Source organism: Coffea arabica, chromosome 10e (genome assembly GCF_036785885.1).
Source record: "Coffea arabica cultivar ET-39 chromosome 10e, Coffea Arabica ET-39 HiFi, whole genome shotgun sequence".
Taxonomy (NCBI): Eukaryota; Viridiplantae; Streptophyta; class Magnoliopsida; order Gentianales; family Rubiaceae; genus Coffea; species Coffea arabica.
The window spans coordinates 22207478-22275497 of record NC_092328.1 but is presented as its reverse complement, the minus strand read 5'-3'; the positions used below and the strand labels follow the sequence as shown (position 1 = coordinate 22275497).

At 40.5% G+C, this 68020-nt stretch overlaps 1 protein-coding gene across 1 annotated transcript; it reads left to right on the top strand.

Annotated features, from left to right (window-relative positions):
* The first annotated feature begins 22990 nt into the window (after nucleotides 1-22990).
* LOC140015170 (uncharacterized) lies at nucleotides 22991-24977 on the top strand. The gene is made up of 5 exons (XM_072067073.1): nucleotides 22991-23242; nucleotides 23441-23590; nucleotides 24143-24323; nucleotides 24564-24875; nucleotides 24961-24977. Exons 1-5 carry the CDS (start codon nucleotides 22991-22993, stop codon nucleotides 24975-24977), a joined length of 912 nt encoding a protein of 303 aa, XP_071923174.1.
* The last annotated feature ends 43043 nt before the right edge of the window (nucleotides 24978-68020 follow it).

Sequence of the window (68020 nt, the reverse complement as noted above, 5' to 3'; positions counted from 1 at the left end):
TGCCGAATTGAGCTAGTTAGACATATCTTTCGTATAACTCATTGATTTAAATCCTAAATATACTTTTGGGTCCGTTTCTCTTTTGGATTTGGCAAACCGTACATGTATCCACTTTTGAATCACTTTGGTATGCCCTTTGGGTTGTATATGCTAACTTTTGAGATGTAAATATTTGCTTGACGTTTGGTTGGGTTTTGCCATGTCGGTTCCTATTCATGGCCGACTCTGATTTCGTTTTGCTTTATTCTGAGATTTTGACTTGTCTATGCGCGGTGTACGGTCCGTAACGTATTCGATCGCTCTAATCTGAACCGTTAGTCCTGGCGAGAGCTGGGCAGGCGGTCCACCGAACCCTTTGGTTCGCCTTAGGGTGAGGTGGGGCTGTCATAGACTTCATCCCAATAGATCGGTGACCGGCACTTCCTCCCGTAAAGTGCTTCGTATGGGGCCATTTGAATTGACGAATGGTAACTGTTATTGTAAGCAAACTCTACTAAGGTCATATGTTGACCCCAGTTACCCCCAAAATCCAGAATACATGTCCTTAACATATCCTCGAGAGTTTGGATGGTTCGCTTCGACTGTCCATCCGTCTGGGGATGATAAGTGGTACTTAGGTTAAGTTTTGTCCCCAAAGTCTCGTGAAATTTCTGCCAAAACCTAGATACGAAGCGGGGATCTCTATCTGATACGATACTCACAGGAACTCCATGTAATCTTACGATCTCGTCCATGTACACCGGGTCAATTTATCCATGGAATACTTCATGCTTACCGGCAAGAAATGGGCCGATTTGGTTAACCGGTCGACGATCACCCAAACGGCATTATGTCCTCGTTGTGTTCGCGGCAAACCTGAAACGAAGTCCATTGTGATGTTTTTTCATTTCCATTCGGGTATCTCAAGAGGTTGTAACAAGCCCGATGGTTTTTGATGCTTCGCCTTAACTTGTTGACAAATAAGACATTTTTGCACGTATAGAGCAATTTCCTTCTTCATGCTGTCCCACCAATATGCTCCTTTTAGGTCCTGATACATCTTGCTACTACCCGGATGGATCGTATACTTGGACCAATGAGCTTCCTCCAAGATCTCCGTCTTTAACGTTTCATCCTTAGGCACTACCACTCGGTTTCGGTATATCAAAATGCCTTCTGGACTGAGGTTGAAGTCGGCCAATTCCCCTTTTCCCACTTTCTCTCCCCACTTCCGCACCATAACATCTTCCTTCTGAGCTTCTTTAATTCACTCCAGTAGGGTAGACGTTACCCTCACATTACCAAAAGTCACCTTATGACTCCCAAGGCAGGGTTTCCACTCACAAACGGATTCCAACAAATCCCACTCCTTAATCGTTAACCCCGCTACCTGAGCCTTCCGGCTTAAGGCATCCGCCACCACATTGGCTTTACCTAGATGGTAGTTGATAGTGCAGTCGTAGTCCTCCAGAAACTCCATCCACCGTCGCTACCTCATATTCAACTCCTTTTGCGAGAAGAGGTATCTAAGACTCTTATGGTCTGAGTAAACCTCGAAGGTTACCCCGTATAGATAGTGTCTCCACTTTTTCAGAGCGAAAACAACTGCAGCTAACTCCAGATCATGGGTTGGGTAGTTCTGCTCGTGGGGCTTCAATTTCCTAGAGGCGAAAGATATCACATTTCGGTTTTGCATCAGTACACATCCCAGGCCTTCCTGTGATGCTTCAGTATAAACGGTAAAATCGTCTATTCCGTTTGGCAAAACTAGAATCGATGCCATGGTTAATCTTTTCTTTAGCTCCCGAAAACTCGCTTCACACTTGGCATCCCACATAAAACGGCCATGTTTCTTCGTCAGGTGGGTTAAAGGACCAGCCAGTTTGGAAAAGTCTTTAATGAAACGTCTATAGTACCTAGCCAGCCCTACAAAACTACGAACCTCCGTGGGAATTTCCGGCCTCCTCCAATCAGTCACGGCCTCTAGTTTTGCCGGATCAACCGAGATGCACTCTTGGGAAATTACATGCCCTAAGAAAGAAATTTTCTCCAGCCAAAACTCGCACTTGCTAAATTTGGCATACAACTGATGGTCTCTCAGGGTTTGCAAGACGATTCTTAAGTACTGCTCATGCTCCTCACGGGTTTTTGAGTAGACCAGGATATCATCAATAAATACAACTACAAATCGATCCAAATATGGCTTAAAAATCCTATGCATTAAGTCCATGAAGGCGGCAGGGGCATTGGTCAGTCCAAAGGGCATGACCGCAAATTCGTAGTGCCCATATCTCGAATTGAAAGCAGTTTTTGGGATATCCTCTTTCTTAATCAACAATTGGTAATATCCCTGTCAAAGATCTAATTTCGAGAAGACCACGGCGCCCTGTAACTGGTTGAATAACTCATCAATATGGGGCAATGGATACTTATTTTTAACCGTCACATTGTTCAGCCCCCGGTAGTCGATACACATACGCAGACTCCCGTCCTTTTTCTTCACGAATAACACAGGGGCTCTCCAGGGAGACCCACTCTCGTGAATGAAACTCCGTTCCAAAAGGTCTTGTAATTGCAATTTCAACTCCCTAAGCTCAGCAGGTGCCATCCGATACGGGGTTTTTGAGATAGGTGACGTTCCAGGTAACAAGTCAATTTTGAACTCTATCTCTCTCTCTAGAGGTAGGGCTACTAACTCATCAGGGAATACATCTGGATATTCCTTTACTATGTGCACATCCTCTACCTTCAATTTATCGCTCTAATCTGAACCGTTAGTCCTGGCGAGAGCTGGGCAGGCGGTCCACCGAACCCTTTGGTTCGCCTTAGGGTGAGGTGGGGCTGTCACAGACTTCATCCCAATAGATCGGTGACCGGCACTTCCTCCCGTAAAGTGCTTCGTATGGGGCCATTTGAATTGACGAATGGTAACTGTTATTGTAAGCAAACTCTACTAAGGTCATATGTTGACCCCAGTTACCCCCAAAATCCAGAATACATGTCCTTAACATATCCTCGAGAGTTTGGATGGTTCGCTCCGACTGTCCATCCGTCTGGGGATGATAAGTGGTACTTCGGTTAAGTTTTGTCCCCAAAGTCTCGTGAAATTTCTGCCAAAACCTAGATACGAAGCGGGGATCTCTATCTGATACGATACTCACAGGAACTCCATGTAATCTTACGATCTCGTCCATGTACACCGGGTCAATTTATCCATGGAATACTTCATGCTTACCGGCAAGAAATGGGCCGATTTGGTTAACCGGTCGACGATCACCCAAACGGCATTATGTCCTCGTTGTGTTCGCGGCAAACCTGAAACGAAGTCCATTGTGATGTTTTTTCATTTCCATTCGGGTATCTCAAGAGGTTGTAACAAGCCCGATGGTTTTTGATGCTTCGCCTTAACTTGTTGACAAATAAGACATTTTTGCACGTATAGAGCAATTTCCTTCTTCATGCTGTCCCACCAATATGCTCCTTTTAGGTCCTGATACATCTTGCTACTACCCGGATGGATCGTATACTTGGACCAATGAGCTTCCTCCAAGATCTCCGTCTTTAACGTTTCATCCTTAGGCACTACCACTCGGTTTCGGTATATCAAAATGCCTTCTGGACTGAGGTTGAAGTCGGCCAATTCCCCTTTTCCCACTTTCTCTCCCCACTTCCGCACCATAACATCTTCCTTCTGAGCTTCTTTAATTCACTCCAGTAGGGTAGACGTTACCCTCACATTACCAAAAGTCACCTTATGACTCCCAAGGCAGGGTTTCCACTCACAAACGGATTCCAACAAATCCCACTCCTTAATCGTTAACCCCGCTACCTGAGCCTTCCGGCTTAAGGCATCCGCCACCACATTGGCTTTACCTAGATGGTAGTTGATAGTGCAGTCGTAGTCCTCCAGAAACTCCATCCACCGTCGCTACCTCATATTCAACTCCTTTTGCGAGAAGAGGTATCTAAGACTCTTATGGTCTGAGTAAACCTCGAAGGTTACCCCGTATAGATAGTGTCTCCACTTTTTCAGAGCGAAAACAACTGCAGCTAACTCCAGATCATGGGTTGGGTAGTTCTGCTCGTGGGGCTTCAATTTCCTAGAGGCGAAAGATATCACATTTCGGTTTTGCATCAGTACACATCCCAGGCCTTCCTGTGATGCTTCAGTATAAACGGTAAAATCGTCTATTCCGTTTGGCAAAACTAGAATCGATGCCATGGTTAATCTTTTCTTTAGCTCCCGAAAACTCGCTTCACACTTGGCATCCCACATAAAACGGCCATGTTTCTTCGTCAGGTGGGTTAAAGGACCAGCCAGTTTGGAAAAGTCTTTAATGAAACGTCTATAGTACCTAGCCAGCCCTACAAAACTACGAACCTCCGTGGGAATTTCCGGCCTCCTCCAATCAGTCACGGCCTCTAGTTTTGCCGGATCAACCGAGATGCACTCTTGGGAAATTACATGCCCTAAGAAAGAAATTTTCTCCAGCCAAAACTCGCACTTGCTAAATTTGGCATACAACTGATGGTCTCTCAGGGTTTGCAAGACGATTCTTAAGTACTGCTCATGCTCCTCACGGGTTTTTGAGTAGACCAGGATATCATCAATAAATACAACTACAAATCGATCCAAATATGGCTTAAAAATCCTATGCATTAAGTCCATGAAGGCGGCAGGGGCATTGGTCAGTCCAAAGGGCATGACCGCAAATTCGTAGTGCCCATATCTCGAATTGAAAGCAGTTTTTGGGATATCCTCTTTCTTAATCAACAATTGGTAATATCCCTGTCAAAGATCTAATTTCGAGAAGACCACGGCGCCCTGCAACTGGTTGAATAACTCATCAATATGGGGCAATGGATACTTATTTTTAACCGTCACATTGTTCAGCCCCCGGTAGTCGATACACATACGCAGACTCCCGTCCTTTTTCTTCACGAATAACACAGGGGCTCTCCAGGGAGACCCACTCTCGTGAATGAAACTCCGTTCCAAAAGGTCTTGTAATTGCAATTTCAACTCCCTAAGCTCAGCAGGTGCCATCCGATACGGGGTTTTTGAGATAGGTGACGTTCCAGGTAACAAGTCAATTTTGAACTCTATCTCTCTCTCTAGAGGTAGGGCTACTAACTCATCAGGGAATACATCTGGATATTCCTTTACTATGTGCACATCCTCTACCTTCAATTTATCGCTCTAATCTGAACCGTTAGTCCTGGCGAGAGCTGGGCAGGCGGTCCACCGAACCCTTTGGTTCGCCTTAGGGTGAGGTGGGGCTGTCACAGACTTCATCCCAATAGATCGGTGACCGGCACTTCCTCCCGTAAAGTGCTTCGTATGGGGCCATTTGAATTGACGAATGGTAACTGTTATTGTAAGCAAACTCTACTAAGGTCATATGTTGACCCCAGTTACCCCCAAAATCCAGAATACATGTCCTTAACATATCCTCGAGAGTTTGGATGGTTCGCTCCGACTGTCCATCCGTCTGGGGATGATAAGTGGTACTTCGGTTAAGTTTTGTCCCCAAAGTCTCGTGAAATTTCTGCCAAAACCTAGATACGAAGCGGGGATCTCTATCTGATACGATACTCACAGGAACTCCATGTAATCTTACGATCTCGTCCATGTACACCGGGTCAATTTATCCATGGAATACTTCATGCTTACCGGCAAGAAATGGGCCGATTTGGTTAACCGGTCGACGATCACCCAAACGGCATTATGTCCTCGTTGTGTTTGCGGCAAACCTGAAACGAAGTCCATTGTGATGTTTTTTCATTTCCATTCGGGTATCTCAAGAGGTTGTAACAAGCCCGATGGTTTTTGATGCTTCGCCTTAACTTGTTGACAAATAAGACATTTTTGCACGTATAGAGCAATTTCCTTCTTCATGCTGTCCCACCAATATGCTCCTTTTAGGTCCTGATACATCTTGCTACTACCCGGATGGATCGTATACTTGGACCAATGAGCTTCCTCCAAGATCTCCGTCTTTAACGTTTCATCCTTAGGCACTACCACTCGGTTTCGGTATATCAAAATGCCTTCTGGACTGAGGTTGAAGTCGGCCAATTCCCCTTTTCCCACTTTCTCTCCCCACTTCCGCACCATAACATCTTCCTTCTGAGCTTCTTTAATTCACTCCAGTAGGGTAGACGTTACCCTCACATTACCAAAAGTCACCTTATGACTCCCAAGGCAGGGTTTCCACTCACAAACGGATTCCAACAAATCCCACTCCTTAATCGTTAACCCCGCTACCTGAGCCTTCCGGCTTAAGGCATCCGCCACCACATTGGCTTTACCTAGATGGTAGTTGATAGTGCAGTCGTAGTCCTCCAGAAACTCCATCCACCGTCGCTACCTCATATTCAACTCCTTTTGCGAGAAGAGGTATCTAAGACTCTTATGGTCTGAGTAAACCTCGAAGGTTACCCCGTATAGATAGTGTCTCCACTTTTTCAGAGCGAAAACAACTGCAGCTAACTCCAGATCATGGGTTGGGTAGTTCTGCTCGTGGGGCTTCAATTTCCTAGAGGCGAAAGATATCACATTTCGGTTTTGCATCAGTACACATCCCAGGCCTTCCTGTGATGCTTCAGTATAAACGGTAAAATCGTCTATTCCGTTTGGCAAAACTAGAATCGATGCCATGGTTAATCTTTTCTTTAGCTCCCGAAAACTCGCTTCACACTTGGCATCCCACATAAAACGGCCATGTTTCTTCGTCAGGTGGGTTAAAGGACCAGCCAGTTTGGAAAAGTCTTTAATGAAACGTCTATAGTACCTAGCCAGCCCTACAAAACTACGAACCTCCGTGGGAATTTCCGGCCTCCTCCAATCAGTCACGGCCTCTAGTTTTGCCGGATCAACCGAGATGCACTCTTGGGAAATTACATGCCCTAAGAAAGAAATTTTCTCCAGCCAAAACTCGCACTTGCTAAATTTGGCATACAACTGATGGTCTCTCAGGGTTTGCAAGACGATTCTTAAGTACTGCTCATGCTCCTCACGGGTTTTTGAGTAGACCAGGATATCATCAATAAATACAACTACAAATCGATCCAAATATGGCTTAAAAATCCTATGCATTAAGTCCATGAAGGCGGCAGGGGCATTGGTCAGTCCAAAGGGCATGACCGCAAATTCGTAGTGCCCATATCTCGAATTGAAAGCAGTTTTTGGGATATCCTCTTTCTTAATCAACAATTGGTAATATCCCTGTCAAAGATCTAATTTCGAGAAGACCACGGCGCCCTGCAACTGGTTGAATAACTCATCAATATGGGGCAATGGATACTTATTTTTAACCGTCACATTGTTCAGCCCCCGGTAGTCGATACACATACGCAGACTCCCGTCCTTTTTCTTCACGAATAACACAGGGGCTCTCCAGGGAGACCCACTCTCGTGAATGAAACTCCGTTCCAAAAGGTCTTGTAATTGCAATTTCAACTCCCTAAGCTCAGCAGGTGCCATCCGATACGGGGTTTTTGAGATAGGTGACGTTCCAGGTAACAAGTCAATTTTGAACTCTATCTCTCTCTCTAGAGGTAGGGCTACTAACTCATCAGGGAATACATCTGGATATTCCTTTACTATGTGCACATCCTCTACCTTCAATTTATCGCTCTAATCTGAACCGTTAGTCCTGGCGAGAGCTGGGCAGGCGGTCCACCGAACCCTTTGGTTCGCCTTAGGGTGAGGTGGGGCTGTCACAGACTTCATCCCAATAGATCGGTGACCGGCACTTCCTCCCGTAAAGTGCTTCGTATGGGGCCATTTGAATTGACGAATGGTAACTGTTATTGTAAGCAAACTCTACTAAGGTCATATGTTGACCCCAGTTACCCCCAAAATCCAGAATACATGTCCTTAACATATCCTCGAGAGTTTGGATGGTTCGCTCCGACTGTCCATCCGTCTGGGGATGATAAGTGGTACTTCGGTTAAGTTTTGTCCCCAAAGTCTCGTGAAATTTCTGCCAAAACCTAGATACGAAGCGGGGATCTCTATCTGATACGATACTCACAGGAACTCCATGTAATCTTACGATCTCGTCCATGTACACCGGGTCAATTTATCCATGGAATACTTCATGCTTACCGGCAAGAAATGGGCCGATTTGGTTAACCGGTCGACGATCACCCAAACGGCATTATGTCCTCGTTGTGTTCGCGGCAAACCTGAAACGAAGTCCATTGTGATGTTTTTTCATTTCCATTCGGGTATCTCAAGAGGTTGTAACAAGCCCGATGGTTTTTGATGCTTCGCCTTAACTTGTTGACAAATAAGACATTTTTGCACGTATAGAGCAATTTCCTTCTTCATGCTGTCCCACCAATATGCTCCTTTTAGGTCCTGATACATCTTGCTACTACCCGGATGGATCGTATACTTGGACCAATGAGCTTCCTCCAAGATCTCCGTCTTTAACGTTTCATCCTTAGGCACTACCACTCGGTTTCGGTATATCAAAATGCCTTCTGGACTGAGGTTGAAGTCGGCCAATTCCCATTTTCCCACTTTCTCTCCCCACTTCCGCACCATAACATCTTCCTTCTGAGCTTCTTTAATTCACTCCAGTAGGGTAGACGTTACCCTCACATTACCAAAAGTCACCTTATGACTCCCAAGGCAGGGTTTCCATTCACAAACGGATTCCAACAAATCCCACTCCTTAATCGTTAACCCCGCTACCTGAGCCTTCCGGCTTAAGGCATCCGCCACCACATTGGCTTTACCTAGATGGTAGTTGATAGTGCAGTCGTAGTCCTCCAGAAACTCCATCCACCGTCGCTACCTCATATTCAACTCCTTTTGCGAGAAGAGGTATCTAAGACTCTTATGGTCTGAGTAAACCTCGAAGGTTACCCCGTATAGATAGTGTCTCCACTTTTTCAGAGCGAAAACAACTGCAGCTAACTCCAGATCATGGGTTGGGTAGTTCTGCTCGTGGGGCTTCAATTTCCTAGAGGCGAAAGATATCACATTTCGGTTTTGCATCAGTACACATCCCAGGCCTTCCTGTGACGCTTCAGTATAAACGGTAAAATCGTCTATTCCGTTTGGCAAAACTAGAATCGATGCCATGGTTAATCTTTTCTTTAGCTCCCGAAAACTCGCTTCACACTTGGCATCCCACATAAAACGGCCATGTTTCTTCGTCAGGTGGGTTAAAGGACCAGCCAGTTTGGAAAAGTCTTTAATGAAACGTCTATAGTACCTAGCCAGCCCTACAAAACTACGAACCTCCGTGGGAATTTCCGGCCTCCTCCAATCAGTCACGGCCTCTAGTTTTGCCGGATCAACCGAGATGCACTCTTGGGAAATTACATGCCCTAAGAAAGAAATTTTCTCCAGCCAAAACTCGCACTTGCTAAATTTGGCATACAACTGATGGTCTCTCAGGGTTTGCAAGACGATTCTTAAGTACTGCTCATGCTCCTCACGGGTTTTTGAGTAGACCAGGATATCATCAATAAATACAACTACAAATCGATCCAAATATGGCTTAAAAATCCTATGCATTAAGTCCATGAAGGCGGCAGGGGCATTGGTCAGTCCAAAGGGCATGACCGCAAATTCGTAGTGCCCATATCTCGAATTGAAAGCAGTTTTTGGGATATCCTCCTTCTTAATCAACAATTGGTAATATCCCTGTCAAAGATCTAATTTCGAGAAGACCACGGCGCCCTGCAACTGGTTGAATAACTCATCAATATGGGGCAATGGATACTTATTTTTAACCGTCACATTGTTCAGCCCCCGGTAGTCGATACACTTACGCAGACTCCCGTCCTTTTTCTTCACGAATAACACAGGGGCTCTCCAGGGAGACCCACTCTCGTGAATGAAACTCCGTTCCAAAAGGTCTTGTAATTGCAATTTCAACTCCCTAAGCTCAGCAGGTGCCATCCGATACGGGGTTTTTGAGATAGGTGACGTTCCAGGTAACAAGTCAATTTTGAACTCTATCTCTCTCTCTAGAGGTAGGGCTACTAACTCATCAGGGAATACATCTGGATATTCCTTTACTATGTGCACATCCTCTACCTTCAATTTATCAGTGGGGGTGTTGATTAGAAAGGCTAAGAACCCTTGCGCCCCTCTACTTAGCAATTTTCTAGCTCGGATGCCCGAGATCAAGGCGGATGAGGCTAACCTTCCCCTTATATCTAACCTTAAGGTCACCTCCCCAGGTATGCGGAACTCTACCACCTTCTTCTTACAATCTAATTGAGCATTATACCTGGCTAACCAGTCCATGCCCAAGATCACGTCGTACCCCTTAATGGACAGGCTTATCAAATCCCCTAGCAATTTTCTCTCTCCTACCCAAACCTCGCAGTCCTCATAAACCATGCTAGTGATCAAACGATGGTCCCCAGTGGGGGTACTAACTTCTAGGTCATAAGGTAAACTAGCAGGCTTGATATCAATACCACACATGAAATTAGGGTTAACAAAGGAATGGGTGGCACCGGGATCTACTAAGACCTTCGCAAATCGGTGAAATACAGGGATCGTACCTTCTACGACCTCGGAAGAGTCTGGGACTTGTTGGGGCTCTAGCGAGTACACTCGAGCCGACATCTTGGGTTTCGTCCCGTCCACCTTAACTGGTCCAGAACTGGTCCTTGGCGGTTGTTGACTTCCCTTTCCATCTTGCTTTAGAACTGGGCAGGTAGCGAGCTGGTGGTCTGCGCTTCCGCAACACAGGCACTTTCCCTCCTTCTTCCAGCAGTTGTCCTCTGTGTGATTTGGCTTTCCGCAATACCCGCAGGGTCCACGGGATGCAGAACCCGAACCTCTCTGGAAACCTCCTCTTTGGCCTCTCCCAACTGGGCCACCACTTAGCTGAGCCCCTCTACTTACGCCCGGCTGCCTTCCACCTCCGGCTCCCCGTCCAAACTTGGGAGGGGTACTCTTATCCCCCTGTCCCGAGCTACTACCAGGGAACCCTCGCTTTTTAGTTTGGAAGTTTCGCACCTGTAGCCTAGCATTCTCTACCCGTTGCGCCTTTTCTACGGCATCGCTGAAGGCGTTAATTTGGGCTACGGCTAGATCCTTCTGGATCTCCACGTTCAGACCCTGGACGAATCGCCGTATTCTTCGTTGCTCGGTCACGATGAGTTCGGGCGCGAATTTGGACAGTCGAGTGAATTGGCTCTCGTACTCGGCCACTGTCTGGGTCCCTTGACGAAGCCGGATAAATTCATACTTCTTTCGTTCCTGAACTAGAGGAGGGAAGAATTTAGCGTTGAACTCCCGCATAAAGTTCACCCAGGTCCTAGGCGTTTACTCTCGGTCCCACTTTTGTTGTATTACGTTCCATCAGGAATGGGCCGCCCCTTCCAGTTGGAAGACAGCAAAAGTCACCTGCCGTTCCTCTGTGTAGTGCAGGGCAGCAAAGATATCCACCATTTTCTCTAGCCATCTTTCGGCTACATCTGGATCGGGTCCCCAAATAAACTTTGGTGGGGTAAACTTCTGGAACCTCTCGAGGGCCCGGTCCTCGCTCTCCAAGTGATTACCAGGGTTCCCAGGGTTGGGGTTAGGGTTTTGATTCTGTTGGTGCAGCACCACTTGGGCTAGCAAATCAGTCATTTGCTGCATGGTAGCAGCTATTTGGACATTGGGGTCAATCCTAGGTTCAGGGTTTGGTCCAGACGAGGTTTCTCCAGTGCCCCTTTTAGACGTGGGTTGCCTACTCCCGCGTCCACGGCCTCGACCACTACGAGTGCCCTCTATCGATCTAAGTTGATCTAAGGTCAAAAGATAAGTATAATGGTAAAGACACATAACCCCTTTTTACGTAACAATAAACATGAACAGTTAGCCAAAACAACTACCTCATAGGGCATGTAAACAGATAACACATATACATAGAACACATAACAGGATCAAGCAGTTATACAAAACAGGCAGTCAAGGACATACAAAAGTTATCCCATGAAACAAAATGGGTCTTCCAAAAGACAATATACAGAGTTAGGCCAAAAAGCTAACTAAGAGCCTTTCCTAACTATTCCCTTCATGGGATCAAAAGTGGTCCAAAAGAGTTCTAGCCTAGTTCCCTACGAAGGCCACAGACTCTCCCCCTTGGCTAGAACTAGGGGTACTCCCTTCACTAGGTGTGTCGTCACTCGGGGTCTCCACTTGCGCGTTGGCGCCAATCACACCTTGGATTAGCGCCTCGCACTCATTAATAATGCCGCCAGAACGGTCTCTAACTTCCCGGACGACATTAGTAAGACGAGTGTTCATCACCTGCAACTGCTCCCTCAGAGCATTCTTTCGCTCTTGCTCCATAGCTATGTCTCCTTGGAGCTCTCCAATCCGGTCAGCCTGCATCCTTATGATGCCCCTCAATCTAAGCGCCTCAATGTGATCCCTGGCGGCGACACTCCTAAGTCTCCTCCTCTCATCTAGCACCGCCACGACCACATGGTCAGCATAAGAGTAATGTTGGCAACGCCTACAGCGACGGATCCAACTCGCAGTATGTGAGAACCCGTATTTTCCCTAATAATTTTCCTAGGGTTTTTCCCTTTAATTGCATGTTTTCTGCATTTTCTGGCTTAGGAAAAATTTCTTGGTGGATTTTATGGGTAATTATAGTTTTAGATGTTTTTTCTAGCATTGGGTAGTTTTTGAAAAATTACGGATAGATTATGGACGTGGCCCCCACTAGTGTGAAAAGTTCGGAAAAATTCGGCCAATAAGATTAAGTTCCGGATACTGAGTGAAATTTATCGGGTGTTAAGAGATAAGAAGAGGAGGTGATTTGATTGATGTGAGAGAGACTTAAAGGATAGAAATGCATTTAATAGAGTGCCAAGTGGCACTTTCTCATTGGTTGGACTTTTTGACTTTTTACCCTTAAGTTAAATATCTCAAAAATTGACTAAAAATCACCATTTTGCACTCCTTGGTGGCCGACTCTCTTAAGCTCAAGAAGGAAGAAGATTTCTCCAATTTTCAAGCTTCCATTTAACTCAATCTTCCAAACCAATTGCATCAACTAGTTTCTACTCCATAAAAGTCTTCCATTTGGTGCTAGTGAGTGTTTTGGTGAAGTTTTTTGGAGAAGCTAAGGTGTTCTACAGCTCCCTCTCTCTTGTTTACTAGGTAAGTGGTGATTACACTTCCTCCTAGACTTAATGATGTTTAATTTATGCCTAGTGGTGGCTAAAGTGTTGAAATTTGTGATTGATTTCTTGGTTTGAGATGAATTGGTGAAGTTTTTATTTTTTTGAGGAATTTTCTGGTTTAATGTGATCATGGTGTTGTGGTTATTTATGATGGTTGGTAATGAGGGGTTATGACTCTAGTAGGTGTGAATGATTGATAATTGCAACCAATTTTGGGTTTGGATTGAAATGTGAAAAGTTAGGGTTTCATAACCCCCTTTTCTGTCCGGTTTTGGATCATATGGTTATAGGCCTAATTGGCCTTTGCTTAAAACATGAAAGTTGTAGGTATTGATGTTTTTGAGGTGCCTGTAAAATTTCAGGGCAATTGGAGTAGTGTAGAATGAGATATGTCGATTTTACTGTTGCTGTTCTGGTTGATCAGAATGTGCGAACTGCGCTTGTAATCGTCTGTTTTGACTGGAATTGGTTTGGATTTGGATGTTGGTGTCTTCTTATGAAATGTAGCTTGATGTCTTAGCTACCGCATGCCTTTGGAATCAATGCATTTGGACCTGTATAGACTGAGTTGTACTAATTACAGCATAGTGTGATTTGTGAACCTGCAATTACGGTTCTGGTTTGGTATTCTGCATTTTTGACTTAGTTGTGCTAGGATTTGGACTGAGTGGACTTCTACATTGTTGTAGCCCTGTCTTTTAGCTTCGAGATGGTGGGTCTTACACCCTCATCCGATAAGCGTAGAGTATTTTGTGCCATTACCGCAAAAGGAAGACGAAAACTGTTTTTTTGTTGAGGTCAAGTTGTGCATTGCTGAAATTTCTGGTTTGCTATTATGCTTATATATGCATGTGAAACCCTATTGGGGTTGTGATTGGCATGGCTTTATGACTCGTTATCGAGTCTTATGGTATTTGTTTACATGTTCTAGGGCGTGACATTAGTGCACGACGTACTTTGGACGGCGGTGCATGAAACCTCACCTACGTGAGTGGTGAGTATACTACTCACTTGGATGTTTATAATGTGGCTTTGCTATATGTGATTGTGATGCCTTGAAGGCTTGTTTGGCTATTGGAAATGATTAGGGTGAGGGTGTACTTGACCGCCCTCATTCCTTTTATTCCTGTGAATGACTGTTTACCGTTTCACTGTATTATTGCACTTGCTATATGAGATATTGAATTCCATTCATGGGAAATTGTTTGGGTGTCGGTTGGACGAGTATCCAACGGCCCTACTGTACTACTGAGCTCGACCCCGTTGGTAGTCACTTGAATCGAGCCAGCGAGGTCTTGGTTGTGAAAATTGACTAGCCACGGGGACTGAAATGGGAATCTTGTGGTAATGAGACCTTTGGTTCCGGTGTACTCGAGTATCACCTAAAGTTACTGCTTGGAGTGCGGGCCCGGTTGGGGTATGTTGGGTGGAAGGAATGGAAGTGAAGTGAGGTCTACGGTTTGGTACTTTTAACATTGACGGAGGGTCAATGAGGTTGGATCAAGAATGCAAGCGTGGAAATGGGCTCTTGAGAGCCGTCCGTATCCTTTTACCGATTTGTTTTGCTTCTTATTTGTATACTTGAAATGAACGGTTATGCTTAAGTGATTTGTTGCTTATGTGGTAGTAACTCACTGAGCTTTAGCTCACTCCGTTCCATTTGTTTTCCTTACAGGAAAATGATCATTTTGGAAGATCATACTTGTTGGTTGCCAAATTGAGCCATGTATATGTCTATTTTGAATAGCTCTTTGCATGAAACCCTAATGTGTATTGGGTTCATCTTTTGATTGGCAAACCGAATATGTGTATCTATGATGAATAGCTTTTGACATGCCAATGTGGTTGTAAATATTGAATTTCAATGTATTTATGTCTGGTTGATGTTTGGTTGACTTTCGGATCGATTCGGCTTGTCCGAGCGCGCTTTTACTATCCCGAAACGTTTTAGATCGCGTGTATCTGCCCGTAGTCCTGGCGAGAGCTGGGCAGGCAGTCCGCTAACCCCTTTGGTTCGCCTTAGGGGAAGGTGGGGCTGTCACACAGTATACCAAAGCCGGATCGGACCTCCCAGCCTCTCCTGGTAATCAATGACTCGTGGCCGCCTCTGAGGTGGCTCACATCCGCTCTCTCCGCTTGCTCCAGCCATGGCCTGCAAGAATAGCATAAAGGGTTCATATCTTAGACAATGTAAGCATAATCACACGTAACGGTACCTTAACACTTCCCTCACAGGTCCTAAGGAACAAAATTCAAACCTGCCTAGAGCATTTCTAACCTAGGCTCTGATACCACCTGTGACAGCCCCACCTTCCCCTAAGGCGTACCAAAGGGGTTAGCGGACTGCCTGCCCAGCTCTCGCCAGGACTACTATGACGGTTATAAACAATCTAGAACGTTCCGAAAGGGTAATAGCGCGCTCAAACGATTCAAAATTCGCGAAATGAAAAACGGAAAAATGGAGCCGCACAGGAACAGTGCCTGAAACCCAATCAATCACCATCAAATCATATAAACCTTGGAATTTGACATTTACAAACCAAAATAACACATGAACATTGCCAACCACGTTTATACACATACGGTTTCAAATTTACAACCCAGAAGGAAAGGTTAAGTCAAAATACACTTAAGGTTTTTCAACCATCGAGGAGCTAGACAAAATAATATTAAACTAGCTCAACTCGGCTTCAAAATCATAGTTCCCCAAAAAGTATTCATATCCCTGTAAGGAAAACAAAGGCAATGGAGTGAGCTTTCGCCCAATGAGGTACCATCACTCAAGTAACAAAGTTCATATAAGCACAAAGGTGCTCAATCCAAATACATTCAATAAGTGAGTCAACGAGCACCCCATTTCAATAAAGATATGTAAAAGGATACGATCGGCTCTCAAGAGCTCTTTTCCTCGCTTGCCGTACTTGATCTTGCCCCGTTGACCCTCCGTCAACGCTTAAGGAGGAACCAAATACCGTAGACTCCACTTTCCCCAATTTCTTCCACCTCACATACCTCTACCGGGCCCGAACTCCAACCAGTTCAAGATGATAATACTCGAGTATACCGGAATCAAGAGTCTCATACCTAATGATTCCATAGAAACAGTCCCCATGGCTTGTCAATCTCCCCGACCAAGCCCTTGCTGGCTCGAGTCAATCGACCGCCGATGGGGTTGAGCTCAGAGTCAACAGTAAGAGTCGTTGGATACACGTCCAAACGACACCAGTTCAAGTATATTCAAGAGACATTCAATCGATACAGTAAACAGTTACATAAATCATAGAGTGTGAGAGTGATAAAGTACACCCTCGACTCAATCAATCTCAACAGTACACACAAACGTTCACATCATAGATTTCAAGTATAATAAAGCCATAAAGTAACAATCATGTGAGTAGTACACTCACCAATCAAGCAAAGGAAGATTTCACAAATTTCAGTCCAACGAGCGCCTTGGGTCACCGGCACGTCCTAAATCATTCAAGGAAACACAATGAGACTCGAATACGAGTCATAAACCCAAACCACATATCACTAATGTAAAGCCATAAGACTTGAAAGTAATATAAGAAACACTTGGGCTAAGGGTTTAGACAACCCTAAGGTCCCTCATTAACCCTAAGGTCCCTTAATAACCCTTAAAGCAACCCAATTCCAAGAAAGCATAGGGACCTAAAATTTGGACAGCATTTCCCCTTAAAATTTCAGATTTCCAACCTACAATCATTCACTTATATTACTCCAACACAACCACAATTACAATTGCAAGTCATAGGCCATTCAATACCCCTTATTAGGGTTACAATACCCTTCAAACAAAGCCAATTCAAGAGTCCCACAATGACCCTAGAAAAGCCCCAATTCCAAACCCTAAATCTGAAATTTTCCGTACAAAGCGGAAATTTTCCGTAAATAGCTACAATTAACACTCCATAAGTTCATTCTAAACCATACCAAGCCATCATCCATGGCCAACCAACATTAAACATATAAAAATAGAAAAATTATGAATAAAAATAAAAATTCATCAATCTCTACCAAAAGTCATGAAATCTTCCACAAAATCACTTCTTTAACTAGCACAAGTCACTAATTGAATATTATCAAGAACAAAAGAAAGATTCCTTAGCTACTCACCTTGTAAATTCAAGAAAAGAAACAACTTAGCACCTCCTCTTTCCAACTCACTCCACCAACTTCTTCAATACTACTTAACAGGGGATTTTTAAGGAGAAATTTGGAGTTTTACCGGTTAGATTGCAAGATTGGAGCAAGATTGTGAAGAAGAAAGTTAAAGGTTGCTCTCTTATTCTCTCTTGAAGAGCTCGGCCAAGACGGAAAGAAATGGAATGAATTTTGGGTCAATTTTGGTTTTTTGTAAAGTTGGTGAATAGTGGTCAAAATCCAAGATGGTATCACAAGGTGACACTTGTCACCTTTTTGGTTCAAAGCTATCCTTTTGTCTCTCTAATGTTAATCCATCTAGGTAACCTCCAATTGTCTCTTAACACTTAGAAAATTAATCCCAGTATATCAAACTTAACCTAATTGGCCGAATTTTACCGCACTTTCCGCACTTGCGGGCCCCACATCCGGTATACACTCTTAATTTCTCGAAAACTAACCGATACTAGAAAAATAATTTAAAAACCACATTGACTCACAAAAATTATCTAGAAAATTTTCCTAACAAAGAAAATATAGAATTAGTCTGCAATTAAATAAAATAAAACCTAGAAAATAAGAAAATTACGGGTTCTCACAGTACAATGGTCCTAAAATAGGTAATTTTATGTTTAAGTACCCAAGTGATAGTTAGTAATACTATCATTATAAGAATTTTTTGAAAGTTTCACTTTATCGCGCTTAAATAGGAAGTACGCGTTTTACGCGCGCGATTTAATTGAGGGACTTTAGACCCCTATTTTGGGACAATTAAGATTGAATAATATTAATATGAATAGAAGTGCATTGGAGGTTTAGTGCACTAGTGAAATAAACTCGAGAGGAATCGAGCACGAAACGCGCGCGTACGCGCACTGTTCCTAGTTGACTTTTGAAACAACTTTTGGCCAAATTCTAAAGCTTCTCACGGAAGCTTACCATCAGCACATCTCTTCTTTTCTTCCCTCCAAAACAGCTGGCCTCAAGAACAAAAAGGAACCAAGAAACTCCATTTTCTTCGTCAAATCTTGCTTCATTTCTTACACAAATCAACTCAAATTCACACCACACTTAGCTAATCACTTGGAGACCACATTAAGCTACAAAAGGGGGCTGCTTTCCACGGTTTTCTTGGGCTAAGGAGGGGCTGAAAATTTCTGTTTTGCTCATCAAGTGAGGTAATGAACGATCAAACCTTGAAAACTTGATTTATGGAAGTTCTAGTGCACATCTAAGCTCTTGCATGCATGTAAGTAGCTTGTTTATGTTGGAAAAATTGTTGTGTGGGCTCTATGAACTCCCACTATGGTTGGATGGACTGATTTGTTATGTTTTGATGATATTAATGTTGGTTTAGTGCTTAAATTAGTGGAAATGAGTGATATTTTGGATAGAAACTCAAAGGGAAGTGAAGGTCAAAATTTTCCAATTCTGCCCCTATGTTGTCCGTGACCCTTAGGATAATTTCTAGTGATTCTAATGACTTTTTTATGATGTATACATGTTATATGAATGGTGTAGAAAGTTACATTGAAAAATAACATGATTTGGTTGGTCAATTGTAGTGATTTCAAAGGTTTAGCAAAACTGGAAAATTTTCCCGAATTTCCCAAGCAGTCTTTTTCTTTCGGCCATAACTTTTTACTCCGATGTCAAAATCGAGTGCCATTTGCGGCACTGGAAACTAAACATTTCTAGCTTTCCAACGGTATAAAATGTACATCTTGATTCCACATGAGAAGCCTGTGCCAATCATTTAAACATGACTGTCCTGTTTCTCATTTACACTGGAACCCTGTTTTGAACAGCGAGTTGATACTCAAAAATGAGCTAGTAGTGGACAGATTTTGGAAATAATTTCTTCTATGAAATTGTAGCCTTAAGAGTATAGTTTTCAACTCTGCAAACCACACTCAATTCCAAGTTGAATTGAGTAAATTATGACCAGATTTCGAAACCGACTCTGTAGGCGAAAACCCTCATTTTGGACAGATTGTAACCAATATTGATTTGGGCCTTGCTATTTGAAAGTTTTGGTGTAAATCACCTACCAAACACATCTTGGATTATTATTAGACCTTGTCTACACCAATGAACCATGTTTGAGGAATTTTCCTTGGCCAAATGCTTGAAAACGGAAAAACGGAAGTCCAATGCAGATTTGCCTTGGAACTCCTTGGAACTTTAGTGGTTTCGTTAACCATCTTCCCGTACATATTTTTCTACGAAATTTTACAGAGAAATAGTCCTTATATGGTAGCATTATACTGCTAATTTTGGCTCCATTCCGAGTCCGTTTCGCTGCTCAACTAAACTTCCAAAGTTCATGAGTTGACTTTGGAAAACCCTTGATTAACAAGGAAATTTTAGTAACTTTGAGCTACCATATCTTGGTGCTCAAAACTCCGAATCTTGATCCGCTTGTTGTGTCTTAAACCTAGCTTGTAACTGAAATTGAGTTACAAATTTTATAGGTTAGTTCAAATCAAGTGAATTTTACCAAATTTTCAAAGTTGGCCAAAAACCAACCTAAACCTGTCTTGAGTGCCTCAAAACAGCAACTTTGAGCCAATTTTTGAATACCTTCCGTTCGTAATCATGGAAAATTATATTCTAAGAACTTTTAGTACTTTCTAAGAGGTTTCCTACAGTACCAAGTTTTCCAATTTTGGACTTGTAAAGAGCGAGATACGATTTTTCAAAAATCTCGTATCAAAACTGAAATTTCCGAATCTCAAGGAAATGGAGTTTTTCGAATTCTCCCTATTCCTTCGATATTACTTGAACGTTTTATACTTGATTTCGAAGATGAAAACTCAATTTCTCTTGTACCTTAAAACTCCATTTTTGAGGCTTAATTCGCGAGTAATTTAGGCTCATTTTAGGAAACTTTTCTAGGATTGTACGAGCGTGCAATCTTCCTTGATAATTGGGGTTTATAAGTGATTGTTCACTATTAATTACTCAGGCTCGCACTAGGACCTTCAAGAGGATCCTACGGTGGACGCTTGAACTTCAAGTAACTTTTCTCCTTGGTTGACTTGGTGAGTGTCAAGTGTATGATTACTTGAACTCCTGTGAACTTGATACATGTTTACCTGGTATCAATGATTTAAGATTTTGAAAATGGAGTCGAGTGTGTACTTTATCGCACCCCTTCTCATTCGAAACAAATAATTCGTGAATGACTTGCTTGACAAGAAATGAATGACTTGCTAGACATGATATGAATGCTTGAATGTATCAAATGCTTGATTGACATGAAATAGTATGCTATGGCTGCATACGTCGCTGGAGTGAATCTCCTCGACACACACATGTACATGGGGGACGCCCAAATCTCATCGGCCGACCTTGGACTCGAGCCGGCATGGGCTTGGTCGGGAACCTTGGCGAGCCATGAGAATCACATGATAAGCTTGATCTATTGGAGAGATCTTGCTTGGCATACTCGTTGAGTATCGCCTTATAAATGACTTGCAGGCCCGGTGCGGTGTATAGTGGACGGATGGAAGTAAGTAGTCATCTACGGATTGTAAATACCAACCCGGTTGACGGAGTGTCATCGCGGGAAGGTATACGAATGACCCTGGCAAAGCAAGTGGAACTTAGCTCCTGAGAGCTATCATATCCTTGAATTGTTTCTGGTTACATTTTATTGAAATTGTTAATTATTCACACTTTATCATTTGACCTGTTATTTGGGCTTGCTACTTGGACTATGTGCTTGCATGTGTGTTCTTGGCCTCACGAGCATTTTGCTCACCCTGTAGATTTGTTTTCCTTAACAGGATTGGGCATGGATTGAGATTCAAAGAATTCCCTTTTGATGTACTGTTGTAATAGGGTTTCCAATGTATTGGACTAGACATCTTGGTTGTTGTCTATTTTGGGTTTTGAGATGTATTCTGGAGATCTGATGTAAGGATTGGATAATTGTTAAATATTGTTAAGTTTGAAGGCTTCCGCACTATTTGACTTTACTTTATCTAGTTGTGATGCCTAGTTTTGCATTAAGCTTGAACGGAAATTGCTTGAGTCCTGGCGAGAGTTGGGCAGACGTCCAGCGGATACCCTTTGGTTCGCCTTAGGGAGAAGTGGGGGCGTCACAGGAACCTTAGCTTTGATATTTTCTTTTAATTGGTGGAGTTTTGGATATGTTTGACTTCATTAGTTTGGGAAAATATGAATACTCTTTACCTTCCAAAGTTTGGACATGAGATTTAATGTTTTGGGAAAATAGAACCATTTACTCTTTTTCTTGATTTTCGTGCCGAAAGTGAATATTGTACTTTCTTTTGGAATTGAGATTTACATACCACGACTTGAATCAAAAAATGACTTTTGAGTTCTCTTTGAACATTATTCCAATGTTTTAGCTAGAAAAGCTCCTTTAACTTGACCTGACTTGAAATGATGCATTCTTAGATATTTTCAAATGCTACCCTCGTGGATTAAGTAGTAAGTGATATTTGCATTCGATTTGAACGTGTTATCTCTTGTGTGAGGGTAGCGGAAATATTACTAGACCTTGGCTGAATACCTAGGTGATTTTGTAATTGTACATGTCTCAGGTGATCAAGTGGATCCCGAGGAGCTCGTTTGATCTTGCCTTGCTCTTGCTTTACACTCTTGATTTTAGTGAGTGTCAAGTGCATGACTTGTCAAGAATTTAGTTGACATGCATCTAGTTGAATACGTGAATATAACTTGTCGAGACGAGTGCGTAGTTTATCGCACTCGCTCTCTTTACTTAACGTGTTACTCGATTTACTTGACTTGTTACTTTATTTACTTGACTAGTTACTTGACTTGCTCATACTCGAAACTAAACTCGTATGTGACTTAGTGTCGATTGGAGCAATGTCTCGTCGAGCAATCCTACTCGTGGGGGACGCCCAAACTCATCGGCTAACTTTGCGAATCGAGCCAGCATGGGCTTGGTCGAGAAGCTTAGTAAACCATGAGCAAACACGAAACTTGATCTATTGGAGAGATCTTGCTTGGTATACTCACGTAGTATTGCCACGATATACTTGAGTAATATCAAAACCTTGACGAGCGGGCCCGATAAGGGGGTGTAACTGTGACGGGATTTGAGGAAAGTGGTGTTTCTATGGATTTGATACTTATGTGATTGACGGAGTGTCAACATGGAATTTGATCAAGACCTTGACTCGGCTACGTGGAATTTAGCTCCTGAGAGCTACAGTATCCTTGAATTGTTTCTGCTTACTTTTCCTACTTGAAATGTTAATTACTTGAACTTTACAGTTTTACTTACTGTATAAATGTTATTGTTACCTGGACTATGTGTTTGCATGTGTGTTTCTTGGCCTCACTAAGCGTTCGCTCACCCCATTAGTTTGTTTTCCTTAATAGGAGCTCGGAATGGAAAGAATTTTGGGAAAGCCGACTTGATTACCTTCGATTAAAATCTTGGGATGTAATTGATTAGTCGACTTCTAGTGGTTGTATTTTAGGAAAAGTTGATGTACATTTGGTAACTTGCGATGTAAGATTTGAATATTTATATAAGGAAGTGTCTTTTCTTTATTTTGGCTTTTATTATTGGTGGTGTATTGTTAAATTTAAATTTGATTTGTATCGATTCCTGGCGAGAGCTAGGCAGGCGTTCCGCAGATACCCTTGGGTTCGCCCTAGGAAGAAGTGGGGGCGTCACATGGTCCCGATTCAAGCATGCCACATATTATTGGGGAGACCATGGCAATTTGACAAGGGAGTTACATTCGATGGCGTTACAAACAAATACTCCTTCAAGCAAGGCGAGAAGAGGATTGTTCTTGTGCCACTAACTCCTAGCCAAGTTCGTGAAGATCAAGAAAGCTTGATAAAAGAAAGTGAGCTCGAGAATGAGAAGAAAAAGAAAGAGAAAGCCGAGGGCTTGAAAGAAAGTGAAAGGGCCGTGAAAATTGTGAGTAAAAAAACATATGGTGAGCCAACCAAAGAGAAAAGAAAAGAGAGAAGACCGAATCTACTAATAAAGGCCAATGTAGTGAGAAAAGCTTTGAGTGTTAATACACCTGTCTTTGTACTTTTGTGCAAAGAGGTGTTGGTTATTACAAGTGATCTTACTAACACTTTACCACCATGTATTGTCTCTCTCTTGCAGGAATATGAGGATGTTTTCCCCGATGAGATTCCAAATGGACTACCCCCAATTAAAGGAATTGAACACCAAATCGACTTGGTTCCAGGCACCTTACTTCCTAAAAAAATGGGACCGGATGAAACAAAGGAGCTACAACGCCAAATCGATGAGGTTTTAACAAAAGGATGGGATCGGGAAAGCTTGAGTCCGTGCGCGATTCCCGTCATCTTGGTGCCTAAAAAAGATGGAAGTTGGCGAATGTGCACTGACTGTAGGGCCGTCAACGCAATAACGGTAAAATATTGTCACCCTATCCCTAGACTTGATGATATGTTGGATGAGCTATATGGTGCTGTGATTTTTACAAAAATTGATTTAAAGACTGGTTATCATCAAATTAGGATGAAAGAGGGGGATGAATGGAAAACGGCCTTTAAAACCAAACATGGCCTGTACGAGTGGTTAGTTATGCCATTCGGTCTAACTAATGCACCTAGTACATTCATGAGGTTGATAAACCATCTACTTCGTCCATTTCTAGGAAAATTTGTAGTTGTGTATTTTGATGACATCTTGATTTATAGTAGGAGCCTAGATGAACATATTGAGCATGCAAAGCTTGTTCTTGATGTACTTCGAAGGGAAAAGCTCTACACTAAACTTAAGAAGTGCTCCTTTTATACTGATCAACTTGTCTTCCTAGGCTTTGTTGTGAGTAAACAGGGAATCAAGATGAACGAGGAGAAAGTCAAAGCCATTCGAGAATGGCCTACTCCAAGCACGGTGGGTGAGGTACGCAGCTTTCATGGTCTCGCCAGCTTTTATAGACGGTTTGTCAAAGACTTTAGCACCATTGTTGTACCTTTAACTGTTGTGATTAAGAAAAATGAGAAATTTTTGTGGGGTGATACTCAAGAACATGCATTTCAAATGCTTAAACACCAACTCACACACACACCACTACTTGCATTACCATGCTTTGATAAGATGTTTGAAATAGAGTGTGATACATCTGGGGTGGGTATTGGAGCTGTCTTAATGCAAGAGGGCAAACCAATTGCATACTTTAGTGAAAAACTTAACGGGGCAGCTTTGAATTATTCTACTTATGATAAAGAGTTGTACTCTTTAATTCGTGCCTTAGAGACTTGGCAACATTACTTGAGACCAAGGGAATTTGTTATACACACTGACTATGAATCGCTTAAGCACATTAAGTCACAGCACAAGTTAAATAAGCGTCATGTTAGGTGGATTGCATTTATTGAAACATTGCCTTATGTGATTAAATACAAAGTTGGGAAAACTAATGTTGTTGCTGATGCATTGTCACGCCGTCACTCTTTACTGACTCAACTTGATGCAAAGTTATTAGGGTTCGAGTTACTTAAAGAGTTATACTCCAATGACCCGGATTTCTCAGGTATTTATGATTCTTGTGGTTCAGCGTCTCAAGGTAAATTCTACATCCTTGATGGGTTTCTCTTTCATCTCAATTGACTGTATATACCTAACAGCTCTATTCGTTCTTTACTTGTTAGGGAAGCACACGGTGTGACAGCCCCACCTCACCCTAAGGCGAACCAGAGGGTTCGGCGGACCACCTGCCCAGCTCTCGCCGGGACTCGAAGGCAAAAACAAATAAAAGCTATTCACATGGCAAAAGAGTACTATTCGTATTATATACATCGGCAAAAGAGTTCTATTTACATCCCCAAAAGTGACCACCCATACCATTACATGCTTATGATTATAACCCAAAATCAAAGAGTAGACCCTAAGAAGGGTCCTTACACGGATCACTATATTAGGGAAAAACATCTTAACTATTCGGTGATTACAAACAAAACCCAACTATACTAGTGATGGTGCCAAAATTTCCCCGCGTCGGCCCCTGCTAAGGAAAACAAAAGAAAAGGGGGTAAGCTAGAAGCTTAGTGACTAACCAGGGTAAAAACGTAATTTGTACATGTCAACATTTACACAGTGAGAGCAAAGCAAAAGCAGAAAAAGTAACACCACATGGTAAGGATACGGGTGGCTCCAAAGCCAACTCAATCGTTGAGCTTGATCACTAGTTGACCCTTGAGATCCAGAGCCATGCAGCTCGCTTCTCTTAAAGGATCCCCCATAGACAGACTATGAGCCTCAACTCAAGTCACGAGCAATAAATGCTCTAAAATATTTTTCAAGCAATAAATGCTCTAAAGTCGTAGTTCAAGCAATAAATGCTCTGGTTCAAGCAATAAATGCTCTAGTTCAAGCAATAAATGCTCTCATAACAAATCACAAAATGCTCCATAACAAATGTTTTACAAGCAATAAATGCTCCATAACAAATCACAAAATTATATTTCACAGGTATCAATAGCAACTAATGGGGTTTAGGTCGAGTGTGAAAAAGTACACCCTCGACTAAGTGCCCATTTTTCATAGTAAACTCATATTAGCATGGAGTTACACAGAAACCCTGATTACTCACCTAAAGAGCAAGTATAACAAGAGAAAGTACGGAAATGAATTCAAGTCGCCAGCTAGTGGGCCCCACCGGCTCCGTCTAGCTCACCACCGTCTGAAATAGACAATTGCATTACAATATTTCACAAACGGCTACTACCATGCATAACTCAAGTAAAACGGCAAAATCGACACATGCATGCGCGGAAACGGCATACAGAAACGGAAATGGCAGTACAACCGTTTTGGTGTCAAAAACTGTTTTGAACACAATCGAAGCTACGAGTGTCAGATCAAAGTACATTCGGTACCTTTGCGGAGCTAAGAGGAAGGGCTACAATTTTCATGAAGACACCTTAATCTAGATCTGAATGGAAGCAGGTCGAAAGTATGGAAAACAGTACCGGAAGTTTGCATTGTAGGGTGACGGACAGGGTCTGTTTGCTGAACCATAACTCACAGCTCACAAATCCAAATCAATAAATTCCAAAGGTGTTAGAAATCTATCTCATAATTCTAAAACTTTTATGTTTTGGTTAAAACCTGAATCAATACAGGGCAGGGTGAAAAACGGGTCCAAACTTCCTGTCAGAACTGTCCAAATTCAAAGGCAGTTCTGACAACCGATCTTGTTGTGGTCATAACTGGAGCTACGGATCTCAGATTGGAATACACTTTATACCGTTTCGAAGCTAAGACATAAAACTACATTTATTATGAAGACCTACAAAGCCAAATCATACATTTTCATGGTCAAAAATGGAAATTTCCGCGGAAACAGAAATCTGGGCGCGAAACAGGGCGCATGGTAGTCAATGGTATTTCGGTCATTTCACATGTTACAGTGCTTCGATTGAGCTGAAATTTTACAGGTAGCTAGATAACTGAATTATGAAAAACTTTCATGTTTTAGGAAAAGGCTGATTAGGTCTCTAACATGCCCAAATAAATCCGGTCAGAACAGGCAAATTTGAAACCTTAAACCTGGAATTTCCGCACAAAGCTGAAATTTTCCGCATCCAACTACAACTAACATATAAAAGCCTCATTTTACACCATATCAAACCATTATACATGGCCAACCACTAATGATCATATAAAATCAGAAAAATCCCCAATAATATCTGAAATTTAACTAATTCCACCTCAAACCACAAAATCTTCTATAAAATAACATGTTTAGCCACTACAAGCTACTAATTGACCATTTTTAGGAACAAAAGGGAGTTTCCAAGCAAAATACCTTGACACCCCAAGAAATGTAGTAGCTTAGGTTTCTTTCTTCCAAAACAACTCCACCAAGTCCTTGAAACACCCTTAGCAAATCACTTTTATGGACAAAGTCAAGATTTAATCGTTGGTTTGCAAGATCCAAGCAAGAAATGAAAGATATAAGTTGAAGGTTTTCTTTCTTTTCCTCCCTAAGAGGTTCGGCTCTCTCTCTCTTTATTTCTTTCTTATTTTTGTTGTTTAATAACTTGGTTCCTCTTGAATATTCTAGATATAAGCTTAGTCATAAGCCTAGTCAACACATGAGAAGATATTTTATTATCACCCAATCACATAAAAGTTTCCATTTTGCTCCTTTAACCCTTACACTTCAACTTACCCTTTTATTCCACTCTTGCCCTTGAACATTTGAACTCCTTACAATTTACTCCATAGGACTTAAACTTAATCTAGTCCAATCTCATTAACCTTACTTAGTTTCTCTACTAAGCACTTTCCTATCTTAATCACCTAGACTTAAACATACTTTATTCTATATCAAAGCAATTAAACAACAACCTTTTGTCATAAGCAAAAATTAGGGTTTTAATAAAATTCCAAATTAAGTTTTTTTTTAAATTCTAAAAGTAAAATCACATGTAAAGAATTACCATCATCCTTAAAATCAAATTTTATAGCAAAATTTAGCACTAATAATCCTTATTCAAAATTAAGGACGAATCGGGATCTCACACACGGAGGTGGCTTGATGGGACGCTTTGGCATGGCTAAAACCTTAGCTATCTTTCAAGAACACTTCCATTGGCCAAGAATGAAGCGAGATGTGGAACGAATGGTGGCTAAGTGCATCACTTTCTATAAAGCTAAGTCTAAACTTCAGCCCTATGGTATTTATAGCCCTTTACCTATATGTCTATGGACTTTGTTTTGGGGTTGTCTAGGTCCAAAAGGGGTAATCATAGCATCTTTGTTATTGTTGATAGATTTTCAAAAAATGACACATTTTATATCATGTCACAAAACAGACGATGCATCTCACATTGCTGATTTGTTTTTCAAAGAAATCATTAGATTGCATGGCATGCCTAGAACAATTGTCTCTGATAGGGATGTCAAATTTTTGATTTACTTTTGGAAAACTTTGTGGGAAAAATTGGGTACTAAATTGCTCTTTTCTACTACTAGTCACCCACAAATTGATGGCCAAACTGAGGTCGTCAATCTCACCTTGTCTACACTCTTACGTGCCATCTTTAGGAAAAATATTAGAACTTGGGAAGAGTGCTTACCCCATGTTGAGTTTCCATACAACCGCACGGTGCATAATTCTACTCGTTTTTCACCATTTGAAATAGTCTATGGTTTTAACCCTTTAACTCCACTAGACTTATCACCTTTACCTTCTTCTGAGCGAATTAACTTAGATGGTGCTCAACCGGCAAATTTTGTGAAGAAAATGCATGAGCAGGTCCGCTTAAACTTTGAGCGAAGGATGGATCAAGTGGCTCAACGGGTTAACAAGGGACCCCAACGCGTGGTGTTTGAGCCTGGTAATTGGGTGTGGTTGCATCTGCGCAAGGAGAGGTCCCTACCCAAAGGCACAATAAACTACTCCTGTGAGGAGACGGGCCATTTCAAGTTATCAAGCGCATCAATAACAATGCTTACAAGCTGGACCTTCCCGGTGAGTACAATGTGAGCACTACATTCAATGTCTTTGATCTATCTCCTTTTCTTGCAGACGATGAAGCTAATTTGAAGGGGATGATACTAACCAAGAGACACCATTGAGTACAATTCGAATTCATCTAGGACCCGTGATGCGAGCTCGAGCAAAGAAGATGCGAGAGGAACTTCAAGGGCTTGTTCATGAGGTGCAAAGCCAAGAAATTATCACCAAGGTCATTGAGGGACTTGAGCATGAAGGAATGAAGGCCGTCCATGTTGTTCAAGTCAAGGAGGACAATGATTGACCTCTTTCTAGTTTGAGTATTTGTTTAGTCGTTTATTTAGTCATTTTGGAGTCATGTTTAGTCATTACAAGTCTAGGAATAAATTCGGCCAGCAATGCAAGCTTGAGTGCCGACCATAGGTTCCCTAAAATGTAGGAACCTTGATGTGATGTGCACTACGACACGATCTAGATAACGACACCAATGGTTTGGCTGTGAGGACTTGTAAAATTCTTCATATTTTCGTTAAATTTCCTTTTATTTTGAATAAATTACTTTATAATATCTTTACAACTCATTTACTCCCTCATTAGTTGTACTAAATAATAGAATTAATAATTTTACCCTTAGTTTTATAGTTAGGGTAAAATAGGGTTTTTACGTGTTTTGGTAGTGTGATTAATTGGTGAGGTGTGTGTACAAAATTTGGTGGTTAAGAGTGAGTTTTAGATAGGAGGATGTAAGGATCGAAGACAACCTAAAAGGGGGGGTGAATTAGGTTGATTATAAAACTAATCAAGTTATGGGCACTTTTTGCTCAATATGAAATTTACCCTCTTTTCTAAGTGATCACACAATGAATCAATCAATGAATGAATAATATCACTTGAGAGAAGTAGAAGATATAAGCAATTTAAAGATCACAAGACAACAATAAATAAATAAGAAGGGAAGAATTGCAAACCAATTGACTACCAAACTCCTCTTGAACTTGTAGATCAATTCAAACAAGTTTCTTCAAATTGATGAAATACAACCAATCTTATGTACAAAGGAAGGCTCACTTCCTCCTTGCCCCAATCTCCACTTGGTCAAGTTAGGAAGTTTTACTATCCCTCAGGACAAGCCTCACAGAGCTACACTATTGAAGTATTCACTCACAAATGAAAAGCTTACAATGAACTTCACACCACCAAGACTACAAATCTTCCTTGGAGAGTGTTTTCTCACTAAAACTATTCTATATCTTTTGTATCTTCAGTGTGCAAAAGTTATTTGAAGTTTTTGACAATGCTCTATTTATATGAGACCAAGAAAGTGCTTCATTAATGCTTCCAACGGATAGAAAGTAGCTGAAGAGTCAAATAGTCGTTAGGAGTGTCGGACATCCGGTACTACCGTCCGATAGCAGACAAAGAATTTGAAGGATTTTATCGAACGTCCGATACTTGCGTCCGATAGCAGACAGAGAGTTTGAAGGATTATCTCAATTCTATCGGATGTCCGGTATTGTCTTTGTGAGCGTCCGACAGCTTTCGTCGAGTTTGAAGGATCCTATTGGAAGTCCGGTACTTCCGTCCGAAACCAGACAGTGAGCTAGAGGGAATATCTTAATTCTTTCGGACGTCCGGTGATAGATTTCATCATGCATCTGAAGAGTTGCATTGTTTATCAGACATCCGATATCGTCTTTGTGAGCATCCGACAGCTTTCAACTTTCTTTATCGTTTTCAAATGCTCTTGATCTTTGAATCAGATTTTCTTCATAGCTAAAAGTATTTCTTGAAGAGATATTAGTATCATCCAATTATTTTGTAAACATCAAAAGTTCGGGACCAAGATCAATAGAGGAAGTGTGTGATTAGAAGTGCTATTAATAAGTTAGTGAACCATAAGTTAAAACACAAGTACGCGAGAGTTAAGGAAAATCGGCTTGAACCGACGTGCACCGTTTGCTTCCGATTGAGTACACTACTTGACCAATACTTTCTTACCCTAATCTCTTTGTTTTTATTTCACCTAATCCTCCCTAAATTAACCCTTAAGTCAGCCACCATTATTGACTAAGGAAAAGGAAAAGAAAGACAAATTGGTAGCGTGACGAGTGTTAATGATCTAGCTACCTTTGACCAAGACTAATTTTAGTCTTTATCTTGCAAAATTGTGCCAAAAATCCATCATCTTTCTTTCTTCTTCTTGGTGGTCAACTTCAAGAGAGGGAAAGGAGAGAAAAGCCATCAATTTATCATCTTTAATCATATTTGATTTGGAGGGAAATCAACCTAAAACCCTAAATCAATCCGTAGAAAGTTGCATCAAGGGAGCAAGAAGGATTGTAGTGGATTGAGTTGGGAAGGACAGCTCTTATTTTTGTATTTTCCTTGGAGGTTTGAAGGTATGAAGTTGAGAAACTTCCGTCTCTTTCTATTCTTGCAATTTATTGGGAAGATGACTTGAAATTGGAAGTTTTATGGAAGATAACATAGATTTGTGAAGATTGGTGAAAATTTCAGCTTAGGGTTTCATTTTCTAGCTTGAGTAGGCGATGGTTATATGCTTGATTTAGTGAGTTATTGGCTTAGTATGTATATGCTTGAGTTGAGGCTATTTTGTGGTAAGAATGAAGCCTTGAATTGGCTGGAAAAAGTAGTAAACACAAAGGAGGTGCCGCTGAAAATTTTGTCCACGGGAAACCTTGGGTAGCCTTAGGAAATATGCTATATCTCGTTGTAGAAAAGACAGAATTTAGTTCTGTTTATTGCGTTTGAAACTAGATTCAGAATACTATCAACCATGAAAATTTCAGCTTTTTTCTCAATTCTCATGAATATCTGTGATTTTTCAAATTTGACTGAAATTGCATACCTGTTCTGTCTTTTACTGGATGAAGTAGCAACTTGAGGTTCGAATTTCACTGACTCATGGACTGAATCAGCTTTTGGACAAAACATGAAAGTTATAGGGATTTGAGTTAATTTCTGCTTGTAAAATTTCAGATCAATTGGATCATTTTAGCTTACGATTTGGACAAAGCACTCATGACTGCACAAAAACTTGAACTTTCTTGACCTGTTTTTCATGTGCTTCTGACCGTCCATCTTGGACCCTGAAAATGCGAGAACTGGGTGTCAATGTCTTCATTGGAAATGTAGGTCGATGTTTTAGTTTCGAAACGCCATAAAATTTGCCTCAATCCGATAAGTGTAGCTTCATTGTGATCAAAACACCAAAGGATGGCAAAGCTGCAATCTTCATTGTTTCTTACTACCTTTCTCTTGTTTTCCGTTTCCTTGTCCGACTTAACATGTACTTCTCAAGTGTTCTAAACCTGATTTCTAACATTCTAAACAAGTATTCAAAACATGGTTTTTAGTTGCACATATGATCTTTGAACTTAACCATTTTTTATTATTTTCTTTTACAAATTATGCGTGCACCTTGCCTATATGACTTAGTATACTTTTCATGCTTTTTTCCTTTGATATAGAAATATAAGTTATGCAGCTTGCACTTGTGTATGATTGGCTCTTTGTGGACCATATTTGACTGTAGATTTCGAGAGTGGCCAAGGTACCGGTCCTGAACTGAATTTTGATAAAACGTGACTTGCTTAGGGTGAGTGTTTCTTGCATGTTTGTGTATTAATGATTGTGTACTTGTTGTGAATATTCGATTGAATGTTAAATGTTTTCTAATGATTGCTAAATCGATTTTTGATGGACGAGTGTGTACTTTATCGCACTCGACCCAAGCCAAAGTGAATTTTCAATGATTGAATGCTACATGTGCATGAATGTAAGCCTTTTGGTTGAATTGGGCCCTTGCCCTTTGTTGCTAGTCGACTTGAGCCAGAAGCAGACTCGATCGGACGACTAGTGACCCTGGGATAATGTTTAGTATACTCGGGTATGACCATGAAGGTTGGTGGAGAACTAGCCAGTGAATTGGCTAGTGGCGGGAAATGAAATCAATGAATGAATGTCAAGAACACAGAAGGAGTTTTCACTTGCAAAAAAAAATATTTTCTAATATTGGAGGGATAAAGAAAATGGTTGGCGAATGAATGAACGAATGATTCTATGGGAGCATGTATTCTTTTAATGCGTGTGTTTTCATTGCTTTTATATTGTGAATGTTTTCTTGATTGATTGTTGTTGAATGAATAATGTCCTTGTTTCAATTGCTTGGCTATGTGTAAGGGAACCTCACTGAGTTTTAGCTCAACCCTCGATTTCGTTAAATTTGTTTTCCTTACAAGATTTGAGAGAAAGGACGGGTGATTAGAGGAAGACTAAACTTTTGACAAGAACTTTTGTTGTGTAATAGTGATAGTATTAGTAGTTGGTTGGATCCTGAACTTTTGTACTTAACCTTGAGGATTGTGTATCTGTGTTAATGTTTGTATATATGTTAAGTTTGATTGGCACACCTTTACTTGCTTTTGAAGTTGTAACCAGTTTTATTGAAGCGAGTGAGCGAGTCCTGGCGATAGTTGGACAAGCGGTCCGCTAAACCCAGGGGTACGCGCTAGGGGGAAGTGGGGCTGTCACAGGTGGTATCAGAGTTTAGGCTTCAGATCTCTGTAGTGTATCTTAGGCTTAAAGTTTAGGATGCTGGACTATTGAATTATATCAAGTTTAAGTGCAATATTAAGCATCTATGTTCCTGATGGATAGTAAGATTTGATGTTTGAGGGTTTTATATTAGGTTGGCAAGAAGAGAAGAGAACTGTGTGAGATTGATTTGAATAGTAATGGGTCAGTTTCTTGAACAACGATCCTAGTTGATACCTATGGGACTGACTTTGACTTTCACTTTGCATTTGTAAGGAACTAGATATAATTCTTGGAGCGATTGCTTAAGTAGGGATGTTTTGAACTTTCTTTCACGGATGAACTTGGGGTTCAGAATCTACCCTTGGAGAATTGGGAAAAAGTTGTCTCCTGTTTTGTTCTGCATGTATGTATGTGTTTGCCGTGTTGCGGACTAATATGTATAGTGTACTAGACATGTTTTGTGAACTTGGTTTTGCTAGGATGATATGAACAACATTCTTGTGATTTAGCTTGTGAATTTGTTGTGTTATATATTCTAAGGGTGTTTTCTCATTTTTGACCTATGTTGTTTTCTTCTTATTCTATATATACAGCCGATCTATTTTTTCTCATACACGTATATAGTTTATTTTAAAAAAAGTATGGAGGGACGAAGAAGTCGAGGACGAGGGGTTAATTGTGGACGTGGGGCTAGGCAAGCTCAAGAACCAAGGGAAGAAAGAGAAGCGGCAGCTAAACAACAACATGAACCACGGGCCGAGGCAGGGGATCAGGTAGTGACGGTTATGCGGATACGGGTGTGCAATAATTAACTTCAACCTTGGGTCAAGGATCCTTTGGTCCACATTGGCGGTCCGATGACAAGATCAAGATCCAAGAGGGTGAAGGAAGCTTTACGAGCCTTGATCATTCACCATACAAGCAAGGAGCAAGCTAAGTTTGAAGATTTGATGGACCATGAAGTTACTTTGTTCACTTGTACGTTTAAAGTGAAAGAATGATCTCATACTTGTTAGCTTAGTTGGTAGTTGTTTTAAAACTGTCCCGTTTAGTAGTTGTTAGGCGTTGAGTATTTTATTATTTATCGGGCCTTATCGGAAAGCCTTAAAGAGCTGGCTCTTTAAGCTCTTTTATGCGGACCGAATCTCTTCCAGGTTTATGTGGGCCGGATTTTGCCCTAGTTTTAGCCTATAAAAAGGCACCTCTTGCAAGGGTAAAAGACAGATTATTACAACCAGAAATCGTGAGGAATTTTCCTTCAAGTTCTTAACCGAACTTACTCTTGAATTCTTGAGTTCATAGCTTAGGATTCAAATCAGACTTTATCGATTAGCTTGTTCCCTAATCGTGGTGTCGCTTCATCCATCCTTATTTGCTTAAGGTTGCTGATTACCTTTGTGTGTCAGAGGTCTTGTGTGAGAACCCGTAAATTCCTCTTAATAATTTTCCTAGGGTTTATCCCCTTTAATGGCATGTTTTCTGCATTTTCTGGCTTAGGAAATTTTTCTGGTGAATTTTATGAGTAATTATAGTTTTTAGATGATTTTTCTAGTATCGGAGAGTTTTTGAAAAATTAAGGATATATAAAGGATGTGGGACCCACTAGTGCGATAAGTTCGGAAAAAAATTCGGCCAGTTAGGTTAATTTTCGGATACTGGTTGAGATTTATCGGGTGTTAAGAGATAAGTAGAGGATGTGAAGTGATTGATGTGAGAGGAAAAGAAAGGGATAGGAATGCACTTAATGAAGTGACAAGTGTCACTCTTCCATTGGTTGGACTTGTAGACAACTATTCATGGTTTTGACCTTTTTGACTAATTGGTTAAATATCTTCAAAAAAAATCACTAAAATTCACTCTTTTCTTCTCCTCCATGGCCGGTTCTCTCTTGAGCAAAGAAGAAAGAAACTCTTCAACATTTTAGCATCCATTTAGCTCAATCTTCCAAAACCAATCACATAAACTAGTTTCTACTCCATAAAATCCCTCCCTTTGGTGCTAGTAAGTGTTTTTGTGGAAGTGTTCAAGGAAGCTAAGGTGTTCTACAACTCCTTTTCTCTTGTTTACTAGGTAAGTGGTGCTTGAACTTCCTCCTACACCTAATGATGCTTAATTTGTGCCTAGTGGTGGCTAAAGTGTTGAAATTTGTGGTTTATTTCTTGTTTTTGGATGATTTGATGAAGTTTTCAATTTAATGGTGATTTTTCTGGTTTAATGTGATCATGATGTTGTGGCCTTATATGATGATTGGAAATGGCCTATAATGACTCTAGTAGGTGTGAATGATAGGTAATTGCAATCAATTTCTGTTTTGGAAGAAATATGGAAAATTAGGGTTCTTTGGTTCTTCATTCTGTCCGAAATTTTAGGTCCTAGATAGATGCCGAATTGGCCTTAGCTCAAAACATGAAAGTTGTAGGGAATGACATTTTATAGGTGCCTACAAAATTGCAGGTCAATCGGAGTAGTGTAGAGTGAGATATGTCGTTTTTACTGTTTCTGTTCTGGGTGATCAGAATGTGCGAACTGTGATTGTAATCGTCTGTTTTGACTGGAATTGCTTTGGATTTGGATGTTGGTGTCTTCTGATTAAATGTAGCTTGATGTCTTAGCTATCATATGCCTTTCGAATCAATGCATTTGGACCTGTGTAGACTGAGTTGGACGAATTACAGCATTGTGTGATTTGGGAACCTGCAATTACGGTTCTGGGTTGGTTTTCTGCATTTGTGACCTAGTTGTGCTAGGATTTGGACTGAGTGGCCTTCTACATTGTTGTAGCCCTGTCTTTTAGCTTCGAGATGGTGGGTCTTACACCCTCATCCGATAAGCGTAGCGTATTGTGTGCCATTACCGCATTAGGAGGCCAAAACTGTTTTTGGTGTTGGGACAAATGAGTTCCATTTCCTGATTTTCTGGTTTGCTTATATGTCTATATATGCATATGAAACCCTATTGGGGTTATGTTTGGCTTGGCTTTATGACGCGTTATCGAGTCTCATTGTACTTGTTTGTATGTTTTAAGGCTTACTCTTATTCCGGTCATTTCCTAGCTAACTTTTGTACTTGTACTACTTTGAGCCTAGTGAACGGCTTTTGGGAAATGAGATGAATTTTGTGTGAGATGTTGGGACTGATTTGAGGAAATAATGAAGCCATGATGGCTGGAAAATAGGTAAAAACAAGGGATATGCTGCCGAAATTTTACTTGAAGGCTAGTTGGATTTACTTGTGATTTGAGCAAAGGGCTTTTGGGTTGTTTGCGCCTAGGTCTCCATGATACCTTTTCGTTTCCAAGAAAATCATGTTTTCCACCCTTGCATTAGTATTTATTTGGCAAGGCGTACGACGTGTAGTCGAGCCTCACTTGTGCATTCCGTTTACTCGATTTTGGATATGAAACCTTCAATTAGTTTACTTTGATTATTTTAGGGTTTCTTGGCGATTAAGGCCAATCTGAAGTGAAAACTTTTGAAGTTGAGCCGGTGAGTGTACCACTCCCCTCCATTGCTGTTTAACTTGATTTCTGCTCTGCAATCTGTTTATTTGTTTGAGACGAGGGTGTACTTTATCACACTCGTTCTCTTGTCTGTTCATATGCCAATTTACTATGCAAAATTTGAATCTGTTATCTGTGTCTGCATCTGTTCGGATTTCTATGACCTATGAGCTCAGTCCTGTGGCTAAGTTATTCGAGTCGGGCCGGCAAGGGCCTGGACGATTAGATAACGAACCACGGTAGTCTGTTCGGGGATTTTGGGTATTGAGACCCTTGATTCCGGGTATACTCGAGTATTACCATTTTGTTCGTTTGAGGTGAGCGGGCCCGGTAAAGGGGTGTTTGGTGGACGGAATTCGGTGTAAAGAGGGGTCTACGGACGTTTTGGTTCTATATACGTTGACGGAGAGTCAACCGGTTTGGATCAAGTACTGCGCTGGAAATTTGGCTCCTGAGAGCCACCCGTATCCTTCTGATTTGAATCATTGGTTCCTTTGCTTTACATCTGGCATGTGTATCTGATTTGTTAAATGTGAAATGCCATGATTTTTCTGCTATATGTTTGGTACCTCATTGAGCGCAAGCTCACCCCTTTCTGTTTCTTTTTGTTTTCCTTACAGGAAAATAAACCCTTTTGGTCTGGATTTGACAAATGGATGCCAAATTGAGCTAGTTGAACATATCTTTTGTATAGCTCATGTATTAAAACCCTAAGTGTACTTTTGGGGCGTTTTCTCTTTTGATTTGGCAAACCGTGTATATGTATTAACTTTTGAAAACTTTTGTATGTCATTTTGGATTGTAATCGCTAAAGTTCAGATGTGAATGTTTGCGTGCTCTTTCGGTTGGGTTCTGACGGGTCGGTTACTATCATGGCCGACTCCGGATTTCATTTTCTTATTTTGGGTTATGTTGCCATTTTGACTTGGTTGCGCGCATTGGTAAGTTCCGGAACGTATTAGATTGACGTAAACGGATCCGTAGTCCTGGCGAGAGCTGGGCAGGCAGTCCGCTAACCCCTTTGGTTCGCCTTAGGGGAAAGTGGGGCTGTTACAAGTGGTATCAGAGCCACTTCGCGTGGTCTCTGCGCGGAGTGAGACTGGGCCAAGTGGTGTTGTGGTCCTAATTTCATGAATTTGTCTAAGTGCTCGTTTGAGCATAAGTTATGAACCGGGCATGTGATAAGTGTACGAATCATTATCATGGGACTCGAGGAAGCTAGGTATGTATGTCGGGTAGGAATCTTTAATAAGGATGGTTTGCTCTTGGGACCGGCCGGCTCGAGTTGTGAATTATCTTAGATGGGATTCTTGCGCCCGGATACGAAAGATATGAGGGTCTAGGTTAGAAAGGATTTGGTGAACTAGAAAGGCCATTCCTCGGTGGATCGTTTATGTTTGTACTTGACTTAACTGGTTGTATATATGATAAGGAATTTCGAGGACGAAATTCTTTTAAGGGGGAGAGAGTGTGAGAACCCGTAAATTCCTCTTAATAATTTTCCTAGGGTTTATCCCCTTTAATGGCATGTTTTCTGCATTTTCTGGCTTAGGAAATTTTTCTGGTGAATTTTATGAGTAATTATAGTTTTTAGATGATTTTTCTAGTATCGGAGAGTTTTTGAAAAATTAAGGATATATAAAGGACGTGGGACCCACTAGTGCGATAAGTTCGGAAAAAAATTCGGCCAGTTAGGTTAATTTTCGGATACTGGTTGAGATTTATCGGGTGCTAAGAGATAAGTAGAGGATGTGAAGTGATTGATGTGAGAGGAAAAGAAAGGGATAGGAATGCACTTAATGAAGTGACAAGTGTCACTCTTCCATTGGTTGGACTTGTAGACAACTATTCATGGTTTTGACCTTTTTGACTAATTGGTTAAATATCTTCAAAAAAAATCACTAAAATTCACTCTTTTCTTCTCCTCCATGGCCGGTTCTCTCTTGAGCAAAGAAGAAAGAAACTCTTCAACATTTTAGCTTCCATTTAGCTCAATCTTCCAAAACCAATCACATAAACTAGTTTCTACTCCATAAAATCCCTCCCTTTGGTGCTAGTAAGTGTTTTTGTGGAAGTGTTCAAGGAAGCTAAGGTGTTCTACAACTCCTTTTCTCTTGTTTACTAGGTAAGTGGTGCTTGAACTTCCTCCTACACCTAATGATGCTTAATTTGTGCCTAGTGGTGGCTAAAGTGTTGAAATTTGTGGTTTATTTCTTGTTTTTGGATGATTTGATGAAGTTTTCAATTTAATGGTGATTTTTCTGGTTTAATGTGATCATGATGTTGTGGCCTTATATGATGATTGGAAATGGCCTATAATGACTCTAGTAGGTGTGAATGATAGGTAATTGCAATCAATTTCTGGTTTGGAAGAAATCTGGAAAATTAGGGTTCTTTGGTTCTTCATTCTGTCCGAAATTTTAGGTCCTAGATAGATGCCGAATTGGCCTTAGCTCAAAACATGAAAGTTGTAGGGAATGACATTTTATAGGTGCCTACAAAATTGCAGGTCAATCGGAGTAGTGTAGAGTGAGATATGTCGTTTTTACTGTTTCTGTTCTGGGTGATCAGAATGTGCGAACTGTGATTGTAATCGTCTGTTTTGACTGGAATTGCTTTGGATTTGGATGTTGGTGTCTTCTGATTAAATGTAGCTTGATGTCTTAGCTATCATATGCCTTTCGAATCAATGCATTTGGACCTGTGTAGACTGAGTTGGACGAATTACAGCATTGTGTGATTTGGGAACCTGCAATTACGGTTCTGGGTTGGTTTTCTGCATTTGTGACCTAGTTGTGCTAGGATTTGGACTGAGTGGCCTTCTACATTGTTGTAGCCCTGTCTTTTAGCTTCGAGATGGTGGGTCTTACACCCTCATCCGATAAGCGTAGCGTATTGTGTGCCATTACCGCATTAGGAGGCCAAAACTGTTTTTGGTGTTGGGACAAATGAGTTCCATTTCCTGATTTTCTGGTTTGCTTATATGTCTATATATGCATATGAAACCCTATTGGGGTTATGTTTGGCTTGGCTTTATGACGCGTTATCGAGTCTCATTGTACTTGTTTGTATGTTTTAAGGCTTACTCTTATTCCGGTCATTTCCTAGCTAACTTTTGTACTTGTACTACTTTGAGCCTAGTGAACGGCTTTTGGGAAATGAGATGAATTTTGTGTGAGATGTTGGGACTGATTTGAGGAAATAATGAAGCCATGATGGCTGGAAAATAGGTAAAAACAAGGGATATGCTGCCGAAATTTTACTTGAAGGCTAGTTGGATTTACTTGTGATTTGAGCAAAGGGCTTTTGGGTTGTTTGCGCCTAGGTCTCCATGATACCTTTTCGTTTCCAAGAAAATCATGTTTTCCACCCTTGCATTAGTATTTATTTGGCAAGGCGTACGACGTGTAGTCGAGCCTCACTTGTGCATTCCGTTTACTCGATTTTGGATATGAAACCTTCAATTAGTTTACTTTGATTATTTTAGGGTTTCTTGGCGATTAAGGCCAATCTGAAGTGAAAACTTTTGAAGTTGAGCCGGTGAGTGTACCACTCCCCTCCATTGCTGTTTAACTTGATTTCTGCTCTGCAATCTGTTTATTTGTTTGAGACGAGGGTGTACTTTATCACACTCGTTCTCTTGTCTGTTCATATGCCAATTTACTATGCAAAATTTGAATCTGTTATCTGTGTCTGCATCTGTTCGGATTTCTATGACCTATGAGCTCAGTCCTGTGGCTAAGTTATTCGAGTCGGGCCGGCAAGGGCCTGGACGATTAGATAACGAACCACGGTAGTCTGTTCGGGGATTTTGGGTATTGAGACCCTTGATTCCGGGTATACTCGAGTATTACCATTTTGTTCGTTTGAGGTGAGCGGGCCCGGTAAAGGGGTGTTTGGTGGACGGAATTCGGTGTAAAGAGGGGTCTACGGACGTTTTGGTTCTATATACGTTGACGGAGAGTCAACCGGTTTGGATCAAGTACTGCGCTGGAAATTTGGCTCCTGAGAGCCACCCGTATCCTTCTGATTTGAATCATTGGTTCCTTTGCTTTACATCTGGCATGTGTATCTGATTTGTTAAATGTGAAATGCCATGATTTTTCTGCTATATGTTTGGTACCTCATTGAGCGCAAGCTCACCCCTTTCTGTTTCTTTTTGTTTTCCTTACAGGAAAATAAACCCTTTTGGTCTGGATTTGACAAATGGATGCCAAATTGAGCTAGTTGAACATATCTTTTGTATAGCTCATGTATTAAAACCCTAAGTGTACTTTTGGGGCGTTTTCTCTTTTGATTTGGCAAACCGTGTATATGTATTAACTTTTGAAAACTTTTGTATGTCATTTTGGATTGTAATCGCTAAAGTTCAGATGTGAATGTTTGCGTGCTCTTTCGGTTGGGTTCTGACGGGTCGGTTACTATCATGGCCGACTCCGGATTTCATTTTCTTATTTTGGGTTATGTTGCCATTTTGACTTGGTTGCGCGCATTGGTAAGTTCCGGAACGTATTAGATTGACGTAAACGGATCCGTAGTCCTGGCGAGAGCTGGGCAGGCAGTCCGCTAACCCCTTTGGTTCGCCTTAGGGGAAAGTGGGGCTGTTACAAGTGGTATCAGAGCCACTTCGCGTGGTCTCTGCGCGGAGTGAGACTGGGCCAAGTGGTGTTGTGGTCCTAATTTCATGAATTTGTCTAAGTGCTCGTTTGAGCATAAGTTATGAACCGGGCATGTGATAAGTGTACGAATCATTATCATGGGACTCGAGGAAGCTAGGTATGTATGTCGGGTAGGAATCTTTAATAAGGATGGTTTGCTCTTGGGACCGGCCGGCTCGAGTTGTGAATTATCTTAGATGGGATTCTTGCGCCCGGATACGAAAGATATGAGGGTCTAGGTTAGAAAGGATTTGGTGAACTAGAAAGGCCATTCCTCGGTGGATCGTTTATGTTTGTACTTGACTTAACTGGTTGTATATATGATAAGGAATTTCGAGGACGAAATTCTTTTAAGGGGGAGAGAGTGTGAGAACCCGTAAATTCCTCTTAATAATTTTCCTAGGGTTTATCCCCTTTAATGGCATGTTTTCTGCATTTTCTGGCTTAGGAAATTTTTCTGGTGAATTTTATGAGTAATTATAGTTTTTAGATGATTTTTCTAGTATCGGAGAGTTTTTGAAAAATTAAGGATATATAAAGGACGTGGGACCCACTAGTGCGATAAGTTCGGAAAAAAATTCGGCCAGTTAGGTTAATTTTCGGATACTGGTTGAGATTTATCGGGTGCTAAGAGATAAGTAGAGGATGTGAAGTGATTGATGTGAGAGGAAAAGAAAGGGATAGGAATGCACTTAATGAAGTGACAAGTGTCACTCTTCCATTGGTTGGACTTGTAGACAACTATTCATGGTTTTGACCTTTTTGACTAATTGGTTAAATATCTTCAAAAAAAATCACTAAAATTCACTCTTTTCTTCTCCTCCATGGCCGGTTCTCTCTTGAGCAAAGAAGAAAGAAACTCTTCAACATTTTAGCTTCCATTTAGCTCAATCTTCCAAAACCAATCACATAAACTAGTTTCTACTCCATAAAATCCCTCCCTTTGGTGCTAGTAAGTGTTTTTGTGGAAGTGTTCAAGGAAGCTAAGGTGTTCTACAACTCCTTTTCTCTTGTTTACTAGGTAAGTGGTGCTTGAACTTCCTCCTACACCTAATGATGCTTAATTTGTGCCTAGTGGTGGCTAAAGTGTTGAAATTTGTGGTTTATTTCTTGTTTTTGGATGATTTGATGAAGTTTTCAATTTAATGGTGATTTTTCTGGTTTAATGTGATCATGATGTTGTGGCCTTATATGATGATTGGCAATGGCCTATAATGACTCTAGTAGGTGTGAATGATAGGTAATTGCAATCAATTTCTGGTTTGGAAGAAATCTGGAAAATTAGGGTTCTTTGGTTCTTCATTCTGTCCGAAATTTTAGGTCCTAGATAGATGCCGAATTGGACTTAGCTCAAAACATTAAAGTTGTATGGAATGACATTTTATAGGTGCCTACAAAATTTCAGGTCAATCGGAGTAGTGTAGAGTGAGATATGTCGTTTTTACTGTTTCAATTCTGGGTGATCAGAATGTGCGAACTGTGATTGTAATCGTCTGTTTTGACTGGAATTGCTTTGGATTTGGATGTTGGTGTCTTCTTATGAAATGTAGCTTGATGTCTTAGCTATCATATTCCTTTGGAATCAATGCATTTGGACCTGTGTAGACTGAGTTGGACGAATTACAGCATTGTGTGATTTGGGAACCTGCAATTACGGTTCTGGGTTGGTTTTCTGCATTTTTGACCTAGTTGTGCTAGGATTTGGACTGAGTGGCCTTCTACATTGTTGTAGCCCTGTCTTTTAGCTTCGAGATGGTGGGTCTTACACCCTCATCCGATAAGCGTAGCGCATTGTGTGCCATTACCGCATTAGGAGGCCAAAACTGTTTTTGGTGTTGGGACAAATGAGTTCCATTTCCTGATTTTCTGGTTTGCTTATATGTCTATATATGCATATGAAACCCTATTGGGGTTATGTTTGGCTTGGCTTTATGACGCGTTATCGAGTCTCATTGTACTTGTTTGTATGTTTTAAGGCTTACTCTTATTCCGGTCATTTCCTAGCTAACTTTTGTACTTGTACTACTTTGAGCCTAGTGAACGGCTTTTGGGAAATGAGATGAATTTTGTGTGAGATGTTGGGACTGATTTGAGGAAATAATGAAGCCATGATGGCTGGAAAATAGGTAAAAACAAGGGATATGCTGCCGAAATTTTACTTGAAGGCTAGTTGGATTTACTTGTGATTTGAGCAAAGGGCTTTTGGGTTGTTTGCGCCTAGGTCTCCATGTTACCTTTTCGTTTCCAAGAAAATCATGTTTTCCACCCTTGCATTAGTATTTATTTGGCAAGGCGTACGACGTGTAGTCGAGCCTCACTTGTGCATTCCGTTTACTCGATTTTGGATATGAAACCTTCAATTAGTTTACTTTGATTATTTTAGGGTTTCTTGGCGATTAAGGCCAATCTGAAGTGAAAACTTTTGAAGTTGAGCCGGTGAGTGTACCACTCCCCTCCATTGCTGTTTAACTTGATTTCTGCTCTGCAATCTGTTTATTTGTTTGAGACGAGGGTGTACTTTATCACACTCGTTCTCTTGTCTGTTCATATGCCAATTTACTATGCAAAATTTGAATCTATTATCCGTGTCTGCATCTGTTCGGATTTCTATGACCTATGAGCTCAGTCCTGTGGCTAAGTTATTCGAGTCGGGCCGGCAAGGGCCTGGACGATTAGATAACGAACCACGGTAGTCTGTTCGGGGATTTTGGGTATTGAGACCCTTGATTCCGGGTATACTCGAGTATTACCATTTTGTTCGTTTGAGGTGAGCGGGCCCGGTAAAGGGGTGTTTGGTGGACGGAATTCGGTGTAAAGAGGTGTCTACGGACGTTTTGGTTCTATATACGTTGACGGAGAGTCAACCGGTTTGGATCAAGTACTGCGCTGGAAATTTGGCTCCTGAGAGCCACCCGTATCCTTCTGATTTGAATCATTGGTTCCTTTGCTTTACATCTGGCATGTGTATCTGATTTGTTAAATGTGAAATGCCATGATTTTTCTGCTATATGTTTGGTACCTCATTGAGCGCAAGCTCACCCCTTTCTGTTCCTTTTTGTTTTCCTTACAGGAAAATAAACCCTTTTGGTCTGGATTTGACAAATGGCTGCCAAATTGAGCTAGTTGAACATATCTTTTGTATAGCTCATGTATTAAAACCCTAAGTGTACTTTTGGGGCGTTTTCTCTTTTGATTTGGCAAACCGTGTATATGTATTAACTTTTGAAAACTTTTGTATGTCATTTTGGATTGTAATCGCTAAAGTTCAGATGTGAATGTTTGCGTGCTCTTTCGGTTGGGTTCTGACGGGTCGGTTACTATCATGGCCGACTCCGGATTTCATTTTCTTATTTTGGGTTATGTTGCCATTTTGACTTCGTTGCGCGCATTGGTAAGTTCCGGAACGTATTAGATTGACGTAAACGGATCCGTAGTCCTGGCGAGAGCTGGGCAGGCAGTCCGCTAACCCCTTTGGTTCGCCTTAGGGGAAAGTGGGGCTGTTACAAGTGGTATCTGTGAGAACCCGTAAAACCCTAATATTTTCCTAGGGTTTATTTCCCCTTAATTGCATGTTTTCTGCATTTTCTGGCTTAGAAATATTTTCCTAGTGGATTTTATGAGCAATTATAGTTTTAAGATGATTTTTCTAGCATTGGTGACTTTTTAGAAAATTATGAGTAAATAGTGGACGTGGGACCCACTAGTGCGAAAAGTTCGGAAAAATTCGGCCAATAAGGTTAAGTTTCGGATACTGTGAAAATTTTATCGGGTGTTAAGTGATAAGTAGAATGTGTGAAGTGATTGATGTGAGAGAGGAAAGAAAGATAGGAATGCATTTAATAAGGTGACAAGTGTCACCTTCTCATTTGATGCCTTTTAAGACTTACTATTCCATTTCTTGACTTGTTTTGACCAAAGGAATAAATATCAAAAAAATGCACAAAAATCACCATTTTTCTTCTCTTGTTGGCCGGCCACTTTGAGCAAAGAAGAAAGGAAATTCTTCAACTTCCAAGCTTCCATAAGCTTCAATCTTCCATCACCAAAGGCTTAGACTAGATTCTAATCCATAAAAACTTTGCTTCTAGTGATAGTAAGTGTGTTGGTGAACTTTGTTTGAAGAGCAAAGGTGACCACAATCTCTCTTTCCCTTGTTTCTTGGTAAGTGAAGCTTGAACACCCTCTTACACCTTATGAAGCTTAAATTATGCTTATTAGTGAGTGAAGTGCTGAAATTTCTGGTTTTATCTTGGTTTGAAGTGATTTGGTGAAGTTTTCTATTTTCTTGGGAATTTTTCTGGTTTCATATGAAATGAATGTTGTGGCCATCTTTGATGATTGGCAATGGACTATAATGGCTCTAGTGGATGTGAAATGTGGATAAATGCAACTAATTTTGGATTTGGATGGAAAATTGGAAAGTTAGGGTTTGAAAATCCCCAATTCTGTCCGGTTTTAGATCACTAGGTTAGAGGCCGAATTAGACTTTGCTCAAAACATGAAAGTTTTAGGTATTGATGTGATGAAGATGCCTGTAAAATTTCAGGTCATTTGGATCAATGTAGAATGAGTTATGACGATATTACGGTAGCTGTTCTGCTTGGACAGAATGCGAAAACTGCGATAGTAATTGGACATTTTGACTGGAATTGGTTTGGATTTTGGAGTTGGTGTCTTCTGATGAAATGTAGCTGAATGTCTTAGCTAACATATTCCTTTGGAATTTCGGCAGTTGGACTTGTATAGACTGAGATATACCGATTACAGTTTTCTGTCTTTTGCAAACCTGTTTTGGGAATTCTGGTATAGTTGTTGGCATTTTTGACCTAGTGGTGCTAGGAACTAGATTGAGTGCCCTTCTACATTGTTTTAGCCCTGTTTCATAGCTTCGAAACGGTGGGTCTTACACCCCCAACCGATAACCGTAGTGAAATTGACGCCATTACCGCATTATACGCTCAAACACGGTTTTTCTATCAAGGCTTAAGTTAAGGCCATATCTTAATTTCTGGTTTGCTATCATGCCTACTTATGCATATGAAACCCTATTGGGGTTGTGTTTAGCATTGTTTGGTGACTCGTTCTCGAGTCTCATTGCATTTGTTGTGTGATTCTAGGGCGTGACGGTAGCTCACGACGTTTTGGTGATCGCGGTGTATGAAACACCACTTTCTCACTTGGTGAGTATACTACTCACTAAATGGTTACTATGTGGCTTTGCTAAATGTTTATGTGATGCCTTGAAGGCTTACTTGCATATTGGAATTGATTAAGGTGAGGGTGTACTTGACCGCCCTCACCTCTTTTGATATTGTCACTGAATGGCTACCGTTTTATTGCATTACTGAACTGGATATATTGGTTGGTGAATTCCATTTCATGGAAACTGAATTGATGTCGTTTGGACAATGTCCAACGGCCTTACTGCATTTATGAGCTCAACCCCGTATGGTAGTTAATTGGATCGAGCCGGCGAGGGCTTGGTCGTGAAAATTATCATGCCACGGGGACTGTACTGGGGAACCTTGTGGTAATGAGACCCTTGGTTCCGGTAAACTCGAGTATTACCAAAAACTACTGAATTGGAGTGCGGGCCCGGTTGGGGTATGATTGGTGGAAGGAATGGAAGTATAGTGAGGTCTACGGTTTGGTACTCGTACCATTGACGGAGGGTCAATGCAATTGGATCAAGATGGCAAGCGTGGAATTGGGCTCTTGAGAGCCGACCGTATCCTTTTACCGTTTTGCTTCATTGCTTAATTGTGCACTTTAAATGAAGGTTCACTCTTATATGAATTTGATTGCTTAATGGGTGGTATACCACTGGGCTTTGGCTCATTCCGTGTTATTTGTTTTCCTTACAGGCAAATGAATTCTTTTGGAAAAGGTTGTGACAAGTTGAGCTCATGTATATGTATTTTGATTAGCTCCTTGAGGGTGAAAACCCTAAGTGCTTTGATTGCACCAATGTTTGGGGTAAATGGCTATTGTATATGTATGAATGAAATGGATACTTTGGTAGGCCGTTTGGCTTGTAAATGTTGGTTTCCATTATATATATATGTTTGGTAAATGTTTGGATGGATTTCGGATCACCACGGCTTTCAAACGGAAAAGAAAAAAAATTTGACCGAAGGTCACTGGCCTGAATCCGGCCAGGAATCCGGCCAGAAACTGGCCGGATTGAAGGCCGGATTGCCTGTGAAAATTTGAAAATCCGGCCAGTTGCTCACTGGCCGGTATCCGGCCAGACAATCCGGCCGGAATCTTGGCCGGATTGCCGGCCGGATTGAGTGGAACTTTTGAAAAAAATTCGAGATGCTCACTGGACAGTATCCGGCCGGATTCTGACGTGGCCTGCACTATTCATCTTCGGCGCAAATTTTCGTTTTTTTTTCTTTTGTGTTTTCTGACTTGTTTGCGTGCAATGGTGTGTTCCGGAACGTTATAGAACGACGTTAACTGTACCGTAGTCCTGGCGAGAGCTGGGCAGGCAGTCCGCTAACCCCTTTGGTTCGCCTTAGGGGAAGGTGGGGCTGTCACAGTATCAGAGCCACTTCGCGTGGTCTCTGCGCGGAGTGAGACTGGGCCAAGTGGTGTTGTGGTCCTAATTTCATGAATATGTCTAAGTGCTCGTTTGAGCATAAGTTATGAACCGGGCATGTGATAAGTGTACGAATCATTATCATGGGACTCGAGGAAGCTAGGTATGTATGTCGGGTAGGAATCTTTAATAAGGATGGTTTGCTCTTGGGACCGGCCGGCTCGAGTTGTGAATTATCTTAGATGGGATTCTTGCGCCCGGATACGAAAGATATGAGGGCCTAGGTTAGAAAGGATTTGGTGAACTAGAAAGGCCATTCCTCGGTGGATCGTTTATGTTTGTACTTGACTTAACTGGTTGTATATATGATAAGGAATTTCGAGGACGAAATTCTTTTAAGGGGGAGAGAGTGTGAGAACCCGTAAATTCCTCTTAATAATTTTCCTAGGGTTTATCCCCTTTAATGGCATGTTTTCTGCATTTTCTGGCTTAGGAAATTTTTCTGGTGAATTTTATGAGTAATTATAGTTTTTAGATGATTTTTCTAGTATCGGAGAGTTTTTGAAAAATTAAGGATATATAAAGGACGTGGGACCCACTAGTGCGATAAGTTCGGAAAAAAATTCGGCCAGTTAGGTTAATTTTCGGATACTGGTTGAGATTTATCGGGTGTTAAGAGATAAGTAGAGGATGTGAAGTGATTGATGTGAGAGGAAAAGAAAGGGATAGGAATGCACTTAATGAAGTGACAAGTGTCACTCTTCCATTGGTTGGACTTGTAGACAACTATTCATGGTTTTGACCTTTTTGACTAATTGGTTAAATATCTTCAAAAAAAATCACTAAAATTCACTCTTTTCTTCTCCTCCATGGCCGGTTCTCTCTTGAGCAAAGAAGAAAGAAACTCTTCAACATTTTAGCTTCCATTTAGCTCAATCTTCCAAAACCAATCACATAAACTAGTTTCTACTCCATAAAATCCCTCCCTTTGGTGCTAGTAAGTGTTTTTGTGGAAGTGTTCAAGGAAGCTAAGGTGTTCTACAACTCCTTTTCTCTTGTTTACTAGGTAAGTGGTGCTTGAACTTCCTCCTACACCTAATGATGCTTAATTTGTGCCTAGTGGTGGCTAAAGTGTTGAAATTTGTGGTTTATTTCTTGTTTTTGGATGATTTGATGAAGTTTTCAATTTAATGGTGATTTTTCTGGTTTAATGTGATCATGATGTTGTGGCCTTATATGATGATTGGCAATGGCCTATAATGACTCTAGTAGGTGTGAATGATAGGTAATTGCAATCAATTTCTATTTTGGAAGAAATCTGGAAAATTAGGGTTCTTTGGTTCTTCATTCTGTCCGAAATTTTAGGTCCTAGATAGATGCCGAATTGGCCTTAGCTCAAAACATGAAAGTTGTAGGGAATGACATTTTATAGGTGTCTACAAAATTTCAGGTGAATCGGAGTAGTGTAGAGTGTGATATGTCGTTTTTACTGTTTCTGTTCTGGGTGATCAGAATGTGCGAACTGTGATTGTAATCGTCTGTTTTGACTGGAATTGCTTTGGATTTGGATGTTGGTGTCTTCTGATGAAATGTAGCTTGATGTCTTAGCTATCATATGCTTTTCGAATCAATGCATTTGGACCTGTGTAGACTGAGTTGGACGAATTACAGCATTGTGTGATTTGGGAACCTGCAATTACGGTTCTGGGTTGGTTTTCTGCATTTTTGACCTAGTTGTGCTAGGATTTCGACTGAGTGGCCTTCTACATTGTTGTAGCCCTGTCTTTTAGCTTCGAGATGGTGGGTCTTACACCCTCATCCGATAAGCGTAGCGCATTGTGTGCCATTACCGCATTAGGAGGCCAAAACTGTTTTTGGTGTTGGGACAAATGAGTTCCATTTCCTGATTTTCTGGTTTGCTTATATGTCTATATATGCATATGAAACCCTATTGGGGTTATGTTTGGCTTGGCTTTATGACGCGTTATCGAGTCTCATTGTACTTGTTTGTATGTTTTAAGGCTTACTCTTATTCCGGTCATTTCCTAGCTAACTTTTGTACTTGTACTACTTTGAGCCTAGTGAACGGCTTTTGGGAAATGAGATGAATTTTGTGTGAGATGTTGGGACTGATTTGAGGAAATAATGAAGCCATGATGGCTGGAAAATAGGTAAAAACAAGGGATATGCTGCCGAAATTTTACTTGAAGGCTAGTTGGATTTACTTGTGATTTGAGCAAAGGGCTTTTGGGTTGTTTGCGCCTAGGTCTCCATGTTACCTTTTCGTTTCCAAGAAAATCATGTTTTCCACCCTTGCATTAGTATTTATTTGGCAAGGCGTACGACGTGTAGTCGAGCCTCACTTGTGCATTCCGTTTACTCGATTTTGGATATGAAACCTTCAATTAGTTTACTTTGATTATTTTAGGGTTTCTTGGCGATTAAGGCCAATCTGAAGTGAAAACTTTTGAAGTTGAGCCGGTGAGTGTACCACTCCCCTCCATTGCTGTTTAACTTGATTTCTGCTCTGCAATCTGTTTATTTGTTTGAGACGAGGGTGTACTTTATCACACTCGTTCTCTTGTCTGTTCATATGCCAATTTACTATGCAAAATTTGAATCTGTTATCTGTGTCTGCATCTGTTCGGATTTCTATGACCTATGAGCTCAGTCCTGTGGCTAAGTTATTCGAGTCGGGCCGGCAAGGGCCTGGACGATTAGATAACGAACCACGGTAGTCTGTTCGGGGATTTTGGGTATTGAGACCCTTGATTCCGGGTATACTCGAGTATTACCATTTTGTTCGTTTGAGGTGAGCGGGCCCGGTAAAGGGGTGTTTGGTGGACGGAATTCGGTGTAAAGAGGGGTCTACGGACGTTTTGGTTCTATATACGTTGACGGAGAGTCAACCGGTTTGGATCAAGTACTGCGCTGGAAATTTGGCTCCTGAGAGCCACCCGTATCCTTCTGATTTGAATCATTGGTTCCTTTGCTTTACATCTGGCATGTGTATCTGATTTGTTAAATGTGAAATGCCATGATTTTTCTGCTATATGTTTGGTACCTCATTGAGCGCAAGCTCACCCCTTTCTGTTCCTTTTTGTTTTCCTTACAGGAAAATAAACCCTTTTGGTCTGGATTTGACAAATGGCTGCCAAATTGAGCTAGTTGAACATATCTTTTGTATAGCTCATGTATTAAAACCCTAAGTGTACTTTTGGGGCGTTTTCTCTTTTGATTTGGCAAACCGTGTATATGTATTAACTTTTGAAAACTTTTGTATGTCATTTTGGATTGTAATCGCTAAAGTTCAGATGTGAATGTTTGCGTGCTCTTTCGGTTGGGTTCTGACGGGTCGGTTACTATCATGGCCGACTCCGGATTTCATTTTCTTATTTTGGGTTATGTTGCCATTTTGACTTGGTTGCTTGCATTGGTAAGTTCCGGAACGTATTAGATTGACGTAAACGGATCCGTAGTCCTGGCGAGAGCTGGGCAGGCAGTCCGCTAACCCCTTTGGTTCGCCTTAGGGGAAAGTGGGGCTGTTACATCTTGAGTTCATGAGAACAATCGAGTTCAATTTCTGTTGGGAGAAAAGATCCAACTCTGATAATTACAAGGTTGGGAGGTTCTAGGAGGGTCTTCCCCTAGTGTTGCCTATATCAGTATGCTCTGATTACCAACTGATATAGGCAACCCTAGGGGAAGACCCTCCTAGAACCTCCCAACCTTGTAATTATCAGAGTTGGATCTTTTCTCCCAACAGAAATTGAACTCGATTGTTCTCATGAACTCAAGACCTCTGACACACAAAGGTAATCAGCAACCTTAAGCAAATAAGGATGGATGAAGCGACACCACGATTAGGGAACAAGCTAATCGATAAAGTCTGATTTGAATCCTAAGCTATGAACTCAAGAATTCAAGAGTAAGTTCGGTTAAGAACTTGAAGGAAAATTCCTCACGATTTCTGGTTGTAATAATCTGTCTTTTACCCTTACAAGAGGTTCCTTTTTATAGGCTAAAACTAGGGCAAAATCCGGCCCACATAAACCTGGAAGAGATTCGGTCCGCATAAAAGAGCTTAAAGAGCCAGCTCTTTAAGGCTTTCCGATAAGGCCCGATAAGTAATAAAATACTCAACGCCTAACAACTACTAAACGGGACAGTTTTAAAACAACTACCAACTAAGCTAACAAGTATGAGATCATTCTTTCACTTTAAACGTACAAGTGAACAAAGTAACTTCATGGTCCATCAAATCTTCAAACTTAGCTTGCTCCTTGCTTGTATGGTGAATGATCAAGGCTCGTAAAGCTTCCTTCACCCTCTTGGATCTTGATCTTGTCATCGGACCGCCAATGTGGACCAAAGGATCCTTGACCCAAGGTTGAAGTTAATTATTGCACACCCGTATCCGCATCAGACGGCCGTACAACGAATGACCGATATTTTGGCTCGTTTAGTGGAACAACAAGGGCAAGCACCTGTTAACCAACCCAGGGAACCTGAGGAAGGAGAGGATAGGGCTCTAGAGTGTTTTCAGAAGTTTTCTCCTCCTAAGTTTCTTGGAGGATCTAATCCGGAGGCAGCCGAGAGTTGGTTAGAACAAATGATTAATATTTTTGTCGCGCTAAACTATCCAAAGGAGAGACAGGTGACTTTGGCGATATTTCAATTTGAAGGGCCAACTCGTGCTTGGTGGAACGTGGTTAGGGCTAAGTGAGAAAGGGAACAAATAGCACGAATTTGGGTAAATTTTAATCGGAAATTTAATGAGAAATACCTTTTGTCCTTAGTCCAAGAGAAAAGGAAGGACGATTTCATTAGATTATGTCAGGGAGTCTTGAGTGTGTCAGAATATGAAACCCAATTCACTAAGTTATCTAAATTTGCCCCTGAATTAGTAACTACGGACAAAAGAAGAGTATGGCGGTTTGTACAGGGATTAAATGTGGAAATCCAGGAAGCTCTTGCGGCGGCTCAAATCAATACATTCACAGAAGTTCTTGAGAAAGTCCAAGGGGTTAAAATTGCAAGGGCGCAAGTAAAAACATTCCAAGGGCGGAAAAGAAGTGCGCCGAGTTGTGAGGACACCGTACCACCTTCCAAAGCTAGAAGAGTAAACCTTCCACGTTACCCTGTGACGCCCCCGCTTCTCTCAAGGGCGAACCCAAGGGTATCCGCGGGACGCCTGCCCAACTTTCGCCAGGACTCGGTACAAATTCAATTCAAACTTAAGAATAACCAATCGATACTAAAGGTCGAAGATATAAAGGAAGGTCAATTCCTTTATAATCGTTCAAGCCTTACATCATAAGCTACCAAAATATCTTACATTCCCAAAATATACAGTTTCCAAAAGTTGTCTAAACAAATACATTCAAAATTCTAATCAAAACGGCCATCACGTCGACCTCTCCATAATTTCTTCCATTTCAGCTCCTGTAAAGGAAAATAAATCTAACGGGGTGAGCGAATGCTCATGAGGCCAAGAAAACATGCAAAACACATAGTTCAAATAACAATAGCACTTACACAATAATGAAAGCTATAACATTCAGGTAATTCACAATTTATAATAAAATACACTTGAGTAGAATGCAGGAGCTCTTAGGAGCTAATTTCCGCTTGCTTTGCCCAAGTTCAATTCAATACCTCCATGTGATGACACTTCGTCAACCGGGTAGGTAATTAAGTCTGTAGAACTTCACTTATTCCATTTATGGTTCTTAGTCGACATGAGAGGTACCTCCCACCTGAATTGGTGTGGTACATGCTATCGCTCAGGGAATCGATTATGTGTTTACAGTTCTGAGGCGACATGGGAGGTACCTCCCACCCGGAGCGGTGTGGTACATACTATCACTCAGTGGTCGATGAGACACCGCTCCAATCGACTTATACTTTGTTTATGATTTTGAGTCGATATGAGAGGTACCTCCCACCCAAATCGGTGTGGTACATACTATCGCCCAGTAGTCGATGAGACATCGCTCCAATCGACTTAGAATGGTTTATGGTTCTGAGACGACATGAGAGGTACCTCCCACCCGAATCGATGTGGTACATACTATCGCTCAGGGAACCGACTACAATTGTTTATGGTTCTCAGTCGACATGAGAGGTATCTCCCACCCGAATTGGTGTGGTACATGCTATCGCTCAGAGAACCGATCATTTATTTAGGGTTTTATGTCGACATGAGAGGTACCTCCCACCCGAATCGGTGTGGTACATGCTATCGCTCAGAGACCCGATTATACGATTATAATTATAAGGGTTGATGACATTCAATCCAATCGACAAATACCGTTATAAGCCGATGAGCGCACTCCAATCGGCAGTCATACAGTTCAATTATGAGTCGAGGAGATTCACTCTAACGATATATGCAGCCATAGCATATAATTCAATTCATTTCAGGCAATTCAATTACAATTCATCTAAATTAGAACGTGTTCGATAAAGTACACACTCGACTCAGCAGTTATAAACCATCCATTTCATAATGAGCAATTCACATAATTTCCAAATATTCATGCACTTGACACTTACCAATCAAAAAAAAGAAACAAGTGAGCAATGTCCACTCGAGGGTTCAGGCGTCCACCATGGGATCCTCTCGAAGGTCCTCTTGAGTGCCTGAACAATTAATAATAAAGTATTACACACTATCGCTTAAAACCCCTAAATATCAAAGAAGATTGTACTAGTGTACAACCTAAGAAGATATCAAGAAAATGACCCTTAATTACTCGTAAATCGAGGCTTAAAAGAGGGGTTTTAGTAATACAAGAAAATCTGATTTTCATCTTTAAAATCAAGTGTAAAACGGTCAAGTGGTGTCAAAGAAAAATGGAGAGTTATAAAAACTCAATTTCGTTTAAGTTTGGAAATTTCAGATTTGACATGCAATCTTTGAAAAATCGTATCTCACTTTCTGTAAACCCAAAATTGGAAAACATGGCACCGTTGGAAACTACTTCTAAAGTACTAAAAGTTCATAGAAGGCACTTTTTCATGATTCCAAATGGAAGACATTCAAATTTCGGCTTCAAGTTGCTGTTTTAGAATACCAAGACAGTTTCGAGGTTGGTTTTTGGCCAACTTTGGAAATTTGGCAAAATTCACAAAATGTGAACTAGCCTCTGAAATTTGAAACTCAATTATACTTATAATCAAAGTTTAAAACACAACAAGAGGAACAAGAATCAGAGTTTTGAGCACTAAGATATAGCAGCTCAAAGTTGCTGAAATTTTCTCACTGAACAAGGGTTTTCCAGATTTAAAACATGAACTTTGAGACTTTGGTTGGGCATCGAAATGGACTCGGAATGGTACTAAATTTGGTATGATTACACTACCATATAAGGTCTATTCCTCTACCAAATTTCATGCAATAATTCGCACGGAAGGTCAGTTAACAAAGCCACTAAAGTTCCAAGAATTTCCAAGGCAAATTTGGGTTGTACTTCAGTTTTCCTTTTCTAACTTTTGGCCCAATGGAATCGACTTAAATCTGGTTCATTTATGAAGACAAGGTGTAAGAAACATCCAAAATACATTTGGTAGGTGGTTAACCCCAAGAATTTCGAAATAATAAGTCCCAATTCAAATTAAGGCATTCAACTAGCCAAAAAGAGGGTTTTCCATCACTGAGACAGTTTCGCAATTCAGCCACAACTCACTCAATTCAACTTGGAATTGAGCGTGGTTGATGGCATTGGAAACTACATTCATAAGGCTACAATTTCACAGAAGTAATCGTTTTAAAATTCTGTCCATAACTAGCTCATATTCAAGCAACAATTTGCAGCACTTAACAAACTCTCTAACACAGCAGAGAAACAGGGCAGGTGACTTTGAAAGGCTGGTACGACTCACTCAAGTGGAATCAGGGGATAAATTTTATACCGTTAGAAAACTGGAAGTGTCTAGTTTCTAATTCCACAAACGGAACTCGATTACGACGTTGGAGCAAAGAGTTATAGTCGTTTGAAATTCACTGCCAGAGCAGCTCGGGACACGTTTTCCAGCTTTGAAACCATTTCGAAAATTCAACTTTTGGCCAACCAAATCATGTGATTTTTGGTGAAAATTTTCACACAACCTATACAACATATCTACATCAAAACCAAGTCAATTTAACCACAAAAAATTGCACCAAAGGGCACGGCAAAGGCAGGGCAGAACCAGCCCTTCTTCCATTTCACTTCCTTTGAGTTTTCTTTCCACTTTTCAAATTATAAGCACTAGTTTAATCACTAAATCAACATAAACAACACCCAACATCATCACATCAGTTCATAAAGTCCATTGTGGGATTTCATAGAGCCCACTCACAAGATTTCCAACAATATAGAGGTACCCACATGAAGCTATAAGCTTCCAAGTGCAATTTAACTTCCTAAAGCTAAGATTTAAGGGTTAGATGATCATTACCTCCTAGATGATCTTAAACCAGAAATTTTTGGCCACAAGAAGCTCAAGAAAACCTTGAGAATGAAGCTCTTCTCCTAGCCCAAGATGATCTCCAAGTTATTTGCAAGAGGTGGTCGGAATTTGAAGTGAAATGAGCAAGAGATGAAGAGCTTTGGTCCTCTTCCTCCTATGGTGTTTCGGCCAGCAAGAGCAAAGAGAGAGGGAGTGTTTTGCTGATGGTGGAGCTTCCTTGAGAAGCTTAAGTGTTTGTGGCCCAAATTTACTCCAAAAGTCAACTAAGAATAGTGCGCGTTCGCGCGCGTTTCGTGCCCGATTCCACTCGGGTTCGTTTCACTTGTGCACTAAACCTCCAATGCACTTTCTTAAACATTATAATTATTCACTCTTAATAGTCTAGAATAATTTCTTAAATCTCCAATTAACCGCTTCGACTCGATATACGCGAACTTTCGATTTGCGTGCGATACGGCAAAATTTCTAAGAAATTCTTATAACGGTGGTATAACTAACTAATACTTGAGTACTTAAATATAAAAATACCTATTTTAAGACTAATGTATAAGTCTTCAATCTCCAAGCTCACTGTACCCTCGAATCGATTATTACCTCCACACACGCATTCACTATTTTCACTAAACGCGCATTCATTATTTATATGCTTGATTTAGAGAGTTATTGGCTTGGTATATATGTGCTTGAGTTGAGGCTGTTTTTGTGGTAAGAATGAAGCCCTGAATTGGCTGGAAAAAGTAGTAAACACAAAGGAGGTGCCGCTGAATATTTTGTCCGCGGGAAACCTTGGGTAGCCTTAGGAAATATGTTATATCTTGTTCTAAAAAAATCAGAATTTAGTTCCGTTTATTGCGTTTGAAACTAGAGTTAGAATACTATCAACCGTGAAAATTTCAACATTTTTCTCGATTCTCATGAATATCTATGATTTTTCAAATTTGACTGAAATTGCATACCTGTTCTGTCTTTTACTGGATGAAGTAGCAACTTGAGGATCGAATTTGACTGACTCATGGATTGAATCAGCTTTTGGACAAAACATGAAAGTTATAGGGATTTGAGTTAATTTCTGCCTGTAAAATTTCAGATCAATTGGATCATTTTAGCTTATGATTTGGCCAGAGCACTCCTGACTGCACAAAAACTCAAACTTTCCTTACCTGTTTTTCAAGTGCTTCTGACCATCCATTTTTTATCATGAAAATACGAGAACTGGAATTTGATGTCTGCATAGGAAATGTAGGTCTATGTCTTAGCTTCGAAACACCATAAAATTTGCCTCAATCCGATAAGTGTAACTTCAGCTGTGATCAAAACACCAAAGGATGGCAAAGCTGCCATCTTCATTGTTTCTCGTTACCTTTCTCTTGTTTTCCGTTTCCTTGGTCCGACTTAACATGTACTTCTCAAGTGTTCTAAACCTGATTTCTAACATTCTAAACAAGTATTCAAAACATAATTTTTAGTTGCACATATTGGCTTTGAACTTAACCATTTTTGATCATTTTCTTTTACAAATTATGCGTGCACCTTGCCTATATGACTTAGTATACATTTCATGCCTTTTTCCTTTGATATAGAAATATAAGTTATGCAGCTTGCACTTGTGTGTTATTGGCTCTTTGTGGAGAATATTTGACTGCAGATTTTGAGAGTGACCAAGGTACCGGTCCTGAACTGAATTTTGATAAAACGTGACTTGTTTAGGGTGAGTGTTTCTTGCATGTTTGTGTATTAAATGATTGTGTACTTGTTGTGAATATTCGATTGAATGTTAAATGCTTTCTAATGATTGCTAAATCGATTTTCGATGGGCAAGTGTGTACTTTATCGCGCTCGACCCAAGCCAAAGTGAATTTTCAATGATTGAATGCTACTTGTGCATGAATGTAAGCCTTTTGATTGAACTGGGCCCTTGCCCTTTGTTACCAGTCGACTCGAGCCAGAAGCGGACTCGATCGGGCGACTGGTGACCCTAGGATAATGTTTGGTATACTCAAGTATGACCACGAAGGTTGGTGGAGAACTGGCCAGTGAATTGGCTAGTGACGGGAAATGAAATCAATGAATGAATGTCAAGAACACTGAAGGAGTTTTCACTTGCAAAAAAAAAATTATTTTCTGATATTGGAGGGATAAGGAAAATGGTTGGCGAATGAATGAATGAATGGCTCCACGTGAGCATGTATCCTTTTAATGCATGTGTTTTCATTGTTTTTATATTGTGAATGTTTTCTTGATTGATTGATTGTTGAATCAATAATGTCCTTGTTTCAATTGCTTGGTTATGTGTATGGGAACCTCACTGAGCTTTACCTCATCCCTCGATTTTGTTAAATTTGTTTTCCTTACAGGGTTTGAGAGAAAGGACGAGTGATTAGAGGAAGACTAAACTTTCGACTAGAACTTTTGTTGTATAATAGTAGTACTATTTGTAGTTGGTTGGATCCTGAACTTTTGCACTTAACCTTGAGGATTGTGTATCTGTGTTAATGTTGTATATATATTAAGTTTGATTGGCACATCTTTACTTGCTTTTGAAGTTGTAACCAGTTTTATTGAAGTGAGTGGGCGAGTCCTTGCGAGAGTTGGGCAGGCGGTCCACTAAACCCTGGGGTACGCCCTAGGGGGAAGTGGGGCTGTCATAGGTGGTATTAGAGCTTAGGCTTCAGATCTCTGTAGTGTATCCTATGCTTAAAGTTTAGGATGCCGGACTATTGAATTATATGAAGTTTAAGTGCAATATTAAGCATCTATGTTCCTGATGGATTGTAAGATTTGATGTTTGAGGGTTTTATATTGGGTTGGCAAGAAGAGAAGAGAATTGTGTGAGATTGATTTGAAGAGTAATGGGTCAGTTTCTTGAACAACGATCCTAGTTGATACCTATGGGACTGACTTTGACTTTAACTTTGCATTTGTATGGAACTAGATATAATTCTTGGAGCGATTGCTTAAGTAGGGATGTTTTGAACTTTCTTTGACGGATGAACTTGGGGTTCAGAATCTACCCTTGGAGAAATTGGGAAACCGTTGTGTCCTATTTTGTTCTGCATGTATGTATGTGTTTGCCGTGTTGCGGACTAATATGTATAGTGTACTAGACATGTTTTGTGAACTTGGTTTTGCTAGGATGATATGTACAACATTCTTGTGATTTAGCTTGTAAATTTGTTGTGTTATATATTCTAAGGGTGTTTTCTCATTTTTGACCTGTGTTGTTTTCTTCTTATTCTATATATATAGCCGATCTATTTTTGCTCATACACATTGTCGCGCCCCATTTTTTATAAGAAAAATAAAAGACGAGTTTAGAAAAATGGTTTTTGATTCAATTTTTTATTAGAAAATGAATTTTTGATTTAAAAAGAAAATGACAAACATGGGTCTAAATGGGACTTGAACATGCGACGATTTGACCCAAAATATAGTTTAAAAAGAGTTTTTAAATGAAAAATGGAGTCGCCACTTGGTATAGAGTTAAGGTGTACCAAGTCACCTAAAAATGAATTTTTAAAGAAAAAAGTAGAAAACCCTTTTTAAGCGACTCCAAGTCTACGAAAATCATAGAAAAAGATTCGGGAGTCACATTTGAAGAAAGGGAAGGCAAGGATAAGAATCCAAGGCACCCTTTCAACCTAGCCAAGGCTAGTTGCGCGATTTGGTCAAAGATTTTCTTATTTTAACCTAAAAATTTATCACATTTGGATGTACTATATGAATGCAAACCCTAGACCTAAGAGGGTATCAGGGAGTCGAAATTTCTCTTCAAATCTCAATTGGTGCCAATCACATTAATTGTGATGCCCAGTGCGGACTCTTTGGAGAGGTCACGAATAATGCAAAAAATATGAGACTCTAAGAAATGAAAAGTAAAGAAAATAATAATGTACAAATGTGTATGACCTAAAGGAATGCATCATAATGGGTGCGGGGGACTTATACTCGTGACTTTCAATGTTCCCTTTAATAGAGGGAATACGAGCGTGCTAAGACTAGAAAAGCCAAACTCGTCCACATCCCATACTTAAGGGGTTATCCCTAATCTAATCAAGCAAAATGTACTAATCTACCCCTAATTTCCTAAATGAGATGTAAATCTAAATGTTACATATACATAGGGGTAAGGGATATTTTATTAGGGGAAGTATTATGTGAAAATGATAAAGATCCTAAAAATAGAAAAATGTGCATGACATGTAATGTAATCATACAAACATGATCTAGCGAAGGAGATCCCTAGAGGGTCTAGCGTTGGACTAGCCCATATTTCTACTTCCTCACTAGCATTGGATTAGTGAGAAATCGGACAAGGGAACCACAACTAGCGTTGGACTAGTGTGGTATCGAGAAATGGATCACAACTAGCATTGGACTAGTGTGATAACATGTCACATATTAATTACAAATAAATTAATCATATAAAGCTTTAATTAAAAGCATGTAAACACATATATCACATAAACACATAACACATAATCATGATATCTAGATGCAAGACCCTAAGAAAGCGGTAACACATAGCACATAGGCATGCAAAACACACAAAACAAATAAAGCAAATAAAGTCCTAACTATTACATTTGAGGGGGGCCTTACTACAATCTAAAAGAGGGAAATTGTAACGGCCCCACTTTCCCCTAAGGCGAACCAAAGGGTTCGGCGGACCGCCTGCCCAGCTCTCGCCGGGACTCAGTCAGTCACTATAAGAAAAGACCATAAAACCCACAAAACAATCGAAATAACAATAATCCCAAACTTAAACGTAAACTTTTATACATAGCCATCCCAAAAGCAAAACAACTTATGTACAAAGGTTCTCCATTCTCCATACAACCAGCCCACCAAACATTGGGGCGAGAACCATAACAAAAGAATCAAAAGTACTAGATCGGCTAGTCTATACGTAGCTTCCGTCCTTGCACGTCTTCCCCTGCTAAGGAAAACAAAAAAAACTAAAGGAATGAGCTGGAAAGCTCAGTGAGGTTCCGTACACATAGGTAACAAGAGAATCAATGCATTTAATACATATAAACAACAATTCAAGTTACAAGTACAAATAAAGCGATAAACACATTCATGAAAAGGATACGGGCTCACAAGGAGCCATTCGTTCATTCGTTCGTTCATTCATTCTCCTTTCGTTCCCCTCCTTCAATCATTTAAAATGCATTTTTGTATAAGTAAAACCCCTCATTCATTCATTCGTTCATTCATTTCATTCACCCCGTCCCTGGCTTTTGGCCAGGCTCCACCAGCCTACAAGGTAATACTCGAGTATACCGAAACGTTCACCCAAGTCCCTAATCGCCCGACCGAGTCCGCTTCTGGCTCGAGACGACCGGTCACAAGGGGCAATGGCCAGTTCAGCCCAAAAGGCTTACATTCATGCACAATTAACATTTCAATCGCTCAATCATTAAAATTTCACAATCACTTAGGCTAAGTGCGATAAAGTACACACTCGCCTCGAAAACTCGTTTAGTAATCATTGAAAGCATTTAACATGTTATCAATCATTCAAACAAGCCATATAATCATGAAACGTAACAAACAAGAAACACTCACCTAGTTATTGTGCACTTCTCAATCACCAATGAAACCTAAAATTAAATAAGATCACATTACTATTCATCGAGCATGATTTAGATGAAATCAAGAAATACCCGACTACGTGCGAGTAAACGTATAAAAGACTTTCAAAGGATAAAGAGGCATTTGGATCCGTGGACAAGAATAACCCTAATGCGACCCAAACCAAAAAGGGTGATAGAAGTTGTAACGGAAACACTTAACTCAAAACAATTCACATTTCCAGGAAATAAGCTAAGGCAATATTCTTTCGGAATTGTTTGTATGACTCAATAGCATATATATTCAAGTGGTCAATAAATGACCGAAGCCAATAAAAATCATGTGAAAAGGAGGACAAAATACTTTAACTTCCACACTTAAAACCTTGCTTAGAAACAATGCACTTATGGCCGAAAAAACCTGAACTCATACCTCTATAGGTTGGAAAGGCTTAAGGAACATTTGAAGTTTGAAATGGAAGAGGTATCATGAATAGAAACTTAGCCTTCGAACCCTTATCCAAAGACCCGAAGACACTTCCAAGGAAATACGGTCAATTTGATGCAAAATACATTTCCAAAACCCACTTTAACTTATTCAATTTACAAGAAAATAAACGGACGGCATGTCCCTTGTGTTTACCTATTTTCCAGCCATTAATGGCTTCATTAATTCTCAAATCAGTCCCAACAGCTCATTAAAATCATATAAATACGGAATAAATATGAAAAGCAAGCTAGAAACATTTTCGGACAAAACAGTTTTGACATCATTTTGCGGTTTTGGCACCATTGGCGTTACGATTATCGGATTAGGGTGTAAGACCCACCATTTCGAAGCTAAGAACCAGGGCTACAACAATGTAGAAGGTCACTCAGTCCAAATCCCAGCACAACTAAGTCAAATATGCCAAATAACAAACCAGAACCGTAATTGCAGGTTTACAAATTACACTATGCTATAATCTGTACAACTCAGTCTAAACAGGTCCAAATTCAGAAATTCCAAAGGAATATGGTAGCTAGGACATCAAGCTACATTTCATCAGAAGACCTCAACCACCAAATCCAAAGCAATTCCAGTCAAAACAGCCAATTACAAACGCAGTTCGGCCATCCTGAAGAACCCAGAACAGCAACAGTAAAATCGATATTTCTCACTCTACACTACTCCAAATGACCTGAAATTTTACAGGCACTTCAAACACATCAATAAATACAACTTTCATGTTTTAAGGCAAGGCCAATTCGGCCTCTAACCATGAGATACAAAACCGGCCAGAATTGGGGATATAAAACCCTAATTTTCACAAATTCCTTCCAAACCAGAAATTGGTTACAATTATCTATCATATACACCTACTAGAGTCATTACCCTACATTTCCAACCATCATAGATAGCCACAACATCATGATCACATTAAACCAGAAAAATTATAATTAAATATAAAACTTCACCATAAATCAACCCAAATCAAGATATAACTCACTAATTGACATATCCAACCCTTACAATTCACAATTTAACCATTATCAATGCAAGAGATAACTTTCTTAATCAACTTACCTCACAACTCAAGAAGACTAGAAATTCAAAGCTTCCCTTTCAAAATCACTCCACCCAAAAGCTTTAACCTTCCAAGAAGCTCACTTGTACGGAGTGGTTTCAAAATCTATCGGTGAAATTCCAAGATTGAAGCAAAAATCAAAGATGAAGATTGAAGAGTTTTTTCTCTCTTTGCTCTCAAAGCTCACGGTTGGACAGGGAAGAAATGAGATATTTTGGACCAAAAAGATGATAAGAAGGAAGAAAAAACGCTGGTCAAACCAGCTATCCAGTCACAATCCGGCCGGATATGAGGCAGAGACGAATCAAAACTGCACCACAATCCGGCCGGATTCGGTCCTTCAGCATTTTCGTAAAATTTTTCCTCTTCCAAGTTTGAATGCCATGCTCAAACGTAGTTCTAACACATACACATACATACATATCTCATACATAATTGCACATAACAAAAAGGCCTTCCCGTTTTTAAAACGATTTGTGGACAAAACTTCAATTAAACGGGAAACGGGAATAAACCAAAACACTTAGAAAGTATGAAAGGTTTAGGGTTCTCACAGAAATGAAATAAACGATTAAAATAAATACCTAACTATTACAAATTTGGCATTCAAGTGCCTCTCAAATGATCAAAATTGAACCAAAATAACCATATAAAATTAAAGCCAATAAAACAAATGAATAAATGAAATAAATAAAAACTTTGAGAGGCATGTAATCAAGCACATAAAGTTACGTAGGGCACGTAGAGCCAAATAAAATAAGAAATAAGGGATAGGATGTACCTCCCTTGAGTTGGAGCCCTAACGAGGTGAAATTACGTATTTATCCTCCAAAATAATAAAAGAGTCAAGGCATCATTTTAATCAAGAGATAATCACATAAAATGGGAATAAGCATGAAATTGAATCAATCAAAGGCACTTAAATAACTAAACAGTCCATATTCACAGAATTAGGATCCAATTGAAAGGAAAAGAAAGTTCAAGGGGGGTCAATTTGATTGGTTTTTCCAATTACTCGGGCCATAGAAGCATAGATAGAAGCTAAGGGGAGCAAAGTGCAATTTTAGAAGCCATTTTGCGTGCAAATTTCTGCAATCTATTCATGCAAGGCTACGGTGGAAGCTTCTGCAATAACTTTCGGCAGCTGCTAAAAAATTCTGCAACAAAACTAGCTACCAGCTTTCATTTTTCAAGCACGGATCTTAGCCTCAAAACACAACTTCGAACAAAAACAAATTCAACCAAACATCAAAACTTTGATCTAAACAAAAAGCCTACTGGAACTTAGCATCTAAACATACAAGAGGAAGCTCAGCTTTGCGGGCTGCTTCGAGAAAGAAAACGGTGAAAAGAATGCAGCAGCTTTTATCTTCTCGTACAATTTTAGCACACCAAGGAAATGATTTAATGCAGTTTCCAATTTGTCCAAGGCCAGAAATGAGAGAATATGAGGCAAAGGAGAGGGGAGGCATCCAACAGACACTCTCGGACACAAAATGCAGAAAGGTAACGTGAACTTGCTGCTCAAATATGCAAAATTCGAAACCAGAAATGCCAACCCATTTCCAAACCAACAAAAACCATGTTATCTAAGCCTTTCATTGCTAAAACCCATCATCAACATCGCAGAAACATAAAAGACACAGCAACCAGGGAAGCATTAAGAATCAAACATGATGAAAATTATGAAATCAAAACAGCGGCAAAAGGTTCGTCAGTTCATGCAAGAAGGCTCTGATTTTTACCCAAAGAAAATGTTGAATCGACACAAATAGGGAGGAAGAAATTACCTGACCACGGCTAGTGGCGATGCAAATGAAATGCTCACTAGTGGGACTAACCCATGTTCAGTGACGGTGAAAAATGAAATGCGCACTAGTGGGACTAACCCATGTTTAGTGGCAATGCAAATGAAGTGCTCACTAGTGGGACTGGCCCATGTTTAGTGGCCGTGCAAAATGAAATGCACGCTAGTGGGATTGACCCATGTTTAGCGGCAATAAAAATGAAATGCACACTGGTGGGACTAATCCATTTTCAGTGGCGGTGAAAATAAAATGCACGCTAGTGGGACTGACCCATGTTTAGCGGCAATGAAAATGAAATGCTGTGAGAACCCGTAAAACCCTAATATTTTTCCTAGGGTTTATTACCCCTTAATTACATAATTTTTTGCATTTTCTGGCTTAGAAATATTTTCCTGGTGAATTTTATGAGCAATTATAGTTTTTAGATGTTTTTTCTAGCATTGGTGATTTTTTAGAAAATTAAGATTATCTATTGGATGTGGGACCCACTAGTGCGAAAAGTTCGGAAAAATTCGGCCAATAAGGTTAAGTTTCGGATACTGTGAAAAATTTATCGGGTGTTAAGAGATAAGTAGAGAGTGAGATTTGATTGATGAGAGAGAGAAAAGAAAGGATAGGAATGCATTTATGATAGTGACAAGTGTCACAAGATCATTGGAGTTGACTTAAGAAATACTATTCACATTTTTGACTTTTTTGACCAAAGGATTATATATCTCAAAAAAATCACAAAATTCACCATTTTTCTTCTCATTGTGGCCGAACCTCTCACTTGCAAGAAGGAAGAAAATTCTTCAACATTTCAAGCTTCCAACTTGTCCAAATCCACCAAATCAAGTGTTTAACTTAGGTTTTACTCCATACAATCTTTCCTTCTAGTGATAGTAAGGGTATTAGTGAAGTTTGTTTGAAGCTCTAAGGTGGCCAACACCTCTCTACATCTCTTGATACTTGGTAAGTGATGCTTGAACCTCTACTACACCTAATGATGGTTATAGTATGCTTAGAAGTGGCTTGAGTGTTGGAATATATGATTTATTTCTTGGTTTGGCTTGATTTAGTGAAGTTTTCCATTTTATGATGAATTTTCTGGTTTCATATGATTTTGATGGTATGGTTGTTTTTGATGGTTGGTAATAAGGGGCTTTGACTCTAGTGGGTGTGAATTGTTGATAAATGCAACCAATTTTGGATTTGAAGTGAATTGTGAAAAGTTATGGTTCATGAACCCCTATTCTGTCCGAAATTTTAGGTCATAGCTAGCGGCCGAATTGGACTTTGCTCAAAACATGAAAGTTGTAGGTATTGGTGAGTATGAAGTGCCTGCAAAATTTCAGGGCATTTGGAGTAGTATAGAGAGAGTTATGCCGTTTTTAGTGTTGCTGTTTTTGGTGAACAGAATGTGCGGAACTGCGATAGTAATTGCCTATTTTGACTGGATTTGGTTTGGATTTTGAAGTTGGTGTCTTCTGATGAAATGTTACTGGATGTCTTAGCTATCATTTTCCTTTGTAATTTCGGCATTTGGACTTGTATAGACTGAGTTATAGTAATTACAGTTTTGTGTGATTTGCAAACCTGTTTTGGGAATTCTGGTATAGTATTTTGCATATTTGACCTAGTTGTGTTAGGAACTGGATTGAGTGACCTTCTACATTGTTGTAGCTCTGTTTCTTGGCTTCGAAACGGTGGGTCTTACACCCCCATCCGATAATCGTAGTGAATTTGACGCCATTACCGCAAAATAAGGACAAAACAGTTTTTCTATTTGGGGCCAAGACTAATGCTATTTCTAATTTTGGTTTGCTATCATGCTTATTTATGCATATGAGACCCTATTGGGGTTGTGTTCAGCATTGTTTTATGACTCGTCGTCGAGTCTCTCTTAGGGCTTGCTTTCATTTTGGTTGTTTCCTAGCTAACTTTTGTACTTGTACCACTTTGAGCCCTGTACGGCTTTTGGGAAATGAGATGACCTTTGGTGTGAAATGTTGGGGCTGATTTGAGGAAATAATGAAGCCTTAATGGCTGGAAAAGTAAGAAATTTAGGGGAAGTGCTGCCCGATTTTCTAGGCCGTTTGGTTCTTTTAAGTTGGATTTGCCTTTTGGTAGAAATGAAAGGGCTTTTGGGTTGTTTGCGCCTAGGTCTTCATGCTACCTTTTCGTTTCCAAGGGAATCGTGTTTTTGCATTCTTGCACTAGTATTTATTTGGCAAGGCGTACGACGTGTAGTCGAGCCTCACATGTGCATTCTGTTTACTCGATTCTGGAAGTAAAACCTTCAATTGGTTTATTTTGGTTATTTTAGGGTTTCTTGGCGATTAAGGCCAATCTGAAGTGAAAACTTTTGAAGTTGAGCCGGTGAGTGTACCACTCCCCTCCATTGCTGTTTAACTTGATTTCTGCTCTGCGATTTGTTTAATTTGTTTGAGACGAGGGTGTACTTTATCACACTAGTTCTCTTGTCTGTCCATATGCCAATTTTGAGTGCCTATCTGAATCTGCCGTCTGAATCTGCTATCTGAATCTGCTATTCTGTATCTGTATCTGAATCTGTTATCTGTGTCTGCATCTGTTC

What these genes read in the sequence shown, in the direction of transcription:
- LOC140015170 (XM_072067073.1), top strand. Translation starts at nt 22,991, where the DNA reads ATGGTCCCGATTCAAGCATGCCACATATTATTGGGGAGACCATGGCAA. An exon ending in TACAACGCCAAATCGATGAG is followed by an intron (nt 23,591 to 24,142) that starts GTTTTAACAAAA and finishes GTGAGTAAACAG; the next exon opens with GGAATCAAGATGAACGAGGA. An exon ending in AAATGAGAAATTTTTGTGGG is followed by an intron (nt 24,324 to 24,563) that starts GTGATACTCAAG and finishes TTCGTGCCTTAG; the next exon opens with AGACTTGGCAACATTACTTG.